The following is a 52,759-nucleotide window of genomic DNA, read 5'->3' on the forward strand; positions in this document are numbered from 1 at the left end:
AGATCTTTTGTACCCATAACCGCAAAGTCCAACAGTAAGTTAGAATCACACCTTGTCAATCGTGACACCTCCAACACCAATAATATTATTTTCGATATCAAACGCACCCGAAACACATATAAAGAATCCAAAAAGATAACTACGACATATTCAAAAAACAAGGCAAAGGTATTTAACTTTGCTATGATACCAAGTGTAAAACTTTGTCAATAATATGGGATTACAGTATCAGAATTAACGGAATAAATCTAAAATTGATTGACAAATAGACCACATTTATGAAAATAATTAAGAATGTGAATATCTCATATTATCTCACATATCACATATCTCAAAAAAATTCAACAAATTAACCTCCTAAAAGATGTAATTGAAGATAATTAAATAACTATTTTTATAATTAAGTAAACTTAAGTAAAAATTTTAGGATTTTAATTATCATACAATAGCAGGGTAAACCGATTATATATTATTAATTAATAAAAACATTATCATTGCTATGAATAATAAATATAAAAATTAACAAATAATTATTATTGTATGGCTTAATTATGTTTTAAGCCATGGTTAACCTTGGAAACTTTCAATTGAGTCCCTGGTAAGTTTTTGTGATCCATTGAATCCTCGATAAATTTAATTTTTTCAATTGAGTTCCCACCATTAACTTTTCCTGTTAATGGGGTGATGTGAATGTCAAGAAAGGGACTGACATAATTATTATCTTGTCATGTTATTAGTAGCATTTAGGGTTTATAATTTTGTAATTTATAATTTTATAATTTGTGATTTTTAATTTTATAAATATATATTTTTATAATTGTATAATTTATATTTTCATTAATTTTCTATTTTAATTCAAAATTGTATGATTATAAAATTATGATTTTATTATTTGAATAAAAATTGAATATCATAATTTTATATTTTATAAAATCATCCTTTTAAAACAACTATTGCTTATCTTTCTAAATCATTATGAAGAGTGCCACATCTCTCGATCTCTATCTTCTTTAGCGGACAAATAATTTTAGATTTTATTATTTGAATAAAAATGAATATCATAATTTTATATTTTATAAAATCATAATAATTTTATATTTGATAAATTTTTATAAACTTCTACTTTGGGAGAGACCGTTTATTAGATTGCATATTGAGAACAATACTTTAGAAGTTTGTTTTAAATATTTTTAATGTTGAAAATTGAACTTGCAAATGTTGATAAGTAATAATAAATATTTTAAGAGAATGTTAGTTTCAAGGAATGTTTTATTTTATTTGACATATGAAAAAATATAATTATCATATTTAATTTTTTAAATAATATTTCCAAAAAAAAATAATGATTTTAAAAATATACATTTAAGTTGGTATCTAATGATTATAAAAAACTCGTTGTAGCATATAAACCTAAAATTAAAATTTCTAGTTAAAATAAAGTGTTAGTGCATAACAATATTATGTAATTATGAAATTTTTCGACAAAGTTAATACATTACTTTTTATATCCATAAAATTCATAAAATGTTCTTCATATAATACTTTTATTTAACCAAATAGATTTTTAGTTGGTTATGATAGGAAAAAACTCTTGCATTAAACCTTAGACAATTATAATTGTATTTGACAAGATAATAACCTCATATGACACTTAACAACCATATCATCTACTTTAAAGAAAAAGTTAACAACGAAATTGAAAAAACTAAATTCATTGAATAGTCAATAGACCACAAAAATTAATCAAGCACTCAATTAAAAATTTCAAATTTATCAGGAACTTATAACATAATAAGTTTTATTATATATATATATATATATATATATATATATATATATATAATATAGTATGAAAATAATATAAAATATCTGAAATCACCTATGAAAAACATTTTTTTCCAAATGGCCGTTAATACAGTTTATTTTCTTTAATTTTAATTAATGTAAACGTTTTAGGCTTGCTTATATTTAATAAAAAGTTATAAGTATTTAACTTTATTAAAGGAAAATGAAAAACTATCATTTGAGGTTCAATTATTTTTTTTAATCTTATTTTATATATTTTTTTCTATTTAGCCTATCTAATAATAAAAGATTCAATTAAGTTCCTAAAATTTAAAATGTATTCATTTAATTTAAATCTAATTTCAATTGTTATATAAATTATTATTATTATTAATTTTTTAACTTATATGAAGCACAAATTAAAATAATTAATATTTATGTCTTAATTATTCTCTTGTTAATTAAATAAAAATAGTTGCATTATTATATTTAAAAACTTAAAACTTAATCAGATTTTAGTTAATAACTTTAATAAATAAAAATTTACTTAATTAATTAAAAAACAACTAACCTGGGTTTGATTAGGGAAATGCCTAGAGAAAAATGAAAAAAAAAAAATCAAAAGAAAAAGCAAGGATGCGTGTTCGTGTAAACGTATCTTTCAATCTATCTTCCAACCAATTTTCTGTGTATTTGTGATGAAAGGGGAAAGTTAAAGTTAAGGACCTCATTTTCCTCAAATGGAAAAAGTACTCTTTCCACTTAAAAAAAAAGATTATCTCGTACTCACAAAAATAACTTAATAAGTTTTTATATACATATAGTTATTATTTATAAACATGTATTAAAATTTTTCATTTACATTTTTATTTTTATTTAAATTGGCCTATATACTCATAAATAATTTAGACCACTTAAATCACTTAAGAAACAAGTAAATGACATCCTTAAAAAGCAAACAATACTAAACATGAGGTCTCCAATAAGTAAGAGAGACATTACCCTTATATAGCAATGAATTGAATATGAATAGGCCTAAAATCTAATGAAACGCTTTTGAAAAATCTAAAAGTGGTTCATCCAAGATTCCTTTACCCAATCCTCTTCTTTCACCCTTCTCTTTTTCTATTCCCTATTTCACTCCTTTTCATCGTCATCTTCTTCTCTTCACTTAATAAACATGTCTAAATTCCACCAACCACCACATATCCAACAAACTTTACCATGTGCTTCACCGCATCCAACCAAAATCACACCCAATCCAAACATCTCACATGTAACCGCCGTTGCTCACGTCTTCAAGGTTTGCTGGACCAACAAGCACAGGGAGGCCCAAAACCACCAAGTCAACAAACGTAGTCACAAACAACGCCATGTTCGGTGAATGTTCTACGCGCCGTCATCCAAATGCTATCAATCTCCAGCACGTGTCACTTCAAGCAGGCGCAAGCAATACCTAGGACCCTTCGAAGTTCCAACTCATCGGAGAAATCGAGTTCCCAGGACCCACCTTTCACGGAGGACACGCCACGGCTTTGGCGTGCCGAATTTTTTTCGACGAGGTTTCCAAAAGAAAGGGATTAACATGGTTTGTTAATCGACCATATCTAAGTTAGGGGTTTTGTCCCTGTAGTTTCATGAACTTAGACCCTTTGTATTCTTAATGTTATATCATGAGAATCTGGTTAGGAGATTTTTATGTTTGAAAGGGAGAAACATGTACAAAGAGAAACCATTAATAATAATTCATAGTAAACTGTGGGATGGAATTTTCGTTCCATGAGAACAATTTAGATTGAATTTCGCCTTGTACTCACTGTTAGATTTTTAGAATTATTAATCAATACTTCGTTAATTAATGACAGTTTAGTCACGTGCAAGTGTACCACTGTCATTAATTCAACATTCAATAAATGAAATTAATGTTAATTAAAGTAGTCTTTATTTCTCCATCTATACAACATACATATAATCTATGTGGGAGCTCTTATGAATTTAATTGATATTTCTTTTATTTATTTATATATATATATATATATATATATATATATATATATATATATATATATATATATATATATATATTATAGATCAAACACTTGTCTGATAATTAGAGGGGTTCCCTCCCACCAGTCACATTCTAGATTAATAACATATTTGGTTTCATAATTCGGACAGGAAAATATAAAACTAATGGTTCTAACTTGTCATTCATTCTCAAAGTTAGAGAAGCAATAATATTTTCTCTCACAAGATTGTCAATTATGATAAAGAAACCACAAGATACATGACCAAATGAATCTCATATCTTTTCCTTTGATTCAAGATGAAATTTGTTTTTTTAACAAGAATTTTTCTTCTAATTAAGGATTATGTCTAATTGTTTTGTTTGATTGACAAAATGAAAATGGGTAAGTGAAAAAAAAGAAAAAAGAACACAGCAGAAAGAGAATAAAAGTTCAAATAGTTTATTATTATTAATATTATTTTATAAAATTATTATTATTATTATTATTTTAATATGTCGTCTGTACATGTGTTTATTTATTTTATAATAATAAAATTAATATTGTTATTATTATTATTATTATTATAAATTAAATATAAATATATTTATAATTTTATTTTAAATAACTTTTATTTATTTTTTAGACAGTTCTATAATTTAAAAAAATTAAGTTTAAAAGAATGGTCAAATTTAGAAAAATGATTAAACTAAAAAAAACAGTTATTCAAAGAATAAAATTGAAAAACAAATAATTTTAAAAACTTTAACTTAAAGTATAAAATTGAAAAACAAATATGTAAAAAAAAAAAGAGAATTGTTTCATATAGAGGTATAAATTATTATGTTATGATTTCATTATTATTAATATTTTAATTATTGTTTGACATTTATTATTAACGTCTTTTTATATTACTATTAATATCATTATTATATTTTTAATTTTTATTATTAATAATATTAAATTTTTAATTATTTTTTACAAAATTATTTTATTATAATTACTATTTTTTAATTATTACTATTATTTTATTATTATTATTATTGTGATTTCTATTAATTTTAAATATTTATTATAATTATTATTATTTAATACTATTATTTTATTTATATATTACTATTGGTTACTTTTTTATTATTATTCTATTATGTTATTCTATTATATTATATATTATAACATAAAGCATAACATAATAACTCAGCCTTCTTCCTTTCATACAAAGCATCAAACCCTCTTCAAAGTTATTACAATAAATCAATTATGATTTTCAAAATTATGATTCTGGATGGAGTTTTGTTTACAGAAGTCATGTCTAATTTCACCCAACATGACAATGAGAACTAACAATTTACATATTTTATGTTTAATATTAGGATTTTTCATGACTTTCTTTAAAACTTAAAAAGAATAAAAGATTTAATATCTCAAAATAAAATATTTAATATTTTTTTTGTTATAGTATTTGTAATAATTATTTAATGCTTGTCTTTAACTCTTCTAAGCATTTATCGAAAGAAATAAATACGATCTCTTGTTACATCAATTATCTTATAAAAGATGATAACTTAACAAAATAATATAAATATATTTATTTTTGTAAAAATATAAATATACAATATCATTTGAAAACGTTAATATTAGGGTGACCTATGTTTTTATTTTTAATTTTTGTTTAGGTTCATATATTTAAGAATTACAATGCACTTATTTTTACCGCCAAAAGATGTTAATTGATTTTTAATGGGAAATACTATGAATTATATTGGATGTAGCCTACAAATATTTCTTTTTATCAATATTTTATAGAAGGTTAACATAATTCATCATTTGTCAGATTAAAAAATAATTATCATATTTAAATGAGAAAGACTTCATCCGTACATTTCATGCATTTCTTAATATGGAGAATTGAGAGAATAAAAATTTGAAATAAGAAAAAAAAAACAAAATTGTATTATGTTTAGAAAAAAAAAACATAGTTAATCGTTAATATACTAATTTAAGAAAGATATCAGATTGAATTTTTCTGATAAATATTAAAATCACATTAAATAAAAAAAATGAGACAAAAACATTAAGTCAAAGCAAAATTTATGCAAATCTATAATTTCAAATTCGTGTTCTTCTACCGAAACAATAACTATAGTTGTCGCATTTCTATTCGTGGAAACAATATTTTTCCATAAACAGACACAACGTGAGTGTGATGCAAGTCTTGTTTTTTATTTTTATTGCAACGCTACTTTTGTTAATTGTGTGCCTAATCCTATATGCTCAGTAAAGTCAATGCTTGATTCCATTGTCAAATAATCCCTAACTATGACAAACATATGCAACTATCACCCCCACATAGCATGCTTAAACTTGGCATCAATAATTTCTCATCCTTTAAAAAAAAATATGAAACCAAAACACATAATAACAAATCTGACAAAAACAGTTTGATGTGATGATAAATAATTTACACTCGTGTGAAAGTAGTTTTAAATATTTTTATATATTTAACATTTATTAAATATATGATATATTGGACCGTTAAATTAATATTATTTAATAAAATTAATTTAATTTAAAAACACTTAAAAAAGTTAATACAATTATTTAAAAACATCTAATATATACTTAAAGACATATTGAATCAAACAAACCTTGTTCATAAAATAAATTGTTGATTATAGATTAGATAAAATTAATTTATTTCAGTGTTTCGAACATTAGATTGAAAGAAAATAATGGTTTCCAATGAAGATTAATTATTCTAAAATTATTCATAAAACAGAGTCACAAGTTTATTAGTCATAATGTCATATATGTGGTTTACTGATCAAAATCAGGGATCAATTCAGTATCTGATTTTTCATCGCTAAATTATTTACCATTTTAAGTAATGATACATATATTAAATTAATTGACATTATGAAATTAGTTATAATTATAATTATAATTGTTTATATATTTACTTATACTACCCTGAAGAATAATTTTTTTGTTACTTAATTTTATTTACTATGTCTAATATAAAATTGAAATAAATACAAATAACATAAAAAGTGTATTTTATTGTGTTAGTTAGATTTAATCAACATAGAAAAAAATACATGATGATTTAGACCTTAAGTACTATTGAAACGTTGATATTTTCCATTTTTTTTGTTAATACTTCCTTTTATTTCTTTCAATTGTTCATAATTGTAGGAGATCTCACATCAAATAAACATAAAATTATTTTATAGTATATAAGTGGGTGCAAACCTCACCTTATGAGTTAATTTTGTTAGGTTAAGTTAGGTTGAAAGTCCATTTCTTAACATGGTATTAGAGTCATGAATTCAATTTTTTCCTAACGAGATTTGTTATTTGTTGGGCATATCATGTCACCTGCTATCGAACCACTCATCAATTTTTAGTCTCACACACGAGATGTATATGTTTCGACGTGAGGGAGTGTTGTTGGAGATCCCACGTCAACTAGAAAGATAAGACTATTTCATAATACATAAGTGGATTACGAGTTTGTTGTCTGGAGTTTAGTTAGACTTAAAATTCACTTATTAACAATAACCTTTTTGTTTTCCTTAACCTTCCTGTTAGAGAGCCAATTAGAGGGAAATCAAATATTTTACTTTAAAATCCTGAAACTAATTACAATATAACCACTTTAGCATTCATATAAAAGGTTTTATCAAACATTTATTTCGATGGCAATGCAAATGATAAAAGGAAAGAATCTAGAAAAAGATGAATAAAGTTACACTCTCATTTTAAACCCCATCTGGTTGTAGATGAAAAATATGTAATACTAATAGTTATTAGTTTGTCGTGAGAAAAAATAGATAAAAAAATAACTAAAAAAAGTAGAGTCTAGTACTTATGTTCACTCTTCTATTATCCTAAAATATATTTACTGTAAATGTAAGTTCTTATTTGAACTAACATATAACTACTTCTATATTAAGTATAGCTTAAACTAATATCAGAAGTGATTTGTGAACTTACTATTCAGCTAAAAATTGCCATGATAAATTTACTACATTTATACAATTATCACTGCGTCACTTACTATAACAAATAAATTTCACTTATGGGTGATAAATTATATCTGTCATTGCATATGCTTTAATTACTAATACGAGTATTTCTATGCGACTGTATTTAATGTGAGTTACGTACAAAATTAATGAACGAGAGGTTAGGTTTACCGGTAATGTACGTATAAAATTAATATAGATTAACAAATAATATTATATATAAACTGCAAATAAATATAAAAGAAACTTTAATAATAAGTTTTTTTACTAGTCTTATATGTACATACTAATTTTATTAGTTACTGATGTTATAATGATAATTGACTAGAAATGGAAGTTGATTGTGAAAAAGGCACAACATTGAATATTAAATGTTTTGTTAAATTGATTTGAAATCGCCATAAGTAGAAATATTTTCTTAAAAATAATTATTATGTTGAAATCAAATATATATTTTTGTTTTTCCGCCGCAAAATAATTTAATTTAATTATTTATATTTAACATTAAAAATTATGTATTAATATATTAAAATTTTCCTATTTTAAAAATTATATTTATGATGTTATGCAGAATTACTTAAGATAATAGAATGTTTGTAGTGATGTAATTGTTGGGGTAACTAAAAAGTGTAATGACTTATTTTCCTTTCACATATACACACAATGAGTATTAATTGTGTGGTGTAGGATTAAGTTTTTTAAACAAATGAAATGCTTTTTTTTTTTTTTTTGAGGACGAGTGCTTCTTCTTAACATATTTATATTAATTTGTGTTTCTTTTAAGAAAGATTGTGGAGGACAGGACATGACCATCTCTTCTGAGACATATAGGTTCATCCCTGCCGACGTATGTTTCTACATATTTATCTTGACGCCACCGTTTCTATATTCATTCATGGTTTCTACTATAAGACAATATGCTTTCAATTCAACCTAAATTTCTCAGAACAACTTTTGAATATTTTTTAAATGTTTAGAATCATAAACTACATCTAGAAATTGTTCTCACTTTTGCATGGGTTTAATTTTTTTATGGACAAGAAAATATATTGATTATGGAGTATTTAGTTGTTCTAATCCTTTTAAAAAAATGCATGCTTAATTTTTTATTACATATTCAAACACAATTAAACAATATTAACTATCAAAATTCTACAAATCTCTTATAAATTTTTACAAAAAACTCGGTTTAATTTATAGTAAACAACTATAATTTGGAATAAATAATTATCATTATTTATACTAAGAAGTTACGTTGCAGCGTTAAAAAGGAAGATTTCGTTAGAAAAAATTAATTAAAAACTAAGGAAGCTATTTACATATTCTTTTTATTGAATATACGATCGAATTTATGACACTATCATCATCTTAGTTCATGAAAATAATAATATTATGAAAAAAATTTAATTGGGAAAAAAAGTTCCTTAATTTTGTTATGTAATTATTAGAAGAAGTTTCTTGAAGATAATAACTCCAACAATCCTACTTAATAGTTAAATTATGATATTTCTATAAAAATGAATATATATATATATATATATATAATATTATATTATATTATTCTTAAATGAAGTGAAGTTTTGAAAATAAATTTATTAAGCAAGATAAAAAAAATAATTACAATAATACAAAAATATCCATACAATTTTATTAAAAAACATCACTGTTTTCTTAACTCATTCATACTAAACACTTCCACATAAAACATCATATATTTCTTTGTCTCACTCGATCATTACAATTATAACCAACAAAGGTACAATAAAGAGGAAACTAATGATTTATAAAATACCATATACCCATTTATTGTCATAATTATTTAATAAAAAAATATCTAAAATTAAAAGTCTATAATTAAAAACACATATTGCTTAATTCTAATAATAATTCAACTCGCTTAGTTTATTTGACTCAAACAAATAGCTCATTTGGCTTAGCTAATGACATAGACATTTGATTCTATTTCTGGAAGAATGGTGTATTGAATAGACTTAGAGATTATGCACTTATTATATTACCTCTCGTTCACACAAAGCCATATATATCATCAACTAAGTTCTCCACTCATATGATAGGGTAAATTCCTATACCATCTATGACACATGATTCTTTTTCACATTGTCCCTCCATAACATAAGAACTTCCATCAACTCTAATCATCTAACATCTTCCTATATATGAGACTAAAACTAGTAGAGTTAGAATAATCTCATACATGGAATTGTCGTTCAATACACATTCTATAACATTATAATTTAGTATTTTCTCCTTGAAAATATCTTCATTGACAACATTAATGCATTAACTAAGATCTCATAGTATATTATGGCTTATGTCCCAACTATACTTGGTCACTCAACCACACAAAAAGTATATTATGAGTAACATGCTCGCTCTACCACACACCCATCCATTTTATTTCAAAACTAAAATAGTTATTTTCATATGCAAAATCTACTTGTCACTTAGTGGCAATCATCTCTCATTCTGAGAGGCACCCCTAAAGATGTATTCACCTAACAAATCAATGGCTTGATCAATCCCTTTTTGAGCTCTTTGTAATTTAATAAAAAAAATTTGCTCAACAAAAGGAATGATTCGCTCAACAAGCAAATTTTGGAATTAAGACAGTTAAAATTCACCTAGCAGAAACAAAGCCCACACAACGATCCAACCACCATAAGTTCGCCAAAATTTTACCAAAATATTTATGTCCATTACGTAAGGCCTTAGGGAACTTCTTTTCAAAAGCTCACCTAGCTAGTCTTAGCTTGTTCGTCAAGTTTTACCTCACCTAATGAGTAAAGTCACTTGAACTTTTTAAATCTTAAAATCACATTTTTTTCTCCCAGCGATTAGTTGGCTCGCCTAGTGAGTCTACAAAGTTTTAGAAATTTATTAAATTTATCAAATCATTAATTTGTCTATCTAGGTAGTTCTACTCCTTTCTCAAGTTATAAAATACTACCATTTAGTTCAAAAATACCTTTAAATAGAACAAATTGACCAAAATGATATATCAAAATAAAATAAGCAGCTTATAAAGACATTTTTGAAGAAATTGAAAGACAATTGAAATTGAGAAATTTTAAGAAGGTATTTAAATAAAAAATAGTAGAATTTGAAATTCTCTAAAAACAAGAAGGAAATTTTCCAAGTTGCAGAATTGCTCATTGGTTCGGACAAAAAAGGTTTACATGTCCAAAAAATCGACTCATATAGACTTTCAATTTTAGTCGAAGGCCAAGCCGAGTCGGGCTGAGCAGAAGGTTGACATGAGTGGGTTTAGGTTGAAGATCCGAACAAGTTAGCCCATGTGAAAGGTCATGCCAGTTGGCCTAGATCGAAGATCAAGCTGGATCGGCCTGGGTCTTAGGTCAAGTCGGGTTGGCCCAAATCCTAGGTTGAGCCAAGTCAACCTTGATCGAAGGTTGAGCAAAGTTGGCCTTACCCAAAGATTTATCTGAGTCAACTTGAGCCAAGTCGACTCGAGCCAAAAGTCGACTAGAGTTGACCCAAACTGAATGTCGACTCGAGTCGATCCAAGCCGATGATCGACCCGAGCCGGCCTAAACTGAAGGTTTAAACCAATCTTTTCTAGTTGAAGGTTGATTAGAGTCAAATCAGTTCAAATCTACCAAGGTCATATTAACTGAGGTCAAATCAATTTAAATCGGTCTAGGTTGAATCGGCTTGAATCAACTTGAATCAAAAGTCGAGACAAGTTATTCCAAATTAAAAGTTAAATCAAATTAAGTTGAACTAAAGGTAGAGTTTAGTTCATGTTAAAATAAAAATCAAATTGTTTTATCTAAATTAAAAAATTAAAATTTAAGATATTTTAATTACTTCATTTAAATTAATTATTCAAAAAGTAAAATAAATTTAATTAGAAATAATTTAATTACTAAATATTTAAATTTCTTATAATTGTTTAAATATTTTATGAATTTGTAGGCTGAGAAAAGACTGAAGGTTAATTAGGACTTAGAAATAGAGCGGAAGGTTACGTTGTGGCGCCTCCCTCCTCTCCCAATAAAGGAGGAAATCTAGAGAGTGCTTATTTTATGTGCTGTTTTCAACTTGTTTGTTTTGTCAACTCTTGTGAAAGTGAGAGAACAGCAACAAAAGTCATGATTATGGGTGTCATGGCATGGCATCAAACTCAAAAGTTAATGTGATGGGAAAGCCACCACAATTTTGAAGGTAGCTACAAAACCCTTTCCTTTCACATGAACATGCCTTGATGATGCCATCGTGTTTCTCAGTTAAAAATTACAATCCAAGATGCCAAATTTGTCAACTTTTTTTTTTTTTTTTCTATCGGCATTCTGGTAACTCATGATTCACCTTGTTTAATACGAGGAAATCGATTATGTTGCCCCAACAATTAAGACGAGAGTGCCCTCGTGGGTCCTCTGTGTTTGCTACATACAATCATCAACCCTTAACAGTAGTACCTAACTCCAACTCTACACTTTTTTTTTTCTGGCATTATGTTACGAAATGCTAATTTATTATGGTCGGTCTTAAATCTTAAATTTGATTTCCATTGTTGCATTAAAAAGTTTAGATATACTAAGGTTGCTTAGTTTTAACAGACATTCCTGTTTATTTTAAATTATTAAATTATTACTTTGTTTTTGTTTTATTGTGTTTAAAAATAGGAATGAGAGAAAAATATGATATTTTCTATAATTAAAAGATAACATATAAAACATTTTTTGAAACCAAAGATCCATGAGCTCTTCTATTTCAAGACCGATGCTATGTACGAGTCTTGGCAAAAATTTATAATAAACATACATGTATCGTCATTATTTTCTCTTTTAAATATAGTTGACACAATTCAAATGATGACACGTGAACAAATTAATTTTTATTAGATAGGTGCACTAGAATTTTAAATAGTCCACCCATTATAATTTAATCGAATATTCACATAAAAAAATACTTTAATATTTGATTACTAAATTAAAAAAACACTAGAATTTTCTATAATTAAAATCACTTTAATTAACTTGATTACTAAATTAATCAAAGAACATCTTAGATTAACGGATCTAAGAAAAAGTAGGCCCGGTACACAGTAACAAGCAAACAGGAAGACCTCAAAAGATACAATATTCTCGTTGAAGTTCATCCTTGGTCATTTCAATAATATATTTTCTATTTCTTAATTTTTAGTGAACATGATAATTAATTCCTCCTTGAAATTTTGGTTTAATTTAATCCTTTAACTTTAGAAATATATGAATTTAATCATTTTAACCTAGATTTATTAAGTTTATTTAACGTTTTAAACACGTTTCATAATAATATTTGAGTTATTTATACTGTTTGATACATTTCTGCTTCAATATTAACTAAAAAACGTGTTTGAAATGTCAAATAAACTTAACAAAATTTGGTTAAAAATATATGTTGATGCATCTCTAAAAATGGAGGACTAAATTGGTCCAAAGTTTCGATGAGAGACTAATTCTAATTTTAACTAAAAGTTAAATGATCAAAAACATTTAACTCTATTTTTAAATAACTTTATCTATTCATATATTTGATTCTTAAATAGGTGTTCAGTTTAATTCCATTGAAACGGATCAAATATATGTTTTAGTTACATTTGAACAATTTTTGTTTAGTTCTTAAAGATAATTTAAACATTAATCCTCCTAAAATAATATATAATTGTGTCTGTAGTTCTATAATTATTTTTCAGAAATTAGTTCTCCAAAAATAATAATGTTGATGAATTTTGGTCATTATGGAGAAGATGATTTACTCATTCGCCTCACTCATCTTCCTTTTGAATAAATTTGGAAAATGAATAAGTCAATAATTTGAGAAGTTTGACTGTGATGATTAAGGGTAGGTCCCTTGATCTTGATTGTGGTTGATTAAGGGCATGGGGAAGCAAAGGTGAAGTGCCCTATTGCAAGTGGAGATGATGTTTTTTAGGAAAAATGATGACATTGTCGCATGAGTTCTTGGATCTGAGACTGTGAGCCATATAGTATACATTAAGAAAGAACCTCATCTTATCTGCACCTTAATTTAGTTGCTTCTGACTCAAGTGCTCTTCTTTAGGAAAGTCTCATCATTACTACCACTGATTACTGAAACCTAAATCAAACAGGGTCCCCAACAACATGCATTTCCATTTGACAAATTTTCCTGCACACAACACTTTTTTACGACAATATGTTTACAATCATAAGAGAGAAGAACAAAAGAGATAATAAGACACGACGTGATGGAGAGAAATACAGTGAAAACCAAAACAGGACCAGTGTTGAAAATAACAAGTCAAAATACCTTATCTTATTAATTAACCCCTCAATAGTATGTAGCACAATTCTTCTATAATTTATATCAACTATAATATGCTTCCATTACAAATAGATAAACAATTGATTGAAGAAAATCATTTGGATTATTTTTTGTGCACCCAATTTCTGGGTTAGATTCTTATTCGGACGCTTTGCATGCAACTATCTTATTTAAACAAATTCAACTTTTCTGGATATGCACGAGTTTCTGGATATACAAATTTACGTAATATTATTATTATTATTATTATATATATATATATATATATATATATATATATATATATATATATATATATATATATATATATAATTCAATAAAGTTTGTAAGGGTAGGTGAAACGAGGATTGGATGCTTCTGTATATCTTTCCATTAAGAATTTTGTAAGGGAAATTGATAGGCTAAAAAAATATTACAAAATTAAAAAGCGAAAACAATTTTGTGGATGAAAAATAAAAGTAGGTTTAATTACATAGATAAAAGGTTTGTTTTGATTTGGTTTGACTTCACATTATGGAAAACAACTTGGTAAAAAAACTGTTCTGAGGTGTCAATAAACAATAAGTCTTTTGTGTATTTTAAAAAAAATACTTCTTAATAATTTTACATATTTAGATAAATTTATTATAAAACAGAAGCAAAAAAGAAAATTATATGTAACTCGAAAAAACAACTTTGAATTGCTTATAAAGAAAATCTTCTACTTTTTTCTTTATTTTTAAAATCAAATATTCTAAGTACCACCGTACAAAACGTTTGTCTATGTCTATGTTTATGTTTTATAGTAGTAAGGCCTTTATGAGTAAAAAAATGTAATTAATGCTGTATTTGATTTTGCGTTAAACACTCCAAACATGTATATATGTCTAAAATAACGAACTTAACTTTTGACTTGATGCTGAAGTAATAATTTGTTAATTTTGATTTTCGTTGTGTCACTGACTTCATTGTTTTGAGTTTGAAGTTATTAATTAAGTACGTGTTTAACTCATTATGAAGAGGAAGGGTATTTGAAAGGTAAATTTTGTAATAATTTGAAAGTGAATTATGATTTAGTGGGTGATTTGAAAGATGAAAACAAATATTAAAGTATTTGAATAGAGCGAAAGAAGTGTTATCCGGAGGTAGAAACATTCCCAGTTTAGGAGACGATGGCATGTTGGGTATAAAAGAAAGTGAGGTTGAAATTCCAAGTTCCAATAATTGGAGTCACTTTCAAAGTTTGGGCTTAGAGTTATAGAATGAAAGGTTATTGAAGAAAAATGAAGTTCCTCCCTAAAGGACAGGTAGATATATTAGTAGGATTTTGCTATATTTTAAGCAATTGAATGAGAAAAAGCTTGAGGTTGATGAGTGAAAGTAAATTGTGTAGGTGGTATATTTTTGGTAACTCCAGCTGGTGCTGCCACTATTACTACTACAATGCCAACTAATTATTGTTATGATTACCTTGAAAAGCAGGTAGATGGGATAGAGCACCTGGACAAAGGGGTACATTGCCCTTTATTTAAGGGGTAGGGGACCAATAAACATACCCAGTCAAGGAGGCAGCCTATCACAACTTTCGTTTCCTCTCCACTTTATGCTTCTCTTGCCAACTTCCTTTTAATGCATACCAATGTCCTTCTACATAATTTTCCTCTCTAACTTTCTGCTAAACAATCAAAACCACTAATCTCTTTTCTTCTTCGCTACTAGGTATATCACAGGAGTTTCCCCGGAGACAATAATACTCAAACTTAAATCAAAACACGTAAGAAATTTATGAGTCTTCAGATAAAAAAAAAAAACTGATCAATAATGTAAATGAAAATTCCCTCTTTGGTTGACCTTAGCACACCGACCAGTTGAATTAGCAAATTCCTCTTTATACAAGTTTCTACATAAACTTTTCTAGAAAAAACTGAATTCAATTTCTTCGTACTTTCAATTTGCAAAGAATATAACATCAATTTCTTTTATTTTTCTCTTACAATTTCTTTTTATATAAAGAAGTTGATGAATGAAAGCAACACAAACCACTTCCGGGCCCGATAGCAAATGCTTTGAAAAGAAAGCAGCTTTTCACAAGTATCGTGATGTGGTTCTAAAATTCAGAGTAACAAGTTCAGCAGTCCATGCTACAGAAGTCCAGATTGAGCTTCTAAAAGTGTCATCATTGAACTAACTTTCATAAGACTCACAATTTATACACTTTGAGACTGTGTTCGTATAACAACTTTTTAGAGCGTGGAATCTAAGTAATATGAAACTCTTATGGCTTTTATAATAACCAGTATTTACAACAATCCTCCTCATAAGACAAGAGAAAAAGAAAAAAAGAAAATCTTAAATTTCATATAAGATGTAATGTATGTATTCACGAGTGTTTTAGATATTACGAGAGGATATTTATGTTAGCGTACATGGTTTATGAACTCATGTTTTAAGTTCATTTACTTATGTTAGGCTTATGAATCCATGTTTTAGGTCCATTTACTTGTGTCTTTTAGGATTAGTTTTGTGTATATATATAACACAAGTCTTGTAATATTTTATACACACTCAATAATATACAATTCCTTTCTTTATATATATATATATATATATATATATATATATATATATATATATATATATATATTATATGGTATCAAGAGCTCTAGACGATCCATGATTGAGAAGTAATCTTACAGTAGTTCCTCTTTTCTAAACTCTTAGTCCAGAATCCTAAGTTTCTTGTTCAAAGTATCAAAGACTCCAATAGACCGTTAAAAACTTTAAATGAGATAGAAACACATGACTCAGGTGATAATTTTGGAGTTATCAGTTTTTCATAACTCTAAAGTAGTAGTAAATGGGCCTAAAATATAGGCCCATAGACCTATGTATGCTAGCAATTTAGACTCCAAGACATCCATATGATGTCCACAATTTCATTCATATGAGACTCATCTCCTTTTTACTGCCACTTTGAAGTTTTATGAAATGTCTGAATATATAAATCCTTTTAAGAATGTGGAATTAAGATAAGATAAGACTTTTTATTTTGATAATATACCCACTGTTCACGCATATACATAAATCTTCCTTTGTGCTTCACATTTTATTTAGCAGATGAAGCAACAGGATTATAAACTCTGACACATGGTCTTAGAGTCTTTTCATATTGTGTCATGAACAAAATTAGGTTACAGAGAAAATAAACAAATGCTTCTCACGGTTCTTTCTTCTTGATCACTTTTCCTGTTTTTTAAAAGTGATTTTTTCTACTCTCTTCAAATGTTCATATTTCAATTACAATTCATATGTAAAGCATGTAATCACGTTATAAGACAACGCACTTACAATTCTCTAGCACAATCCTTAAGAAAAAAATATACTAAAAATTACAAATAAATAGTGCAACGAATGCAGCAATTAGATATATAACAAGAGTTTATAATAAAGTATAAAGATATCACCTTGTTGATGAATCACAAAAAAGTAAAACGGTGAGTTATTAGATAAGAAAATCACCACACAACCTTCAAAATGATATTTGAACAAAGAGTATTTTTAAAAGAGGTAAATGCTTCTTTGAGATATTCTAGAATGTATAAAACTAACAACTCAAAAGAATAATTCATTATTTTCAAGATATCTTAAAAGATTATTTATAGAAAACATTCATAAATGACTTAAACAATTATACTAAATGATATTTGATTATTTTGTTTGTCGATATTTCGAGAAATTTAACTGGAACAGTGTGATGGATTATGCTTACTACTTAATCAATTATTTATGCAAGCTATTAATATTTGAAAATGATAATTGATTGATTATTAACATGTGAACGAATAATTAATTATTCATAAAGATAATTGATTATTAATGAAAATAATAATTTAAAAAAAATTATCATTCAGCACATCATCAATTATTTTAAAAAATAATTAATTATTAAATAAAGTAATATTTTGAAATAAATTATACTAACAAAAGCATAATTAACTATTATTAATAAAAAAAATTAGACTTGCTTTAAATTCTATAAAATAATGAGGATGAAATGAATATCGAGATTAAGTTTTACACAATAATTTAATCTATAAAAATATTTTTACGAAATCATCATTGTAACGATGTGGTCACACTTTCAGTTAGGAATTATCTCCTTTGTCACTTGTAAAAAAATATTGCATTTCAAATTTGGTTATTATATATATATATATATATATTAAATCAATTTATTTTGTCTAAACATTTCATTGGAAGAAATGTAAAAACGTGAAATTACTTTAGACTTCTGACTTGAATCTTAATTACTAATTTTAAAATAGAATGAAGGGAAATAAACATTGGATTAAATTTAAAACAAATTGAGATAATTAATTCAATGTTAGTTGTCTTGTCTATTTTTTTTCTTTTGAAGTGAAAGTATTAAAGAATTTATTAGAAGAGAATCAATGTTTATTATACAAAAAACATTCTTCTGGTAATGCTTACAAAATATTGTTAAGTATATTTATTATTGTCAGTGTGAAAACAGATATTAATTTTTCCTAGATTCAGTTTGAATATTAAGTATGTTGGAAGACAGCAACTGAATGGATTATTATATTGAAACCACTTAATCATTAAACTTTAATTAACAATTTGCAAGTTGAAAAGGTCAGAAGAATGAAAGAAAAAGTGGGGTGTCAAAAAATAAATAAATTCTATCGTTCTTGTATTATGCAACAGATTTACCAATGGCCATGATTCAACTCCCAGAGCATCTTGGTAATGTATAATTTGTCAAATTTTTCATTTTCCTGAGTACCAAAAAGGACTATAAAGTGGACGAATCATCAAAATGGCGTCCTAAAATAGTTCACTTAGATACTTTAAAATGAAGAAAATATGTTCAACGTTGTGAGTGGCAAAGGAATAAAATACTTTATTGTTCACGTAGTCTCATGCATAACCTTTCTGTGACTATGAATAAAAGAAGAATAAATAACCTTTTTCTATTTATTTTTGGCACATGCATAGTTTTATATCGGCACGCGTGGGTAATGTGCAAGCAAATACTGAAATATGTTGGACAGGTTTCTATGACCCATATGGGCTATACGGCCCAAATACCCATCGGCCTTTTTGTCACAATCTAAATATTCGATGAGAATTTCTCTCTCTACTCCAGTCACACCGCGTCACACTGAGTCAACTGAAAATGGACTCAGTTTTTCTAGTTGAAGTGCCTATTCCATCCCTGTTCGGTGTTGTCACCACCGCTCTCCGCCACTGTTACGGCCACCGCATACCTTCTCTCATGCTAATTTTCTGTACTTCCTCCACTCCACTTGAGATCCTTGGCTCCCACGGGTAACTCTCTTGCTAATTCTTTTCTGGTATGTCGTTATAAAATTTTAACTATTAGTAATAAACTCGAGTGAGTGATCGATTGTTTTCCTAACCCATAGAATCAACGTTGTACGAAAGACACCGCCGCTGCATTTTCCGTTTGCTTTTCTTCTACTGCTTAACTATTCAAATGGATTCGTTTTATTATGAAATAAATAAAAGAAATTACTCAATACGTTGACTGCATTTTGCGCCTCATATGCAGTCAACAAATGGAGTTTATACCAATGGTGACTATGACCGGGAAAGAGGATTTTGCATGTCGTGAATCCAGCTACACATGTGGATGCAGGTGCTACTCATTCTCTGATTGTCTTGTGTCATCTTTATTATTATTATTATTATTATTATTTATTATTATTAATTTAAAATTTTAACGTGCTATCAAATTTAAAACCGCGCTGGAAACTCTTGTTGAATAGAGACTGACTGAAACTTAGTGATTCATTTTTAATCATTCTTATTTTCCACTTCCACATTGCTGATACAGTGTCCTTTTGTTATTCGTTATTTTTGTCTCTAATTCCAGAAATATGCTTTTTCATTTTAATCTGTTAAACGAATCTTGAAGGAATAAGTTTTTGGGGTTAATGGCTATGCAGTACACTGTCTAATGATTTGTTATACAATCAGTGATATATTAAAGTCCTCATTCAACAAATCTTCCTTTCTCAAATTATAACTGCAAAGAAAAAAAATACTTGTCTTGGTCGGCTTCAAGAAAACTGTAATTCCTTGGTCAATGATGTTTTGACCATTTGGAGAAAAAAGTTAGCGTTAATGCCCACTGAAAATATAAGTTAGGGCCAAAAGTTTGAGTTCCAACTATGTGTTGTTTTATGATAGTTACTTGAATAAGATATGTTAGATACTCATATTCTTCAAGGCATGTTGATCTTTTTGGAAGAAGACCTAAAACATTTTTTTTTATAACATTCAACGTCTCTTTTTGATGTGACTGACTAGCCTCATTCAAAGAGACCAGCCATGAAATGATCTCACATATGTAGCTTTAAGTGCTTTTGAAGAACTGAAGAGATTTATGATTGACTCATTGGTGGATATCACCAAAAAAAACTTTATACGTTATATATGGTTTTGATTCTGTGAAATCTACATTCAAATTTTGGTCATGCATGTGGTCAAATTTTGGTTGGTGATTAGATGATTTTAAGTGGACAACTTAGTCACTGACTCCCTTCAGTGCCTACTGTGGTGAAAGATGGAGTTCAACGGAAGATATTGAAACTTCTCCCTTCATAGAAATCGAGTAGATCAGTCGAAGTGGACATTCTCATATTGCTAGGTAATGGGTCATACCCAAGAAAGTTGTTACTCCTTCCATAGTTTTCTAGACAAGTCAATTCATGTGTCTAAATCGAAAAAGAAGATTTCAATATTTGAGGATTAAATATAAAAAATTCAACAGACGAGCTCAAATTTCTTTGGCATCAATTGTTCAACAGAATGCATTTCTATGTGAAAGGACAAGTTCCTTGGACATTTCTATTAATATTCTTCCTTCTCTTTTTTTTTTTTTTCAAAAATTCTTCATCTTGTTATTGTAGTTAATGGATCCAAAGTTGCATCTCAAGGAATTGATTAAATTCCTTTATCTCTTTCTTTAAATCTTTAATTTATTTTGTACGTATCACATTGTTTTTATAACTTAATCTCTCTAAGCTAATTGACTCGCTTTTAAATTGTTCTATGATCTTTGATGTTAATTCCTTTGTCATATAGAAACATGATACAGGTCATTTGATTGGCGAGACATGAATCACAAGGTCTTTATTACCTGAAAACAAGTCTTCTTGTGTCATGTTTTGCAACCTTAGCTCCTAACATTTTGCATAACCATTTGGCTCACTTAAGTTTGACGAAGTTGAAGATAATGACCCCTAGTCTTAAGTAACTAAGAGTGTTAGAATATAAATCGTATTAATTAGCAAAACATGTTAAATCATCGTTTCTTAAATAAACCGAAAATTATTAACCTTGATTTTCTCTACCATTCATTCCAACACAAAACCATGTTACATCTTCTGGCTTTTTAGATATTTGGTAATCTTTATTAATGAATTCTCTTATGTACCTAAGCTTATTTAATGAAAGGTTGACCTAAACTTTTGTCTATATTCCTTTACTTTTTTAATGAGATTAAAAACCAATTTAAGAAAATAATTAAAATCTTCCAAAGTGATAATGTTAAAGGATATTTCTCTGATGAACTTGTTTCTTTTATATCCTCATAGGTTATTCTCCATCAATCCACATGTTTGTAGACACTACAACAAAATGATCTTGCAGAGAGGAAGAATATAAACTGCACGCTGACAAAGGTTTATCACTTGAGAGATGTAGTCCTAACTGCTTATTTTCCAATAATTACAATGTTCTCTTTTTCGAAAACTAGGCATGAAGCACTTGATCATCGTTTGTCATCGTTTGTTTCATCGAAAAAGAGGACATTGTAATTACTGGAAGAAAGAGGACCATAGTCCTAACTGCTTCATGTTCTCAAAACTAGGCATGAAGCACTTGATCATCTTTTGGATGGGGTCAAACCATAATTGATGAAATGCAAGTTCTTGCTAACAATAACACACGAGAGTTTGTTCCTCTTCCTGGGGAAGAAAAATGTTGGTTATAGATGGGTCTAATGGTGAAATTGGTCACCTTAAAGCTCAGTTGGTAGCCAAAGGATATACTCATTTATGGTATTGACTATGGTCAAGATCAGTATAATTCCACTCTTCCTCGCTATGCTGCTATTTGCCATTGCCCATTTACCAACTTGACATTTTAAATGTTATCCTTTATGATGTTAAGGAGGAACTAGGTCTGTTACTTAGGGAGAGTATAATTTAGTTTGTAAATTGTGTTAATCTCCTTGAACTAAAGCAATTACTATGAGTTTCGTTTGGTAATTTTTGTCATACTAAACATTTTTTTTGGATTCAGATGAAGCGAGACAAATCATTCAGTTTTCTATTATATTTTCTTTGTGAAGTGTGTTTATCTAATGATCTATGTTGATGATATAGTTATTATAAAAAATAATAACACTTGAATTTCTCAACTCAAAGAGTATTTATTTCATCATTTTAGACTTAAGACTTTGGCTAGCTAAAATTCTTTCTTGGCATTGGAATGACTTGATCAAAGAAATATATTGTAGTTTCACAAAGAAAATATGTTCTTGATATCATGGAGGAGACATGGCTGGTAAATTTTGAGCCCATTGATAGTCCGATGAACCCAAATCAAAGGCTAATGGTTGACCAAGGTAAAATCTTTTCACATCCATAGAGATATAGGAGGCTAGTGCGAAAATTCATTTATCTCACTACTATAACACTTGATATTTTTTATATAGTTGGAATTGTTAGTCAATTCATGCATAATCCTCACATTGACCACTGTAATGTTGTGGCTCGTACTTTCAGGTATGTCCAAAAGGCTTTAGGACAAGGGTTGTTATATGAGGGCAAGGAATATATTCAAATTTTTGGATATTGTGATGCAGATGGAGTTGGTTGACCCATCGACAGAGATCCTCCTAAGGATATTGTTTATTTATTCAAGGGAATTTCATCCCTTGGAATAAGAAATAAATTGTTCTCCAATCTAGTGTAGAAGCTAAATATAGATCTGAGTTTGATCACTTGTGAACTTGAGTGGATTAAGTAACTTCAAGAGTTCAAATTTTGTGAAGTTAAGCAGATGAATTTGTTATGTGATAATTAGGTAACCCTTCATATTTCCTCCAATTCACTCTTTAATGAAAGAATCAAATATATAAAGATCAATTGTCATTTTATCAAGAAGAAACTACATCGAAGGAAATTAGTACTGGATTTATTAGCTCTAATGGCTTGCAGACATTGTAATCAAGCCTTTGAGGGAGTCTAGAATTCAATTTATTGGTTTCAAACTTGGTATATACAATTATATGCTTAAGCTGGAGGGAAGTGTTAAAATAGTTCATTATTATGTTGTAAAACTTTTAGGAAGCTGCTTTTTGGGTGTACCTAGGCTAGGGGGTTGTGAATCAGGTTGTAGGTATTACTTATTCTACACTCTTTTCAACTTTTCAGATATGGAAAAAATACATCAGCTGAGAAATAAACTCACTGATTTTACTCATACCATTCCTGCTTTAGTTCATATCATATTTATGGACTTTGATGTTAGTCCATGCTGGTAAACAAGAGTATTTGTTGGGACATTTTAGGACTTCAATTACTGAAGTTAAATTTTTAGAACAGATACTTTCTTACCAAGACCTAGAAGTTAATGTATAACATTCGAAGCAATTTCAAATACAAAACATGGAAATTGCCAATTCTATCCCATTCACTCCAAAAGTAAATGAATTATCTGACAAAGTTTATGCAACTGGCTACATTCCATGTTGTTCACATAATCAGGGTGAGACCCCTGAAAAATATTTAGCTAAAATTCCTTATACAAGTGAAAGAAAAGTTTGTGTAAGGAGAAAGAGTGGACACCTCTGTTTGTGCATGTATGTGTGACTTATCTGTTTATTAAGTTTTGAAGATACATTTATTGTTCTACTTTTTTTCCCACACCCATTTGTTTTTTTCCTTTACTGTTAGCCTACCTCTGAGATGAGTTTGGAATTCTAAATAAAACTGATGTTAGCTTGTTGAAGTAATTACTGAGTATGGAACATGTCTAATAATTTCCCTTGTGAAACACTGTAAATTAATAAAGTCCCCATCTTTCATTGATGATCACAGCTGCACTAAACTGGATATGGAAATCATTAACTCCAAGTCTTGCAGACTTTGAACGAGGTTCAGAACCTTCTGAACAAGACCAACGGGGAATTGATTATTGGCGGAATTAATGAGCAGCACACGTATGGTTGTTCAGGAGACCTCCAATCTGAAAAGGTGCAGTTAGATTCTTCAATTTATTTTTCTTTTTTTTTTTGTCATTCCTTGAATTGATCATATCATTGAGCCCTTCCCTTTCATCTTTGCTTTTTACTACTTAAAAATATGATGCTTTTAAATATTATAGGTCATTGCTGCAAACAAATTTTGGACGACTACAAGTACTGGTACCTGATTTATTTGAGTTGAAGGTTGGGATCACCACAATAGGAAGTGTAGTAAGGACAATTCAAATAAAACGTTCAAGCCAAAAATGAAAGAATGAGAATGAACGGAGGTCCACAGTAGATAGTTAATTCTTGCATGAGCAGTGCCTACATATGCAACCAGTAAAAAACTCAATAGTATTTAAATAATTGAGACCACATTGAGTAGTAGTATAGAGTTATTGTCTAAAATTATGAGCACATATTGATTTAGTTCTGATATTACAAAAAAATTCATTTGAGTAAAAAAAATAAAGACTAAAATGATTGTCATTGGTAGTTTTATCTTAAATTGGCTTACTCTTGTACTTTGCATGGACTAATTTCCGTTTATTGCTCACATAATTGTACAAATTTGAAGAAAAACTTTTTTTATTATTATTTTAATGTCTTCACATTATAAGAAGTGACTAGGGAGGGTTCCAACCTCTTCATGGAAGTTCGACATCCATAAATAATTGTTTTATTGTAACACAGATATGCCTTGGAATCTTATTAACTAGTGTTCTCAAAGCACTAAGACATTTTTCTGCGTATTAAAAATATAGGGGATTTCATGCAACCTCAACTGGTTAATATTTACCTATATGTTAACATGTAAAAATAAAGGACCAACTGTCATTGTCAAACTTATCAGTTTTGATAAAGAAACAGATGTTATAAATCATAACTGGACAAGAATGCGGGAGATCTTAAATTTTACTATATCTGTAGATGATAATTCTGGTCCTAGAGATTTATCCATTCTTTCTGTGAGACGTTAGAGATAATGATTCTTTCTGTGGAATGTTTGAAATTAATTCTGGTCCTAGAGAAATAACATTCTTTCTGTGGAATGTTAGAAATAATGATTCTTTGTGTGGAATGTTTGAACATTTGCAAACCGCGACAGATACTACTGACAGTGTGAAGGTCATTTTTTCACTAATAATGTTTGTTTAATAATATGATGTGTGAATCTGAATGCTGTTGGAAATTGAAAATGTTATATTAAGTAACTCTATTTTTTATTTTAACATTGAAGAATGATTCCAAATTTTCTTTTTAAAATTTATAAAAGTAATAGCGGCAATCATGAAAACAGATGGACTTCATTGTATTCACTCTTCTTCTTTTTTCATGAATTAAACGTGACAAATAGCATTGTTGATATATGGAAGCTAAATTAGACTAAAAGTAGTGCTTTCACATCATTTTATAGGAATTGTAATTGTGACAAGGGATATTCTCGATTAAAAAAGTAATCCAAAAATATATGTAAAAGTCAAAAGTAGATTAAAAAAACAAGTCCCGATTTCACATTGAACATTAATAATCGGTCTACTTATATTTTAGAGTAAATTAAAAAGAAGACAACATATATGTTTTAATTAATTATATTGTATTTTAATTACCACATATATTTATACAGATATAAAGCAGAAACAACAAATTTCTATAATAATTTTTAGATATAAAATTATATTATCTATTTATGCATATGAGAAAATTTAATTATGAGTAGAAAACAAATTTGTTATTTTTTGTTATAAAGATTTAATAACTTTTTATAAAATTTGTCTTACAATTTTTTGAAAGATATCTAATAATATCATAGTAACAAACCACAAAACTATGCAAAACTATATTTTATTTTCAAGTTTAGATAGGTATTTAAAAAAAAAAAGTAACAAAAATTTGGAAATTTTCACAATTACAAAGTTTTCAGGGTTTTTTATTATGGAAAACGTATATTATGGTCAACTAAACTTATTTCTAAAAAAAGTCATCATCAATACACTTATGGAAAAGTTTGGAATTATATAAAATTTTATTAAATTTTTTCTCAAGACTGAGTAATTTATTAATTGATTTGTTACTACCACCGAATAAATGCAAAATTTTAAAATTTAAATATTTACTTATATAATTTTACCTGTTTCTAAAGCACCAATGCACAATATTAAAATTATAAAAAAAAATTAATCACCAATCTGGAAATTACTTTGTCAGCCATGTATAGAAGTGCAAGTTCAATTCACAGCAAAGCTTTTTTTTTTTTTTTGTCAAAGTTGAGAGATATAAATAAAGGATACATCGTCAACCTGCTTAGCCGCCATGCTTTTCGCTCACAAAAATTGTACAATGAGATTAGACACAGGATTTGTTTGATTAAAGAAAGGATTAACTGTTAAAAAGATTAAAGAAGGATTCAGATATGTTATAAGGGTACTTTTGAAAGATTGTTTTTATCTTTGGTTGTGATAGAATTGTTTTTAAAGTACCAAAGATTCACACATTGTAGGTTTGGTTTTTGAGTTTCCACATTATTTGGTACACAAATAAGCATGGTCCTGTTCTTTTCATACTGTCTTGTTTTATTTAATTCTCCATATTGGTTTATACACTCACTGACAAATATACCATATAAGTTAAGTTGGTGTTTTAGCTTTTGTACTAGTGGGTTTGGACTCGCATGCTTAACTTTTCTTATTGTACATTTTCATCTCATGCAGAATCTTTTTATTTGTAACATCTCGCCAAATGTGGATTTGTTTCGAGACGCAAAACCAAACCAAACATGTATTCATGTATCGATGTTCCAATCTTCCAATCATCAACTAATTCATGTCTGCGTCTTAACAGATTTATTGATCCTATCAAACCAAATATGCAGCACAGCTCACATGCAAACCAGAATACCTCACATTCAACGTATCAAATCAACACCAAAATATTTTACAAATCTAGTATTTCGGAACCAAACTCTTATTAAATTACTTCTCCTTATTTCCTATTAAAAAAAACTTTGGAAGAGATTTGGTGATTAACTTAGAAAACAGTAATCTTCTTTTGGAAGCTCAAGGAGCTAAGTATGATTTTGGTGTATCTGTTTCTTGCATTTTTGTTTTTTATTCTATTTGTTGATGCAATTGTCATCCGAGATTTGACTCGAAATAGACAAAAATCTGAGACGACAGAACCGATTAACCGACCCCATCCATCACCCATCGTTATCATCGAAACAGAGTAGTGACCACAGCATCTTCTTCCTCCAATGGTCCCTTCTCTTTACAAATACAACTCATAAACCAGAAAAACACCAAACTTCCAATTTTATTGCTTTTCACTACAGTATATTATAATAATCTTATGATTACTAGAGTGGTTAACATGCCTCACTCTCTTTTTCCACCCTACTCCTTAGCATCTTAGGCCATTGTCTCTCTATCTAACCTTTTCTTTTCCAAATAAAAACATCATTATTGTAAAAAAAAAAATATAAAGTTGCAATTTTCTTTTTTTTTTTAAGTTTTGAATTGCCACCCAAATTGTACTTCTGAAACTTCTAAACTTAAAATTAAGCAATGAAAAGCAACAAGGTAAGAGGAGGTGGATGATGAAGTAATTTACATTTAAAAATTTGACAGCACCAAAATTCCTTTGTGAAATCCAGATGAAAAAGTAAAACAACAAGTTACACAACAGAAAGGAGCCTCATGTCACGATCATCATCACCTTGCTCCACTGTAACCTCCTCTCGGAGCGGCGCACATTAGCAACCACCCCAACACTCGGTGCTAAGAAGGGCGTAGAAGCTTCTAATCCCCATCCCAGTCACAATCCGAATTTTCGGGTTCGGGTGTCTTATTGAGGTCGACCCGGTCGGCGAATTCTCCTGCGACGGGAGCATGCGGTTGCTGGCGGTGGAGCGCGTCGACTCTGGCGCCGACCTCGGTGGCCTTCTTCCTGATGGAGGCAGCAGACATGTCGGAGGCAGCGGCTACAGGACCCTCAACGGCGAGAAGGTCGGGGAAGTTGAGGCGGGCGGAGGGCCCCCGAAGATAGAAAACAGCGGTGTCGTAAGCACGCGCCGCCGCGACGGGCGTGGAATAGGAGCCGAGCCAAATCCGTGAACGCTTGTTGGGTTCCCGAATCTCAGCGACCCACTTGCCCCACTTCCTCATCCTGATTCCTTTGTAGCGCGTGGCTTCACCCTCTTTCCCTCTCCTCCTGGTGCTTCCTCCTTCTCCTTGTTCCATGGCTACCTCTGCAAAAAGGAAGGAGCAGTTTTTCTCTCTCTTTGTGTGTGTGTGAAATTCTCTTATGGAAATCAAAGGGGCAGAAGGTGAATCTTCATAAAAAGCATAAGCAAATAAAAAAATGAAATTGTGCGAGAAAGGGTATTGGGGTTTTGCAGTTCAGAGACACTGAGCCGAGGTTGTCGCCTGCTTGAACCATCCACGTCCAAACCCTGTTACCTTCTGTTTTATACCACCTTCCTTTTTATTGTTATTTTTTTTATTTCAAAATTCACCACACTCTAAACAAAAATAATATTCACCGACAAAAGTAACGCAAACAACCTACCGCAACACACACGCTCTGTAATTTTCCTCCCATTCTTCTTTTTCTTTTAAATTTTAATTAATTGTATAGTAACTAGTTTGATGCTAGTGTGTCAAATAGATACCTAGTTTTAAAAAAATGTCAATTATATCTCAATTTTTGAAAATTGCTTCAATTAGGTCCCTTTCAGACAGAGTTGACTAACGCCGTTAGTCAACGTGCCACGTGTCAATTTGTGGTTTTTTTGATTTTTTTTATAAAAACTTTTAATTTTTTTTAAAAATTTAAAAAAAAATTAAAAATGCCACGTGTCAAGTCCCTGTGTGTGACACGTGACATTGTCAGTGTCACGTGGCATTGTAATGCCACGTGTCAATATCACTATCAAATGTCATTGTGATGATTTCGATTTAGTTCCCATTTATGTTTTTTTGTTTCAATTTAGTACCTAATAATTTTTAATAATTAAAATATTTTTTAATAAAATTAAAAGTAATTAAGTATAAAAGTTTTAAAAAAATTAAGTATTTGATATTTATATTAAAATTTAGTGGTACAAGTAATTTTATTAAGTCATTTTTAATAAAAAAATTAGTATAACATTCATACCAATAGAAAATTTGATTTAAAATTAGTAAGAGACAATATTGTTCTATTTTGAAAAAAAATTAACAAAACATGAGTACTTAATAAAAAAATAATTAATAAAGTAATATGTTAAAAAGTCGTTTTTAATAAAAAAATATTAGTATAACATTTATACAAATAATAAATTTGGTATGAAATTGAGAGAAACATTATAAATATTAGTACTTAATTTTGTAAAAATATTTATACTTAATTATTTTTAATCTTATAAAAAATGGATTACAAAAATATTTTAATTATTAAAAAAAAATTGGGACAAAACTGACAATGCCACGTGTCACACACAGGGACTTGACACGTGGCATTTTATTTTTATTTTTTTAAAAAAATTAAAAAAATTTAAAAATTTAAAAAAATTTAAAAATTTTAAAAAAAAATAAAAAAACCACAGATTGACACGTGGCACGTTGACTAACGGCGTTAGTCAACTCTGTCTGAAAGGGACCTAATTGAAGCAATTTTCAAAAGTTGGGATACAATTAACACTTTTTTAAAACCGGGTACCTATTTGACACACTAGCCCCAAACTAGGTACTATACGATTAATTAAACCTTCTTTTAAATATATGTGAATATAAAGCTTGAAAATTTGTAAAAAATATTAATATTTTATAATTACATTACTTATCATAAGGATATCAACTGTACCGGTCGTAACTTCTTCGTATCATACCTGAATAAATATTTGTCTTGTATTCACACTCATATTTCTTGGATATCCCTTATAAGATATTCATATAAATTTTTAATATCAATAGATATTCATGAGTGCGGACATATATTTACAAAAAAATAAAAATAAACATTTAACAATATATTTTAATTATAAATTTAAATAAAATACAATAAATAACATTCTTAATTTTCAAATAAAGTCTAAATAACTTCTTTAAATAGTGTTGAATGACAATTTACAAATAAATAAATTTTTTTAAAACTAATCGATAAAAAAATAACGCATTCAAAATCAATATGTTAATATTTTAATCATGTTTTTTTTTATTTTTTTTATTTAAATTAGAATATAGCTACAGATACTATAATATTTGTACCCGTCTCATTAATATGCGGGTATAAAAAATATTTATACCCATTACCCGTGAATATTCATTTATAATATTAATTTCCTACCCATTATGAATTTTATCCACAAATACCCACAGGTACAAAATTTTTTGACATCCCTACTTAATACAATTATTATAGTATAAAAACAACATCGGTCTTTGATGTATAAATTGAAAAGAACATTTATTGGGACAAAACAATTAACTTCATATTATAATTTAAAAGTAAACATGTTGGCAAAACAATATTCAGATTTTTTATTTTTTGTTATTATACTTATTAAAATCATACTTAAATATGATAATAAGTTAAAAGTTAGGATTAAAAATATAATTTTGTTGATAAGTTGACTTGTATGGATCAAAACCTAAGATTGAATATAAATAGCATATTTATATGTCTTCTAAGATTAGTCTTAATTCTTTTTATAATGGATGTTTAGAATTGTTTAGTTTTTTTATTCTTTAGTTATTTTCCTTATTATAGCAACCAATATGTTTTTTATCATACGGCGATGTATCTTTTTAGTACATGTAACAAAATGAGTTTAATGCAAATCATTCTTCAATGCTTTAAGAATAGTATGGCACATATTTCAACTTAGCGAACATGTAGATTATAAAACTAATGAGTTAACAAAAGAGACTCAAACTAAGATGTTGAACTTATTAGGTACTCATAGTGGAAAAAATATAAACTGTGAACTCAAAACAAAAATAAATCATATATTGAGAACCTTAAAAAAAATTGAGCATAAAAATAATCCAAATTAAAATTATATATGTCATTCATCTTCCTCAATCATGCTCAGCAATATCATAAACATATGCTTTGATAATATCAATGTATCAAGCATGTGAAGGAATATGTAAATTTTTCAAATTGAAATCAAAGCACTTCAAATTCACACTCAATATTTATTTCTATTTATTTATTTTTTTAGGCAAACAATTTCTTTTCATCTTCTAAGAGAATTGAAATAGTGTTAACTAAGGGTGGTAAAAATACCTCTATTTATAAGTATCTGATTCGTGAATGATAGTTAGTATTCACAGGTAGTGGATATTTTAATACCCGTTTATAAACAGATTGAGATGCGAGTATCATACAAATTGTACCATGGGTATCCGTTACTAGCAAATAATTAAAATTAAAATTAATTTATATTTCATTAAGTTAAATATAATTAAAATTTAATTTATATTTTATTAGATCAAATGTAACTAAAATTAAAATTTAATTTATATTTTATTAGATTAAATTTAATTTTTATATAATTTTATTTATATTTTATTTCATATTCCTTTTTATAATTTGAATTAAATTTTATTTTAAAAGTTTATAAGGTATATTTTTTTAAATATTTGTGGGTATCCACGGGTACCCGCAGGTTTTAAAAACCTTGTGATATTTTTTAAACAAGTATTGATGCAGGTAACGAGACATGTAGCGAGTAGATTTTTTGTTGTGGATCGGACTACAGATAGTCTCTATCCGCGTCCTACCAGACCCATTGTCATCCCTAACATTAACTAGTGTAGTCTGTTTTAGATAAATATCATATTTTAACAATATCTCATGCCATATTGAGTTCTACTTACCATATATTTCATCTTTGTCCCTTCAAAAACTTATTAAATATGGGAGATTCGCTGATGATATTTGAACTCACAAACTCAAAAAATGCATGTAAAATCCACAAATCTTGTGACATTACTTTAAGATGAGTGTGGATACGCCATGATTACAATGACAAAATTGATTTTTTCATGTTGGATCTATGCCATTAAATTTGAACTCAATGGTAAAGTTGATCGCCTCAAAGTTCCTCTGGAGACCAAAGGATGCATTACCAAAAGATGCATTCATATGGGGACTAGATTATAGTGATAGTTTCCCTTCAGTAGCTAAAATGACTACAGGTCGTGTTTCCCTTGCTATGACAAACATTTATCAATAGTCTCTTCATCATTTGGAAATTAAAATGTTTTTCTTTATGGTGATATGGAGGAAAAAGTCTAAATGGAGCAACTACGTGAATTTGTTGTTTAAGGAGAGTCTAGTTTGGTTTGTAAATTATGTCACCCTTATTATCTCTCAAGCAATCTCCATATGTTTGGTTTGAAAAAGAATGTCTCATTGTTCAACCCTTTAGAATGAAATTCAAAGAGAAAATTATTGAATTTTCTATTGTTATACTTCTCTCGAAAAATGTGCACTTAATAGTTTTTTTGTCGATGATATTTTTCAAAATAATGTTTTTAAAATCTCTCAAACTAGAGAAACACCAATAAAATCATTTTTAGACCAAGATTTTTGAAAGTCTGAAACACTTATTGGCCATTAAAGTAGTCTAATCAAAGAAAAGTGTTATAATTTCTTAAAGAAAATATGTTTTAGATATCCTAAGAGAGAAGATATGATTAACTAGAAACAAGTGGATAGTTCTATGGGCTCACAAATAAAAAATTAATGCCAAAACTGGGTGAAGCTTTCTTTTATCTAAGAAGTTAGAGAAAACTATATGAAAATCTTATTTATCTTACTATTATTAGATTAGATTTGTCTTTTGTATTTGGTGTTGAGTTAGTCCATGCAAACTTCTTATATTGATCACTGGAATGTTATCATGTGTATCCTTGATACCTTAAAAAGGCTTAATGACAAGGTCTATTTTATAAAGATAAAAGCAATAATATGATATGTAGGTATCGTTATGTTGATTGAAAGATAAAAGCAATACTATGATATCTAGGTTTTGTTATGTTGATTAAAAGGGCTTTCTCTTAAATGATATTGTGTTTTAATTAGAGGAATTATGGTTTCTTGAAAAAAAGTAAAAAATAAACCAAATATAATTACCTGATATACCTTGGAAGCTGAATATAGGACAATTGTATCTTTCACTTGTGTGGGTAAAACAAATCCTCCAAGAATTAGATTTTTGTAAGATTCAACAAATAAAAATGTAATCTTATGTTATCATCCTATAACTGTGTAGAAAAAATCATCGAAAAGACCTCAAATTGAATTTATGTTTCAAACTTGATCATCACTGTGTTCAAACTTGAAAGGAAGTGCTAACAATAAGTTCAAAATAATTCAAAAGTCATTTGGTAATATCAATTTGTACCTAAGATTACTTGTTTTTTCACTCTTTGATTTCTCCTCTTAGTATCCAAGATCACTTGTATATTAATTTGAGCATTTAAGGGAGATTTTTCAGGCTCTCAAAATATATAGTTCTCTTTTTCTTTGATATCCTCAAAAGTAATACATAGAGGGAAGTGGGAATAAAATAAAATAAGCTTCTCTTGTATTAAATTAAGAGATACAAAAATTATTTTGTAAAAACTCTTGGGTTGCTTTTTAAATAGTTAATTAAACTTGGAGAATTTAACTTGTGAAATAAGATGAATTTAGATTACCTTCTTACTTTTTCTATAATTGTTATACAAAGGCAGGCTTAACGGCCATACATCTCAGCCTCAATCAAATAGTCACCAGTATGCGAACAAGCAACTGAGGACCTTTCACCAGAGAAATGTTAAGGATGCAAAATCGGAAGATTTTAGGATTTTCCTCCGCATCGGGAAGTGTCATTTGAAGCACATCTGAAGTTTAAGAAGCAAACGTTTCAGTGTCAATTTATGCAGCCAAGGCACAATAGTAAAGTTGTGAAACACAACGATGGACAAATAGAGGACTATGTATGATCTCCACAGAAGAAGTAAAAATTCCAGCAAATGGATTACATGTTCAGAGAAGGCAGTCATGCAATTCATTATAGTAATTATCCATTCATATAAAAAATGTAGCAGCAAACATCAGGCACATGTCTCCAACAAGTATTCATTGGTTGCTTTCACGTTTTTTTTATATATTAACACTTCTTCCAGATCTGGGAGTAACCATAAATAGCTAAAACATTCATGTCTGCATGTTGTGGCAGACATTAATCACAATGTCAAAAACAGATTCAATGCGGAACAAAAGATGAAGCATCTGCCATAATAAAAATAGTTTATAAATTTAGCTTATGTGACGGCAACACTAGAGAAGAGCTGGGTATTGCTTTGCCTGCTGCCGGACCCTTCTCTTGTACTCTGCTGCATCCTGCAAAAAGTATCGCCACGTTAAAACTAACCTTAGACATTGAAGTCTCCATCCACTTCACTGTGTAGAAAGAAAAGTGCAAAAATAGGTCTTATAAGGATAATTTTATCCAAAAACACATAAAAAATTAATATAATAAATTGAATTGAATTTTTTACATACTAAAATCAACTTATATACACATCAACTTTTGAAAATATTAGACGATTAACACAGAGCATCTTTTGTATAGGTTGATTTTAACTTATGCAAGAAATACAATTTACTTTACTTCTTTCTCTTACCTATGATTACAGAGAAGTTTGTCCAAATAGAATCATATTAAAACATTAAATAACAATTTGTCAACACCTATTCATGATACACAATGTTCGAAGACCTAACATTCAAGCATGCCAGCTGTCATAACAGCAATCCTTAGAACGGGAGATAAATAACTGTGGAGCATTGACACTCGGAAAAGTATATTATTACTACTTTGCCTTGGTTAGTTGGTTTACCCTTCAAGAATGAATAATATTAATAAAATAAAAAAGGGATAAGTGCCTGGATGAATAGATGATAGCCTTCTGTCTGGGCAGGATCAGCAGGATTTGGCTGGTCAAGCAAGTCTTGGATACCCACAAGAATTTGCTTTACTGTTATGGCTGGTCTCCACCCCTGTAAATAATAAAGAACCTATAAATCTGTTTGCTCAGAAATTAGTTTCAAGCAGTTATCCAATTACCAATAAAGATGTACTTACACTATCCTCGTTAAGTATAGACAGGCACACAGTCCCGGAAGGATAAACATTTGGATGGAAGAAACCTTGTGGGAATTTACACTTTGGCGGCTTGCTAGGGTAGTCCTCACTAAAGTGAAGCGAAAGTGGGAAGTAGCCACCCTCCCAATCAGTCTGAAGCAAATGAAACGTAAATTAATATGAAGTAAATACCAGGCTTATTACTTAACAAGTTGCTTAATTCTTTTGCAAATTTAATCCAATATAAGAACACAGATAACGTGATATGATTCATTTCTAATAAACTTTCAATCATAAAATATTTGAGTTACCTTTTGATAAGATATGTCAAATGCAAAAGAAGAAATTTCTCACTTTTGATTTCTAAACCAAAGTATCTCACTAGTACTGAAAAATTCATTTGCAAAACTATGATGCAACTCGATAGCATAAATACAGACATATAATTTCATTCACATTCCTGTATAATATACGAACCTAGATGAAATTATACGTTCATATATAAATGCATGTCTTTGCATTTCCCAATTCTTGTAGGATATTATAGGAGGCTGCTTGAACAGTTTTAAGGAATGATTTAATAGGTGATCACGTTTTATGCAGAAATTGTTAAATATTTTCCAATGAACCATGCACTTTTAATGAATGATTTAATAGATGATCACGTTTTATGCAGAATGGTTAAATATTTTCCAATGAACCATGCACTTTTAATGAATGATTTAATAGATGATCACGTTTTATGCAGAATGGTTAAATATTTTCCAATGAACCATGCACGTTTTGGCACCTCTCTTCTTATGATGTTGAAACCCCTTAAGTCTAACCCCTCAGTGAATAAATAAAACTTAATTTCAAAAATCTTTCAACATGTCAAAAGATATAGGCAGAATAGTAGAGGGATAAACACATAATGCCAACAGTACATTCATGACCATGGTTTTAGATTGCCGTCACATTCTTCAATATTGCAGACACATTCAATGCAGCCACAATTGCAAATGGGTTGCAAGTTCATGTAGGTAATAAGCAAATGTGTTACGGAATCTTTTGAGGTGTGAGAAGAGACAGATTGAGAAACCCAGCAGGGATGTATGTATTGAGGTCCATGTCAACTTAGACATGGTCAAAATAGAGATTATAAAGGCTTGAACAACCCACATATTGTGAAATTGTTGAGTCGATTTATACCCAACCAAAATTCAAGACGGCCTAGTCCATCCCTCAATTGCCCAAAAACTTACCTGCCCCACCACTTTCTTTAGGCAATACTAAATAGTCAATATTACAATCTCCTTTGTTCCAGATTTACACACCCAGGCGTGAGTCCATGCTCCAAATGTCCCATCTAAGGTGTGTCGAGATCCCATATAGACCATGGGTATGCCCAAAATAGGCTTGGGCAATCCTCACCTAATGAGTTAGTTGATTGCCAGATGCCTCTCCTTTTTTAATTATAAATCCCTATTCCAGAAGAAATCAGAGGCAAGGATCACGGGATCAATTAACCAAACCTCGGACACAACTCTTCATGCTGTTGATGGTAAAATGATCCAACTGGTTCAGTTAACCAAACATCAACCACATTTTTTTGTGTACAGTGGTCACCGTGAGGTCAAAACAAATGTTTCATGCATACTACACAAACTCCCACCACTAGATCAGCCCTAGTGGTTACCAAACCTCAAACACAGCCCTTCACAGAAGCAAACATTACAATCTGAAAAACCGAATTCGGAAAATAATATCAACTTCTTAAAATATGTTTCGGAAACTAAACTAATTTCTGAAAAAAAAAAAAAGATATTTTTAGAAGAAAAAAAAAACAAAAACAATAAAATCCAAAGGGATGTAAACGTAAAACAAGATGCAGTTAGCAATTGACCAACTTTTAAGGTTAAGATAGCCCGCCTCAATTCAAGAGTACCAAGAAGGACGAAGAGTAGGCAAAGGAGATTCACTGATTCGGATTATCAACCGAGATAAACATTACAAGAACAGCAGTGATTTCATAATCAAAAGCAAAGAACTTGAAATTTGTGGAATTCAATTCATAACAATCAGCAAACGCGTAACTTATAAAAGAAGAACGCGAAAACATACCCCAGCCTTTCCAGGAATTGTGCAATGCCACACCATCAAGTTCACAGTTCCATCGGGCAGCGTCTCCGGCTTGGCAACAAAACCCTAAATCACGAAAGAGAGAAAAAAGGTGAAAACAAAAACGTTGGCCGCTGAGAAAGGAAGGAATCAATACGAAAGAGTTGTACGGACATGAGGATGGTTCTTCCGCCACGACTTGCGCTCCTCTGTGAGACGTCCACGAGCAATACCACCAGACATCTTCTCTATCTCTATTCACACGCAACACTTCACTCGCTCCGAGTCAGCTCAGTGTTTCCCAGTCCAACAAGCACTTTTCTCTCTTCCTTCCTTTCTTTATTTCTTATTTCTTGCTTACCCCCTTGGCTCTGCGTTGTGGTTGTGGGCAAACGAGGCATTTTTATTGCCCTGCCTCCTATCGAACGTACGGTCCTGATCCCATCTTAGATTCCCGTGCTGCCATCGCTGTTGTCGTTTCTATGTTTTTTGCTTTTTCTTATTTTTTTTTTAATCATATCTTTAAACCAAAGTCAATGCATTATTGTATAGGAATATATTTTGTTATATGTTTTATTATTATTAATTAAAATTTGGTGATTCTTCCATCAAAAATTACTTAAATCTACTAAATTTGCATATGATTTGATAATTTAAAAAACTTTAATTAAATTTAAAAAAGTGCATGAAAATATTATTATAGGGTAAGTCTTGCGCGTTTTCCTCTTATATTATTGTACTTATTCCATTTTTATGTATATTTTGTTTATATTCTTAACATCGCGTGCGAATCACGCTGTCATAGCCCACACCCCGTTGACGTGATAGAATACCGTTCGTTTTCCAAAAATTGACTAACCTAATTTGGGATGCTATTGTAACTTTTTCATCACACCAGTAATATTTTTTAAAATATTTTCAAGATAGATTTTATACTTGACTCGGCGTGTCCATGTTCTTTTCAAATAAAATATAAAATTAAAGAGAGGGGAAAATTTCTATTAATTTATATCATTATATAAAAATTTCTAATAAACATATATATATATATATATATAATATAAGTAATTATTTTAAAATGAAATAATTGTTTTACTAATTTTTTAGTTTTTAAATAGTCATTTCTCTAAATTTAATTATTTTTTTATTAAATATTTTTTGAATTAAAATAATTATTTACAAATAAAATTTTACCTAAAAAATAAATAAAAATTATTCATAATAAAATTATAAAATTATTTATTTTTATAAATATAATTTTATTATCATAAAAAATACACATGCACGTGTTTTCATTACATGTAAAAATTGTAAAGCTAAACATTAAAGTATTTATGTTATAATTAACGAAAAAATAAATTATACATTATTATGTTAAACTTAAATAGTCAGTATTTTTTAAAATAATATTTTTGTTACTTCCCGTTTTGCTTTCCAACAAAATTTTGGTTTTCGTTCTGTTACTTTTTGCTTAAATAAGATTTTACAATAAATTTTGAAAGTTGATTTTGGTTTTTAATAAAAAATAGTTTGATTTCCTATAAAATTTTATTTCTATTTTAGTTTATGATATTTCATTTATATTCTTGAAGTAAAAATTTGTTTATTAAAGGATCATATCAATGAGTAAAACTAACATTTTTTTAATTATTTAAATAAATATTATTATTTTGCTTTGTTTTAATTAGGGATTTGAATCCTCTTGTTTTAAAAATTTCTTATCTTCAAAAATAAACTAAAGAGAATAATGATTACGACTTTGTTTTTCAAGATCCTCCACCTTTTATTATTGAAATAGAACATCTTAACAAAATGAGATGTCATATTCATTTTTTTCTTCGTTAAAACAAAAATATTAAACTGATAGAGTGAAAAAATATTCTAAAATGATTTTTTCTTCTCTTAAACTTTTATTTGGAATTTTGTTATAATATATCCAAAAATATTATGTCGTTTATTAAAGGACCAAATTATAAATTATAATGGAATTCTAAGATCTAAAAATAAACAGTAAACAATATATTTGATGTTGTGATTGATCTTAATTATGTTAATCCAACTGATTTTAGGTTGTAATATTGTAATATCTTAATTGATTATCAAATTTTATTATATCTATAAACAAAATGTTTAAAGAGAATACCTTATGATATAATTAATAATTGATTATCTGGTATCTTCAATATATAATTAATATATTATAACAACCGATTATGTTCGAGTAACAAAATTGTTTAATATCTAGGTACAAAAAGTTTAAAAGGACTTTATACAAATAGTACTCACTCAGTTTCTTTCATATACATTTATACTTTATATAATTTATTCAAACTCTTATTGATTTGAGCTCTTGAAGTCTCATAATCCACCTTAAGGACACCCCTATGAAATTTGGTAAAAGATAATACTCACCTAAAAGAGTTACATCAAAACTCAATAGAAGATCGCTTCAACTTGAGAATTACATTACCACACATCTTCTACCATTCTCCAATAAGTAAAGTCTTTTTATAATCTTCTACATTTGTCAAAAAGAGAAAAATCTTTTGACTACAATGAAAATTAATAAGTTACAAATTAATTTGTTCTTTTATGCAACATCATTGACCAATCTTCTCATACCTATATACAACTCATTTTTCACCTTAAGATCATCATGTCTAAAATAATATTCAAAGTGTGGATTAAAGTAATAGGGAATATTATGCAAATCTCTATGAAATAATGTCCTCATTTTATGAAAAAATCCAACATGGTAATTAACATTATTTTACCATAAATGTTGGTGATAATCCTCCCCCTCCCCCTTCCTTTTTTAACACGATATACCATTTAACTCTTTTTTCAAAAAATTTAAATATTAAACCAATACGATAGGCAGAGATATGTTGTAATCTTTTTACCAAACACATTTGTTACAACTATAAAATACATATTTAAATTTGTAATTCTTTCTCAACATTTTAATTTTAATGGTAACATTAATCACATTTTAAAAAAGTTAATTAAGATATAATATATATTAATAACAAAAAAATTATAACAAACATTCATATTTATATTCTTCACTGTATAACATTTAATTAATAATAGAGTAAATAGAATAAACAATCAACATAATAATCTGAAAAAAAAATGTGTGTTAGTGAATGTTGTGCATATGTTGATTTTATAAATTAAACATTGTCAAATGTGTTGTTAAACAATTGAGTGGATATGCATAAATGGAGTGTCCCATACGACACTATAGAACAACCAATTTCGTCAACACATAAATCATAAAAAGAACTATCAAGATTGACCATCACGGATGGATTAATTTATTGTTGTTTACTGTTTCAAAATGTTTAATATAATAATTATTGAGATTTTTACGTTTTTAAAGTTTAAGAAAATGTTTTCGTGCGGATGGTCTCAAATTATTAATGTATTTCATTAAGAACCATATTAATGACATTGGTTGAATCATAATTGTTGTTTACAATTTGTATCAATATTTAAAACAAAATTATTTATCGTTAATTCAAATTTTTCTCGGAGTCTCTCGCTTCAGGTTTTGGGTAAATAATTTAGCCCATCAATTCGTACCTTATCCGGATAGAACTACATATTGTACGAGGCTTGAGCCCACCACACTGAAACAGGTAGACCCCATTGGGCTTTCATTGGACTTTTCTACAACAGTTATGTTGGGCCATTCTAACATTAACTGAGGCATAAATGTTTGAGAGGGATTTTTTTCTGCAACGATGACAACTACGTTTGAACTCTGAACACTGCAAATTACTCTTTTCTCTACCAAAAATAGGTTTTTAAGGGATGTAACAGTTGTGTAATTTGATGAATTTTTATATGTTATATTTCAAGAAAATTATAGCTAAACGTTTGCATCAATTCTATACAAGTTATTTAAAATCAAAAACAGAAAAACGAGTCTATGATTTTTTGGTGCAGTCCTCTACTTAGCACAGGAAATATTTTTATTTGCTATAAGATAAAAAATTTAATTAAAAATTACACTAAATATAGTTAAAAAATTATATCCCATTATAAAATAGTCTATATAAGTATTGTTTAAGTGCATGTGAACAAATCCAAGAAAATAAAAGGCATCATTACTATAGATGCAGACCTACCAACCGAGCAAGTACAAGTTCTCCTAAACTATAGTATATTAGTTTAACATAATCCTTTTGCATCATTCTAATCTTGGTCTATATTTATATATTAATGTGATTATAGGTCAAAGATAGAGTGATCTTATCTTTCATAATTAATCACGGAGGTAATTAATATGCATTTATTATATATATATGCTTAATTTGTATCATCTCATGACTCATGAGAGCTTTAGATGATTTGGTGTGATGAGAAAGTGACAAGTGCTTGTGTAAATGCATTTTATTTTTATTTGTTTTTGAAAAAAAAAAAGCCAAATTGTAAATAATAGAGCAACATTTATGAAAGCAATCTAAGTGTGTTACATGCCAACTTGCATGTTTGCACTCATGCAGATGCTGACAAAATGCCTTTTGAAGTTTTTGCACTGAAAAGAAGAAAGGTATATGATAAAAAGGCTTAAATCCAATGCAACTCTCTCACTTAACAAACTTAAGTTTCTCTTCAATAAAGTAGATGAGGGTAATTGACTACGAACTAGAACTAAGTCAGGACCACAACATAATGACACCTCAAAAAGCCATGTATTAATTATCTACATCACCCACTTTTTAAAAAGGGGCAAATATTTTTTTTTTATAAATTATTCCTTTTTTTTTTTACATATTTAATTACATTGATAAAGTGAGAAGCTATAGTTGGGAATTGTGACCTGTAAATTGTTTTTCAAATCATTTAACTAAAACAATAAAAAAAAAATACAATATGTTCTCCCTATTTCTTGTTGTTCTACTACACCTTTCGGTTTCCCACCAAAAAAGATTATATTGTTCTTAGGATAAATTTAACAGATTATGAATATCAATTATATTATTATATAAAAAAAATCAACGATAATAAGTTATCTAATTGAGATTTAATTAAGTTTTAAATTTCTTATAAAATTGAATATTTTTAATTAAGTTTCTATTACATGCATATAACCTCGTTTTTTTTAACAAGATGACAGAATAAAAGAACTACCCAAATTTATTAACAATTTAATTGGAGATATATGAAGAGCACTTTTTCATTTTTGTGATGAGTTAAAAGTACTCTATTTGCCAACAAAAGGAATTTGAGATGCGTTTAAAAAGGGGTGTGCATGTGAAAAGATGTCGATTAGGGATAGATGGGAAAACCGAAAGAAGATGTCTCTCCATCAATATTTTTTGACAATTTTCTCTCATTATTGCTAACAGGTCCCGGCCAAATCATACGATTCGATGATGAACATGTTTTGGAAAAAAAAAATAATAGCTTTTCAAATGCTCAGCAGCTCCTCACTATTAATTTAAAAAGCTAGTGTTTTTCATATATAGTCATCCATTTTATTGTTTCATTATTGTTTCATGGTTACTAAAAAACAAAGAATAGTCATCCATTTTACTCATAACATAGGAAATACCTATAGAAAAATAGTAAATAGTAAGGATATTATTAACAACGACACATTCATTTTGATGGATACACTACTTCTAAGACCAAAAGTTGAGATCATTCAAAAATTATTCTCCGATAAAATGATATTTTTAAGGTAATGTATAGTTATGCATAAGAGGAAGTAAGAGAAAGGAACATGGCGCTAAATGCTATTTTTTTCACTTTTGGTTTAGGGTGCCTTTTCTGATCTCTACGGAATTATTCCACTCGATCAAATCAAATGGACGACGTAACGTTATAGGGCTCGAAATGAACCACAACAGCATAATAAATAAATAAAGTGTGCAACGGCGTATTTCCTCGTACGAAGACAATCTTAGCATTTGAGCAATCGAATTTAGGACAATATTAAGATGAAAAAAAATCTAAATTTTGATATCTAATTTATAATAATCTAAACTTATATTATTTTATATCTATTTAAATAGATTTATCTCACATTCATATTTTTGGATTTTAAATTCAATCCACTTAGAATTAGATTTGGATTGAATTACTTTTAGGATTTTGAAAATTTTAGTACATTTAGGTCCATTGAAAGTTGGTTAAGTCGATCCAGAAAAAAAGATGTATGAGTCGGTCTTAATTGAAGGTCAGTCGAATCATTTTAATCGAAGATCAACAAAAGTTCAATCAAGTCGGACCAATCAAAGATCATTCGAGTTAATGGCCAATTGAATTTGCTCGCCAAATGTCAATCGAGTTTTTATATTCCATAAAAATCCAAAGAAAATATCCCATCAAAACTCCATTAAGTAAATTGAATTTGTTAAAAAAACTAAAGTTACATAATTATCATATCTAAAGTGAAACTTAAAATATCAAAATAACATAACTAATGTTCTCGAAGAATATAAAGTGAAATTAAACCTTTAAGTTCATGTTAAGTTGAAAAAGGTAATTATATATATATATATATATATATATATATTATTCTAGAAATAAGTTAGCGTATAAATTTTTACAGTGCAATTAATAAGAATTTTCATAAAAAATATAAATTAAACTAATGTTATAATAAATTCGTGAAGAGTGTAAGTGAGTTGTGAAATTGGTGATGGTTATTTGAAATTTAAAATATTTGTAGCTGGTATTGTTATTTTTTGAATAATGAAGTTAGACAAAATGTAGTTAATGGGTTAAATTTAAAGTTAAGTTTTTACGACGGTATTAATTAGGCGAAAACAACCATTTACCAGACCTTTTTATTTTTTGATCAAGTTAAATCAATGTAAGATGAAATCTTGAAACACCATTTTTAAGGAAAAAAAAAAATCAGACCTTTAAAACTTAACTGAGATTCCAATTGAGTTTATCTTACTTGTAGAAGCAAGCAAGCCAACCTTTCGTTGTAAGTTGTAACCATTGAAGAAGAGAGGCTGAGGTGATCGAAGAGACAAAAAGTGGTGGGTTAAAAAGTGAGTGATTCTTGTAACCCAAAAAATGTTTTCTTTTAACTTGTAAGAAAGTGATTTGTATAGACGAAGTCCAATCATCATGTAGACTCCTTTTCTGGAACTTCTTTATCAGCGTAGATTGCACTTCCAAGATGAAACATATCACTGAGGTTCCTTATTTTTCTCACGACTTCTATTTGTCCCTTCTCAATCTATGAAATTCCGAAGAATCCAATGAAAAAGTGGGAGGTGAAGAAAGAGAAATTGAAGTCAACATCTAGTTCGTCAGCAAGACCAGTGTGTTTTTCAAGTAAATGAAAATGAATATTTTTATGACATATACCCAATAAGTTTCACCTCGCTTAAAAGTCAAAATCAAACGAAATTTACATATTTTTATCTTTCTCCACCCTTTAAGGTGTTTTTTAAGAAACAAACCGTGATGAAGTTCAACGCTTCAAAGTGGACAATATTTCGAGAATGAGGTGGTTGTTCCTAACGATGACTACTAGACGAACTTGGGTCGAAATCGAAACATTGACGACGACCATGAAACCGACAACTCCCTTTCAAATTCTCTTATCCTCAACTGGAAACTTGTTTCAGTACACCCAATAAATCAAACGAATTTTTTCTAATTATGACTGCGAGACAAACTTGAATGAGAATTGGAACAAATATATTTCATCATCAAATGCCAGATAAACTATTGTTACTTAATTAAACTATCACTCACCAACTCTTCCTGACCAAGGAAGCTAATTGCTTTCCGTGACTTGTATTTTACACGATTGAAATCTAAGCAATTCAAAAAAAGAATGATAAAGAAGCAAATTTTATGGGTGGCCTCTTACAGAATCAGAAATTGATGCTCTGATCGAGAAGGACACCCCAAACCAGTTACTGTTATGGTCTCTGAGAAATCTTGGTACGTGTTTGGTATCTTGAAGATACTTCCAAAAAAATTAAAGCAAAAACATACACTTTGCTTTTAAATATTTTATTTGACAAAATACTTATAAGTAAACCACTTTACATAGCTTTGGATCCCTCTGCTCTCCCACATGCACCAAAAGTTACCCCAAAATATGTTACATTTTCTTTCTTCTTTTCTCTTTTCGCGCATCTCATGTGGTTGGACAAATACCTTGTAGAGAGAACAGTACTGAAGTAGAATGGAATCCAAGAGCAACTTCACAAGTTCCGAACACAAAAAATGCGCCACGTAATGATGAAAATAATATATTATTATTATCTATCTAATCATCACAAATTTTCGTGCTATAATATTTATCTGGTATTAATAATATTTTTTTCTGTATCAATAATATATTATTTTAAAACTTATTATAGTAAAAAGTAATGTTGTATCAGAAAAAACAAAAAAACATAACGATTTATTTAATGTCAGGGACAAGATGAAGTATATTAACTGGTAATGTTACAAACAAAAAGGGATTTATTTAAGATAAAATATTAATATATTACGATGATTTACTGCGCTGCTCGTTTCCGCAACAAACGAATAAAGAAAAGTGTGTCATGAACCCGTTTTGCAATATGTATCAAATCATATTCACTTACTATAATCGTTGTTAATATTGTAAATACATGGCTACATACATAAATGTGTCCTTTTTTCTATTGTAGATTATTAATTTAATTTAAAAAACTGAATTTTAAAAAATAATAATTTAAAAGGATAAACTAGTAAAATGATTCATTAATTTAAAAAATAATTAAGTTTAAATTAATATTCATTTAATTAAAATAAAAATATAATTATTTATTATAATATAAGAAACTAAGATATTAGTCTATTATAATATAAGAAAATAGGATAATTTATTTTATTGTGCATGTTTATTTGTTGACTAGTGTTTTAAAATGTTAATTTTTTAGTTCGACATTATTAATTTGTTTTTTATTTATATTTATTTTGTCACATGTAAAGTTATTTTATTTTTTATCTATTCGTTTTTACATATATTTTATATCAATGTAAAGAAGAAGAAAAAATGATTTAATTTAAATTATTCACACTACATGTTCAATTATATTCAAAAGGGAAAAAATTGAATATTCACATTATTTTAAGTAATAATTCACGTCTATATAATAAGTTTTTTAATTAACGTCTATACATACTTTTTAGAATGTTTTTGATAGTTCCACTTCTTTTATATATATTTATTAACTTTAATTGTATTTATTTTAGTTAAGTTTTGAATGAATTGTTTTTTTATTTGAAATTTATTATTTCCTGCATTTGTTTTTGTTTTTGTTTTATTTTGAAGGTTTTAATTAAATGATCAAATATGGGAACTCAACACTTTCTTAAATATCAAAGTAGAAAATGGGAAATCACTTCTTTGAGTTAAGATATTGGAAATTATATATTTTAACTCTACCCCTTAAATTATAGGAACTATACAAGAGATAATTTAAGAAAAATTTAAGATGAGAATCGTTGGAAATTTAAGTTTGAGTCTAAGTTTCATATTGAGTAAAAATGAGAAAGTTAAGCACCATATAAACCTATTGTCCTAAAGTTTTAGGTTGAGAGTGATGTCAATATTTTATGTGGTTGAACTCAAGTATCATTAGTGTTGTATTTTTCCAATGAACCTCCTTTCTCTAAAGATCTAATAAGTGATACGAGAGTTGGTTCTTAAATTTGATATTTGAAACCATCAAGTTAAATTTGATACATTTATATTTAGAACATCACTTAAAGTTGATATGCATGAAAGACAAAATATTTGGAAGATACAACACATTTATGAGGGTTCTATCCCTACAAAGCTAACTTTTACACAGAACTTTAAATTAGGTAGTGTCTTGTTCCTAAAGGAAGTACACATAACTAATGTAGAACCTCTAAATAAATGCTACAGGATAACCATAGATTCTATCTGTCACTTAATGTTTTAGGAGAAGACAGAACATACACTAAAGGCTTTGGTTAGGAAAAGTTAATAATACCGCAATTTTAATTGAATATTAGCAATAACTATATATTAGGAAAGTTAAGGAAGTTATAAACTTCAGCAATTTCATTATTTAATTTACATTATGTCCATTTTCATTCTCATGTTTATAAAATTTTCAATTTAGTTATCTTGTCACTCAATTTTCAATGCTCTAAAAATCATATTTAAATCGTCCTACTATCACACAATTACACGTGATACTATTTTTACTTATCTTTACTACCACTTTGGTACTCCCGTTAAAATTTATGAATTTCTCATTGTGTTAAATAAAAAATGAAAAATTGTGTTATCCATAATAATTCTACCTTCTTTGGAAAAACTATCGTTAATGAAATAAAGTTGTGGCCTTTACGGGAAAAAAAAACTCTTTAAGATGTGATTATTAATTCAATCAAATGGTTTTCAGATTCTCATGATGACATAACTGGACATCTTTCCTACATTGTAGATTTTCCTGATTGATATATAGTACAGTCCATTTTTATAGTTGTCGTTTGACTAGTCTTTAAAGATTTGTGCAATATATGTGTTCATAAGTAACAGATATTTAACAAATAGATTGACGATGTCAAAATAAAATGCATAAATAACAGATATTTAAAATACAATTTCTTTCCAAATATTTATATCCATAATTTAGCCATTTGAATAGTTTTCTTAAAAAAAAATGCAGAGAATGGTGGTTTTGCCGAGGGGACCGCAGACTGAAATGGGTAGAAAGTGGGTATTTTGATGAACATGTGAGTGAGGGCCCAAAAGCTTGTTTTTGCCCTTATGCTACGTCTGATGGTGGAGGTGCCTATCCTTTTCACTTCTCTAACTTTTCACCCTCATTTGTATCTATCTATTTTCCATTCTCAATATTTTAAAATCATTTAAAATCACCATAAGAAAAAATTATTAAAATTTACTGATCAAAATATTATTATCTATTATTTTTTAATACAGACCTGCCATCTGGACTCTGCTACCTGCTACTCCACACAACAAGGTTACATCCTGCACCACAAAAACACAAACCCTTTTCTTCTCTTTCCGATCCATTCAATTCTATTGCTACCATCACTCATGTGGATATCAACCAACAAAACAAAAATACACAACTTAATAATCCCAACCCAACTTTATAAAATTAGTTGTCAATAAATGCTCTCTAAAATAACACTCATCACATCATTCTCATTATTAGCCTTCGATGGGTTTCTTCAACTTCTGTTGTCGTGGTCAGTGAAGTTTTGTTTCTCAATTTCTTATTTTTGTCACTGTCTGTCTATATATGCAATAATTAATATTTAAAATAATAATTACCCAAAATACTATGCAGCAATTACCGTGTTTTCATTTTGTTATTTTATTTTTTCCAATGGGTGGGTGACTTTATTATTTTTATTTAATTTTTTGTTTTAATATTTTATTAAATAAGATACCGACCATATTAAAAAAGAATACGATCATTACTATTCTATTGTTCAAGTCTGTCTGAATTATTAGGATCACATGAGAATATTATTCATCTACTGCTTGAAATAAATTGGTATGCTTGTGGAACATCGTCAGGTTAAATTGAATTTTTCGTCTTAAAAAAGAGTTTAAATACCGGGATGAGGAGGTGATTGAATAATTAAGAATTGATTGCTTAGGTGACAAATGATTACACAAGCAAGATATAAGTTGTAACAATTTTTTCTTTTCATAACATGGTCTTGCAAATTATCTTTCCTCTTAAACGAATGTTACTCAAATTACTTTCTATTCTATGTTTTATGTTTTATGTGATTGAATAAGCTATGTAAAAAAGTAAAATTTAATCGTATAACTTAACATTATAAAACTAATTTGTAAAGTGAAGTTGCACTCATTTATATATATATATATATATATATATATATATATATATATATATATATATATATATATATATATCAAATGTGAAATTAAGTATTAATGGATGATTCGACGGTGACTCAATAGTAGGTGGTACAATAAATCCAATCTAACAAATAACACATTTTGCTATGAAGAAATTTATCCATAACTTTGATATTATATCTTAAAAAATGGGTTTTAAGTCTAATTCAACTTACAAAATCGGTTTATAAAATGAAACTCACATCCACTTATATATCTTAGATTGACATTATCTCTAATCGACGTAGGATCTCCAACAAACTATGATATTCTCACTTTTTTTATTATGTAAATCAAACAAATTAATGCATGATTGTATGGTAAGAATATCAATGAGATTTTTTTATCAAACTTTGTGGAGTAAGTACAATGAATCATCTTGACCATGTCAAATTATAGTTTATGAACCAATATTTGTCAACATATAGGTCAAATGGTAGTTTCTAGTTGGTCTTGGACAACATAACTTTACAAATAGATGCCTTAATCATTATATGATATGTGTGATTCTTAGATCTTTGTGAAGACTAGGAATAGGTATATGATTCCCGTACCTTCATAAAATACACATATAAATTACATAAATCATTAAATAACCTTGATTCATTAAATATATAAATTTGTTTTAAGATAAGATAGATAGCAGATCAGCATTACTCATACTCACAACCCATTATCCTTAATGATACCATTACAATTATAGATATTTATAAATAAATATAAAATAACTACAATCCAAATTATTATATTCTAGATATTTTAATCTTGTAATTTTTTAAAAGCTTTTGTTATAAATTGAATGCAATATAGTAATAATTATTGTTACAATCACTTCATCATTATATTTTTATTATTATCGTAATAGTTATTATTATTGTAATGATCTTATTAAAAGTCAGTGTGATGTTTATTGCAATATTCATACATATTAGTAATGACCATTATCAAATACTAGTGAAAATATATATACCATGTGTTCACTTTTTGTATGATAAATAATAATAATAATAAAACTATTATTATTATAATTATAAAATTAAATTTGAATAATTTTTATAATTTTATTTCTGATAATATTTATTTTATTTTAGATAACCTTTTTATTTTAAAAAATATTTAAAATAAAAAAAATCAAATCGAAAACCAATTAAGTTTTAATAACCTGTCACTTAAAGAATAAATTTAGTAAAATATTTATTTTGATTTAAAAAATTATTTAAAGGATAAAACTGAGAACAAAATCTGTATATCAAAAGAGAAAATCTTCTTAGTATAATAGTATAGATAATAATAATAATAATAATAATAATAAATAAATAATCTGATAATAATAATAAATTAAAAATAGCTTTAAAAAAATGTTATAGGATCATTCATATATTTTACAATATGATAATTGAGTTTTTAATTTTATTTATAAATCCTTAAAAAATGGATTAAATATTCAAGGTTTCACTATAACACTTTCTCACCCCGTCATCCAATATAGAATGCTAAGATTTTTTTTTATTGTATATTAGAAAATTCTTTTATTTAATCCTTTTGAATATTGTTGGATGGTGATATATTTTATCAAGTTTAAGTTATAACATTCTAACTTTCTTATAATTGGGAATTTTGCCACTTAAAATGTTATGATTAGAATGAATTTTGAAAAGTCATTTAAAGGCTTAAAATCATAATTATAATTTTAAATTGGAAGAGAATTAGAAATAATTTTTATTTATATTTTTTTCCATATTTGAGTCTTGTTATAATCCTTAGTCAAAGTGTTGACTTCATTATAAAGTTAAAGGTAATCAATGTGAACATAAATAATGGATCAATTAAATACTTTTGAAAACTTATTTAAGAAAATGATAAACATGAATCTTATTCAAAATACTTAAAATGAGGTTTTAGACTTATATGCGGGGATGATGTAACTATTCCGTTAAAAATATATATAAAGAATCGGAACTAAATTAAATAATTAATTCACAAATGATAATATTAAAAATGTCATTAGTAAAGTAGATTGTTACATTACCGGAAGGAAAAAAACTTTCATAATACAAAATAATAACAATTTATATTACCAAAACCATCGGTCATCCAAAAAATACATATATACATTGAATTTTCACCTTATAAATTTTGCATCTATCATATTATTTATCGTCTTTTTCAACATTTGACCAAGATAAGGAATATTATCCACTTATATGATACAGTAAATTATTATGACTTACAATACAAACTTTACTCAAGTTATAGAAACTTTCTTAATCTTTCATCACTTAAAAAACTTTCATAATACAAAGTAATAACAATTTATATCAAACTTATATTTTCTGTTCACTTATAAAAGTTTATGATTATGATTTAGTCTTAATATTATTTGAAGAGTTGGATTGAAAAAAGATTTAAGACATAGGATTTATTTAATTATATGGATGATATAAAGAAACAGAAACTAAAAAGAAGAAGCGTAACTTAGGAATTAAAAAGTAATCTAAGCACGCGAGAAGTATAAATATTTATGTATCCAACAAATAAGAGTGCATGTATTACATTTATTATATAAATATATTTTTAATTCTTTAATTTTCGATGAATTTTGGAATTAATTAATTTTGAAATTTTAAATTAATTTAGTCCTTTATTTTTTAAAATACGTAAATTTAGTCATTTTAATCAATTTTTGTTAAGTTTATTTGATATTTCGTATGTATTAGAAGATTGTATTTTAGTTGTTTATATTTTTTGACACATTTTTGTTTTAATATTAAGTTAAATACTATTATAAAACGCGCTTGAAATATTGAATAAACTTAACAAAATTTGATTAAATGACTAAATCTATATATTTTGAGAAAATGAATGATTAATTTGGTTCAAAGTTTCGAAATGAGCTAATTTTAAAATTTACTAAGAAGTAAACGACAAAACCATATTTAATCCACTATTCATAATGTATAATAACGTGTATTCTTTCTTCAAATACAATTCCTAAGTAGGATTATCATATAGGATATTTTTTATTCAGATATTTAACATTGATATATACTTGAAATTTAAATTCACGAGTCATATATATATATATATATATATTCTATATAAACTCTATCGGAAAAAACTTTTAAATCATAAATAAGAATGGAAAGCAAAGAAAGAAAAGCAAAGGAAGCCGTATCATTAGGTCACACGCCACACAAAACG

General features: G+C 28.0%; 2 protein-coding genes and 1 long non-coding RNA gene across 8 annotated transcripts; 1 reads left to right on the forward strand and 2 right to left on the reverse strand.

Annotated features, from left to right (window-relative positions):
* Positions 1-19,280: 19,280 nt before the first annotated feature.
* On the forward strand, positions 19,281-24,923 carry LOC114176565. 6 transcript variants are annotated; one of them, XR_003603027.1, is made up of 6 exons: positions 19,281-19,480; positions 19,725-19,811; positions 20,724-20,825; positions 21,775-21,861; positions 22,050-24,441; positions 24,572-24,923. It is a non-coding gene; the product is annotated as an uncharacterized LOC114176565 (long non-coding RNA). The 6 variants fall into 6 exon arrangements; XR_003603023.1 differs by having other exon boundaries at positions 21,775-24,441; XR_003603024.1 differs by having other exon boundaries at positions 20,742-20,825; positions 21,775-24,441.
* Positions 24,924-27,961: 3,038 nt separating this feature from the next.
* On the reverse strand, positions 27,962-28,926 carry LOC114176751 (ethylene-responsive transcription factor ERF011-like). The gene has a single exon (XM_028061892.1). It carries the CDS (start codon positions 28,670-28,672, stop codon positions 28,232-28,234), a length of 441 nt encoding a protein of 146 aa, XP_027917693.1. The 5' UTR covers positions 28,673-28,926; the 3' UTR covers positions 27,962-28,231.
* Positions 28,927-34,096: 5,170 nt separating this feature from the next.
* Positions 34,097-38,058, reverse strand: LOC114178823 (SUMO-conjugating enzyme SCE1-like). The gene is made up of 5 exons (XM_028064934.1): positions 37,831-38,058; positions 37,660-37,743; positions 35,557-35,709; positions 35,358-35,471; positions 34,097-34,811 (listed from the first exon to the last, which is right to left on the reverse strand). Exons 1-5 carry the CDS (start codon positions 37,897-37,899, stop codon positions 34,749-34,751), a joined length of 483 nt encoding a protein of 160 aa, XP_027920735.1. The 5' UTR covers positions 37,900-38,058; the 3' UTR covers positions 34,097-34,748.
* Between the last annotated feature and the right edge of the window lie 14,701 nt (positions 38,059-52,759).

Source organism: Vigna unguiculata, chromosome 3, assembly GCF_004118075.2.
Source record: "Vigna unguiculata cultivar IT97K-499-35 chromosome 3, ASM411807v1, whole genome shotgun sequence".
NCBI classification, from domain to species: Eukaryota; Viridiplantae; Streptophyta; class Magnoliopsida; order Fabales; family Fabaceae; genus Vigna; species Vigna unguiculata.

Bases quoted from the DNA above. Each gene is read 5' to 3' on its own strand.
- LOC114178823 (XM_028064934.1), bottom strand. From the start codon at position 37,899: ATGTCTGGTGGTATTGCTCGTGGACGTCTCACAGAGGAGCGCAAGTCG. The intron at 35,472-35,556 runs GTAAGTACATCT...TATTATTTACAG, and splicing joins CTATACTTAACGAGGATAGT to GGGTGGAGACCAGCCATAAC. The intron at 34,812-35,357 runs GCACTTATCCCT...TACTTTTTGCAG, and splicing joins GCTATCATCTATTCATCCAG to GATGCAGCAGAGTACAAGAG.
- LOC114176751 (XM_028061892.1), bottom strand. From the start codon at position 28,672: ATGGAACAAGGAGAAGGAGGAAGCACCAGGAGGAGAGGGAAAGAGGGT.